The 72,089-nt window shown below is 41.1% G+C and overlaps 1 protein-coding gene across 2 annotated transcripts; it reads left to right on the top strand.

The window, feature by feature from the left end:
- Positions 1 to 18,253: 18,253 nt before the first annotated feature.
- On the top strand, positions 18,254 to 24,592 carry LOC117251710 (uncharacterized). 2 transcript variants are annotated; one of them, XM_033618217.2, is made up of 6 exons: positions 20,269 to 20,588; positions 21,825 to 21,949; positions 22,053 to 22,225; positions 22,322 to 22,423; positions 22,786 to 23,102; positions 23,412 to 24,592. In XM_033618217.2, the coding sequence occupies exons 1-6, from the start codon at positions 20,336 to 20,338 to the stop codon at positions 23,516 to 23,518; spliced, it is 1,077 nt and encodes a 358-aa protein (XP_033474108.2). In that variant the 5' UTR covers positions 20,269 to 20,335; the 3' UTR covers positions 23,519 to 24,592. The 2 variants fall into 2 exon arrangements, 1 of the variants encoding a protein (XP_033474108.2); XR_013493180.1 differs by lacking the exons at positions 20,269 to 20,588; positions 21,825 to 21,949; positions 22,053 to 22,225; positions 22,322 to 22,423; positions 22,786 to 23,102 and adding an exon at positions 18,254 to 18,460.
- Positions 24,593 to 72,089: the final 47,497 nt, after the last annotated feature.

Here is a 72,089-nt window from a genome sequence, read left to right on the forward strand (position 1 = left end):
TCTCTCTCTCTCTCTCTCTCTCTCTCTCTCTCTCTCCCCTCGCGAACCAACATACCAACGTAAGGGGGAGTCGGAGTGGGGAGCTCGCCCTTGAATAGCCTACTTGAACAACGATCTCACCTTGTCTTTGCTCATCTCTAATCTTAGCCTCATCTTCAGAAGAGCCGCCAGGACTGGCCGCTGCTGCTCCAGCTGCTCCTGCTGCTCCAGCTGCTGCTGCTGCGGCTGCGCCAGCGCCACTGTTTGTTTCTGAAACTGGTTAATGTTGACAACTAACCTTAGCTGGCCCATAATTGTCTTTATACTAACAGCCGCAAGCAGCCTGGTTGGCAACTAGCTAAGCTAAAGACCTCACGTAAGCATACAAACATCAGCAGCAGCTGTCTGGAGTGGACTACCTTAACTTTAATTGGACTTTGCATAACAAGTAAACTCGGTTCACCTTTGGGAAAGAAAGCAGTCAACAGCTGCCTCCCCTCATTCTGCCTTCTTTCTTTTTCTTTCCTCTCTTTCTTCTTTTGATACCCCGATTTATGCTTTTTGGGCAGCATGATGTCTAGCCCCCAGGTCATTCAATCTGGGCTCACTGACCTTACACTTGTCGCCGGTCGCTGGCGGGCGGACTGAACCATTTTGCGTCTCCAAGAGGGGGCCCCCAGAATGTCCAATATGTGGGAGGACTGTGACAAAAAGTTCATTCTCTCAGTTGATGTTATCAGTATATTTGAAATAAATTATGACACCAATTAATTGGAGGGCCCAATTCATTCTAAATAAAACATCACAAAAAAAAATAAATAAATAAATTAAAAAAAAAATAAATAAAAAATCAGGATTTTCATGGGCCCCTCTCCCTACTCGGGCCCTGGGTAGTCAGGTCCACTTTTCCCCCACTACCAGCCCATGAGCATTTGTAATCCTCACATGCATAAACCGGTAGGTGTCGTTCAGATCCAGATAATCTTCTCCATTAGGTGATATGTAAAACTCAATAGGACCAGTGTCTGTTATTGCTGAAATTGAGGTAATTTCAAGAAATGTACATTTTTCAAAGGATGTCTGTCTGTATGGAATGGTAAATAGATCCAGCTCGGTCTTAACACATACTTCCAATTGGTTGTGGATGAGAGCCATAGTAATTATCCAAAAGTCTAGAATATACCTTTTGACAAGACCAATTTTGTCGACAACTTTAACTTATTTTGGAATCGCCCCTCTTGTTATCAGCAGGACAGACTGCACCCGAGTAAATTAGGTAGCCGCATGCTCGCAGCCAACATACAGTACACTGTACACACCATGGCACACACACACACACACGTGACTATTTACATGCCACACCCCCTCCCCAGCACTTTCTTCTTCTTCTTCTTATTCTTTTTTTTTTTTATTTAACCTTTATTTAGCCAGGTTAGTCCCGTTGAGATTAAGAATCTCTTTTTCAAGGGAGACCTGGCCAAGACAGTCAGCAGCAAAAACACAAAGTTGCAGACAGAGACATACAGGGAGAACAAGTACATTCACAAGCACTAAAATTTGCATAAAGAAAAACTACCAATAAATCAAAACGAGTGTTTCTGGGAGTAATTTGTACAAACAGTCAAGCTAAAAACATCGACATCCCATAGAAACTGCTTCCAAGTCCTTCAATTTAGATTTAAAAACATGTAACGACACGAGCTCCTTCAGTTTTAAATCATTCTGCTACAAATTCCAGGCTGAGGGTGCAGAATACCCAAAAGCCCTTTTCCCAATTTCAGTGCGAGCATTTGGGACAGAGAGCATAAAGAGGTCCTGAGAACGCAGTGAATACTGCCCGGTGTTTTTTTGTGTGATGAAAACACACAGGTAATATGGAAGCAGACCAAGAATTGCCTTATATATAAAGGTGTACCAATGTAGGAGCCTACGGGTCGCCAGGGGGGGCCATCCTACCCGAGAGTACAACTCACAGTGATGAGTCAGTGCTTTACAATTTGTAATGAACCTTAGGGACGCATGGTAGGCTGAGTCAACCATATGGAGACATTGAGCAGAGGCATGCATGTACAGGAGATCACCATAGTCTAATACAGGTAAAAAAGTTGCAGCAACTAGACGCTTTTTTACATTAAAAGAAAAACACAACTTATTCCGAAAATAAAAACCCAGTTTTAGCCTCAGTTTTTTCACCAGGTTCAGCACATGATGTTTAAAATTAAGGGAGTCATCGATCAAGATACCCAGATACTTGTACGAGTTTACAACTTCTATCTCCTTTCCACCAACAGTGACCACCACAGGTACATTTTGTAACCTAGCCTTTGAGGTGGTAAACAACATAAGCTTCGTCTTATCTGCATTTAAAACGAGTTTCAGCTCATGCAGTTTATCCTGAACAACCACAAAAACATTTTGCAAGTGCTCAACTGCCAGTGCAAGAGATGCTGCACAGCAGTATAAAACAGTGTCATCAGCATAAAAATGGAAAGTAGCATTTGACACATTTTGACCCAGATTATTCACATAAATAGTGAACAAAAGTGGACCTAATACAGAGCCTTGTGGCACACCTTTGTGGATCGACACAAAATCTGAGCATAGACCATCGTACCTAATGCACTGAGACCGATTACTAAGATAGTTTGAAAACCAAGAAACTGCTTCTTTTGAGAGACCTGAGTTCAGAAGTCTAAGTTTTAAAACATCGTGGTCGACTGTGTTGAAAGCTTTGGACAAATCAAGAAAAAGTGCTGCACAATGTTGCTTCTTATCAAGACCTACAGAAATGTCATTTACCACCTTCAGTGCAGCCATGATAGTACTATGCTTTTTTCTAAAACCTGATTGATATGTTGATAAAATATCATTGGTGTATAAAAACTCCTTTAGCTGAGCACTCACAAGAGATTCAAGAATTTTAACCAGTACTGACAAATTAGATATTGGCCTATAGTTATTTAAAATACTTGGGTCTCCCCCTTTCAATAAGGGGAGGACAAAGGCAGATTTCCATATTCTTGGAATTTCCTTAGTCAGCAAAGTTAGGTTAAAAAGATATGTAAGAGGCTCGGCCACAAAATCGGCTGCCAATTTCAAGAAATAAGGATCAATCAAATCAGGTCCTGAAGGTTTTCTCGGGTCTAGTTCTTTTAGAGCCCTACAAACTTCCTGTGCAGAGAAAGGCACAAAGTTAAAGACTGACCAACACAGACAGACACATCAGTACTGGGTTTCACAGACGCACTGCAAGCAGAGTCAAACAGGGAGCCAGTAGCCACAAAATGCTCATTAAAACAGTTCAAAATTTCCATTTTGTCATGAATAGCAACAAAATCCTTCATAACAAGGTTGGGCACTGTTAGGGAATGATTGCTGACAGAAAAGGACTTTATCGCTTTCCAAAATTTCCTTGGATCATTTAAATTTTTTGTGGTGACAGACAAATAATATTCTGATTTTGCTTTCTTAATAAGAGAGGAACATTTGTTTCTCAGTTGTCTGAAAATAGTCCATTCAGTAGCAGAACCTGTTGCCCTTGCCTTTGCCCAAGCCACATTACGTGCATGAATAAATTCAGTTAGTTCAGGGGGAAACCAGGGGTTATCACGCCCCTTAACTCTGTATCTTTTAAAAGGTGCATGTCTATTTAAAATTTGTGTAAAACCATCATAAAAAAATGTCCATGCTGCTTCAACATCAGGGATCTGCTCTATTCTACTCCAATTAAAATTGAACAAATCATGAAAAAACCCCTGTTCATTTAAGTGTTTAAGATCCCTCTTCAAAATAACACGTGGCTTGGATTTAGGGATTTTAGTGTTTCTAGTAGCAGCAACAACACAATGGTCACTTAAATCATTGCAAAAAACACCAACAGCTGAAAATTTATGAGGAACATTAGTCAGGATCAAATAAATTAGAGTGGATCTCTCGGGCTGTTTAGGATTTGGCCGAGTTGGTGAATTAATCAACTGGGTAAGATTGACAGAGTCACAAAATGATTTAAATTCATCTGATACTGGCTTAAGCCAATCCCAGTTAAGATCACCAGCTAACACAATTTCATTATAATTTAGTTTGGATAAAAGGTGCATCAAAGACTGCAACGCATCACTCAGTGCAGATGGGGGTCTATAACACCCAACAACAGTTAAACAGAGACCCTTAGACAATTCTAAACTTACTGCCAGAAATTCCAGCTGTTTGCTGAGTGATTCAGTCAGAATTACCCTAACACAAAATTTTGATTTTACAAAAATGGCCACACCGCCACCTTTCTTTGGTCTGTCAGCACGATAAACATTATATCCATCTATGTTAATGTCTCTGTCAGTGACTGATTTTGTCAGCCATGTTTCTGATATTACAACAATGTCCGCATCTGTTGATTTAACCCATATTCTGACCATATCCACTTTAGACAACAAGCTGCGCACATTGAGATGAATGATTTTTAGCCCTGACAGAGATTTAAAATCAGATGGTGTCTGAACACACTGCAGCTCAGGGCCCGGGTTAGGTTGCACATTACCAGATATAAGCAACAGCAAAACAATCAACCACCTCCGTTTTACACAGTTACATGTGGAAACCTTCGTCATCTCATATTTCTGGTCCGACTGAGATTTCTCATTCAATGTAAAACAGTCATTTAAAGTCAGAAGGCTTTGAAGGTGGAGCAAATCTTTGGGCAAAGTTTGTGAAATGTTTATGTCCTGTGCCAAACACTTCGGGGTTTGCACGGATTTAAACACAGTCAAAGCGCAAGTGCCTCCATACGCAATGTCCTGCAGGCAAAACACATTGTTAGATGTACTCACCCAGGAGAGATCACTTGCTCGCAAGTCCCAGACAGATAACGCGAAAAGTAGAGTCACGAGAAACGCCATTCTCATTGTCCAGCAAGAGATAGAGTGTGCGTGTGTGCGTACCTGCGTGAGTGTGTGTGTGTGTGAGACAGAGACAGCGCAAGCGAGCGCACTGCAGGCCGTCAGCCAAAGCCGCACAGTCAAGGAGGAGGGGGGGGAGGGGAGGGGGAGGCCGGGTGGCGAGGCAGGTGAGAGCCTGGGAGGCCTGGAGGATTTTTTGCAACCCCGGAGCGCTGGAGAGCAGGCCGCCGGTAGAGAGGGGTGGGAACCGGAGTAGGAGATGCAGTGGCAAAGCCCAGGAGGAGAGGCCAGGCAGGTAGAGCCGGTGAGGCACAAGAGGGCCCAGTGGCCAATGCGTAGACCACAATCAGATTCAGAGGATCGGATCAGTTTAAAATCCAATTCGATGAGCCAGAAAGGGGAGACTTTTAGAGAAGAGTGTGCATATATGCACTATGAAGGTTCTTTGCTTAATTTAAATGAATGTTAAAAGAATAAGAGCATTATTAGTAAAAACAGAGGACACATAACACCGACGTGAACAGACATGCCGCCATCTTGGATTCATCTTCCCTCTCATTGATTAATGAGCTCAGTTCTTCTTCTACGATGACCTCTGTGAGCTCTGTGAGTACTGCCTCCCGTAACCACTCCCCCTACAGGCGCCAACTGCAACTGCCACTAATGTCTACAAATAGCTCCAAGTGCAATAGCACTGTTTCTGGGTCGTATCTAAGTCATCCTACAGAACCCGGCCCTTCTCATATTGCCTCCACAGATTACGTCTTCCCTTCCACAAACATTCCTGTTTTAATTACCGATAGACCGTATCCAGTGAAGCCACACAATACTCCCAGATGCTATCAGAGCTTATTCCCTATTAACTGCACTGCTACTCTTGACATGCACAGATGCATCTGTTTTGCATTATTGAATGCCCGATCAATAGCCAATAAATCAAAATTCATTTTGAATGATTTCTTTGTTGCCAAAGGTTTGGACTGCCTGCTTATAACAGAGACCTGGCAGAAAGAGCAGGAATCTGTTTCAGTGATTGAACTCTGTCCTCCAAACTGCTCTTTCTCCTGTGCCCTGCGGGCCTCTGGCCGTAGTGGGGGGCTAGCCATTGTCCACAGAGACTGTTTTACTACCTGCAAGTTGAGCACTGGATCTTTTTCAACGTTTGAAGTTTTGATGACCAAAACTGGTCACTCCACCCCATTTTATTGTTGTGTAATTTATCGCCCCCCAGGTATAAAAGGTGCTTTTCTGTCTGATTTTAGTGAGTTTTATCATCTATCATTCATTATGAAAGAATCCTCCTGGCTGGCAACATTAACATACATGTAAATGATAACACCAACAGCTTTGCTGCAAACTTTATAAATATCACAGTCATTTAACCTGTACCAACATATAACTGGTCCCACGCACATTATGGGTAACACTCTGGATTTAGTTTCCACTCTTGGTTTGAATGTCATGGATGTTAGTACTGAGGATTTGCCTGTAACTGACCCCAAAAGTGTTCTATTCAATCTATCACTTGATGCTGACGTTACACCAGGGAAGCAAGCAAAAAGTTCACGTATCCTTAACAGTCTCTCGACGGAAACATTTACTGCTGCTTTTGACTGCCGTGCGGGCCAAGCTCAGTCACCTCATGCGGACGTAGATTATCTTGTTCATGCTTTCAACTCCACTGCTCCACAATTTTAGATGAAATAGCCCCCACAGTTACCCGTACCATCAGACCTTTTAACTCCTCTCCTTGGGTAAATAACTAGATCCGCAGCCACAAACGCAAATGTTGAAAAATAGAACGGCTTTGGAAATCCACCAAACAGGTCCACTGTCTCTCTCTCAAAGATCTGTTAATAGAACTCAATGCGCTGATTAAGAATGCAAGGGCTGCTTATTTTGCTAACCTGATCACTTCCAGCAGGCGAAACCCCAGAGTCTTATTCCAGACTATTAATAACATTATCAGTCCTCCACTCCCAGTCCCTGTTTCTTCCAATCAGGATTGTAATAATTGTCTGTCTTTTTTTGTGAATAAGGTTGTTGATGTTACGGCTAGTATCACCCCCTCCGCTGCCTCCCCTCCAACATGTCCACCCAGGCTGGCTTCTCTCAGCAGTTTCTCCCCTATTACTCTGCAGGATCTGACTGAGCTAGTGAGCACCATGAAATCCTCCTCCAGTCCACTAGACATCTTACCAATGTCCTTGCTGAAAGAGGTTTTTAGCTCTGTGGGCTCTAGCTTGGTCTCCATTATTAACACCTTCCTGAAAACAGGCTACTGTGCAGCCCCTTCTCAAAAAGCCAAGCTTAGACTCCTCCATACCCAAAAATTACAGACCCATCTCCAAACTGCCGTTTATATCTAAAATCTTTGAGAAAGTAGTAGCAAACCAACTTATCTCCTTCTTGACCACCCAAGGCCTGTTAGATAAATTCCAGTCTGGTTTCCGGCAGCGGCACTCCACAGAAACAGCCCTCCTCAGAGTGTCTAATGACATCATGATGGCTGCCGATGCAGGCAAATGCTCCGTACTGGTGTTATTAGACCTGAGTGCAGCATTCGATACTGTAGACCACCATATCATGCTCGACAGGCTCAGTAAGTGGGTGGGTGTCTCGGGGACCGGTTCGCCTCCTACCTCAGTGAGAGAAGCTTCTCAGCAGCTGTTAGCCCTTTTGCGTCTGATTCCGCCCCACTGTCATGTGGCCTGCCTCAGGGTTTTGTTCTGGCCCCTATACTGTTCTCCCTGTATATGCTTCCCCTTGGCTGTATCATCAGTAATTTCAAAGGCATTTCCTATCAATGTTATGCAGATGACATCCAACTATACCTGTCATTTAAACCAGATAACATAGACGAAATCAACATACTCCATGAATGTCTGTCTTCTATCAAGAACTGGATAATAATAATACGTTTATTTGTATAGCACTTTTCAAAACATACTTACAAAGTGCTTTACAGTATAAAATCAAAGACAGTGAACGCAGTCAATATATAAATGTGAAAACAATACATACAATCATGATAAAACAGTACACATGTATAAAGACAATATGCAAGATAAGACCCACTGTAAATAAGACAGTGTAAGACAATCAATTTCAAACTTACCTTTTTTATCTAAAATTTTTAGAAAAGTCTGTTACATCTCAACTAATATCCCACATGAATCACAATAATATTTTTGAGCAATTTCAATCAGGTTTCCGTACCCAGGACAGCACAGAAACAGCTCTACTTAAGGTCACTAACGATCTACTGCTTGCCGCTGATTCTGGGGCCTGATCGATTTTTATTCTGCTTGATCTGAGTTCTGCATTTGACACAGTCGACCGCAATATTCTTTTAAATCGCCTTAAAAACTGCGTTGGTGTGACGGACACTGCTCTTGCCTGGTTCCACTCCTACCTCTCTGACAGATCGTTTTCTGTTGTCATGGGAGAATTCTCTTCATCCCCCCGCCCCCCCCCCCATGTGGTGTTCCTCAGGGATCCATCCTTGGTCCACTACTTTTTTCTATCTGTATGTTGCCTTTGGGTCAGATAATCTGTAGGCACAACATTAATTTCCATTGTTACGCTGATGATACGCAACTCTACCTTCCGCTAAATGGCAGCAACAATGTTAACCTCTCTCTATTATGGCTTGTCTCTCAGATATTAAATGCTGGATGTCACAAAATTTCCTCCGGCTCAATGAGTCTAAATCAGAGGTCCTCCTATTTGGCCCCTCAAACCTGACTTGTGACTTGGCATAGAATCTTGGAGAACTATCATCTAATATCAAACAATCTGCTTGCAATTTAGGTGTGATATTTGACTCTGACCTTTGTTTTGACCTACGAATTACAAAGGTAATTCAATCTTGTTTTCTCCAACTTAGGAATATTGCAAAAGTAAAACATTTCTTATCTCGAGCTTACCTTGAAAAAGTTATCCACGCCTTCATCTCGTCACATCTGGACTATTGCAATTCCCTGTATTCAGGGATTAACCAAAAGGCCATCTCTCGTCTCCAGCTTGTGCAAAATTCAGCTGCCAGACTTTTAACAGATCACAAGAGACAAGAGCACATCACTCCCATCCTTGCAGTGCTACACTGGCTCCCTGTTAAGTTTAGAATAGATTTTAAAATTTTACTAATTAATTTTAAAGCCATACATGGTCTTGCACCTTTGTACATCACTGATTTACTTGTACCCTATGAGCCAAGCCGCTGCCTACGTTCCACAGGCAGGACTCTCCTAACTGTTCCTACAGCCCACCTGGTTACTAAAGGTAATTGTGCCTTTTTCCGTCAGAGCTCCACAGCTGTGGAACTCCCTACCTGAGGAACTTAGGTTAGCCAAGTCAGTGTCATCTTTTAAATGATAACTTAGGTATTTTTCAACCTGGGCCCTATTTCCCCATGTGTATGTGTACGTATGATTCGTAGGTACAACTCGCAAAATTGGTTCAGTATTGAGGGAGGCGGATGCAGCCGGCAGCCGTGAGGTAGCTAGGGGAGCAAATGCGTCCCGTATAAAAGTGCTTTTTTCGCTATCTCTGTAGATGGCATACTAAGCGTTTCCCTTACCCTTCACTTCCTCTGGGCTGTGTGTGACATCATCTCGCGAGAGCTTTGCTTGTTCCGGAAGAAAACAGAGGAGCCATGCTGAGCGCCGCTCAGAGTGGCGCTGGTTGTCCCGGAGTACAGTTGAGAGTTTTACTGCATTGATTGAAAACAATGGTTCATGTTTGTGCTTATCCAAATTGCAAGAACAGGATGTCGCACAACACCCCATACAGCTTTCAAAGGCTGCCTTTGTTGGACGGCGAGATGCTGAAGTTGTGGCTAGTTGTGCTACAAATGGATGCTAACACTCCTGTCCAGACACTGCACCTTGCAGACCATTGGGTCTGCAGTGCTCACTTCTCCCAAGATGACTACTGCCAGCCGAAGAAGAGAAGACATCCAATCCCGAAACACCTCTTCCTCAAGAAAATGGCTGTCCCATGAGTAGAGAGAGCTACAGACACAGTGGAGGTAATGTTATATAAACAATGTTCGAAACACTTAGTATGCTATTTACAGAGATAGCACTGGCGATCTGAACCGGTCAGTGGCAAAAAAAGCACTTTTAATGCGCAAACTTATACGGGACACATTTGCCCCCGTTACCGTTTTAGCTGCATCCGCCTCCCACAATACTGAACCAATTTTAGAACGAGTTGTACCTATGAATCATACGCACACCATAGACTGTAGTAGACACGTAGTCACCGTGACGTCACCCATCCGTTTCTGAAGAGTGGATTTGAAGCTCAAAATACTCCGCTCTGGATGTCGCCATCTTGGCAGTGCCTGACTCCGCCCAACTCCCGGACAATCAAAAATGGGCAAAGAGGCGAGCCGAAGGAAGCCTGTTTGCCTAAACACGCCCACCTCGCTCGGCACTGCTAAGTTAGCTAAGGCTAACAAGCTAGGCTAACAAGCTACGAGGCTAAGAAGCTATGCTACTTTGGCTAGCCCTGTGGTGTTTTCTGCTCCCGCTTGGTGCCAGCTCCCTCACGAAACTTGAGGTGAGTTGAGTTTAGCTGAAACTAACGTTATACAACAAACATTGAAACAATGATTCAGCTGTTATCTTAAAAAAAAAAAACGCTTCAACTTTTTTTTACATATATAACGCTAATTATTTATTACACTCATTTTACTTTCATATGCACAGTGTGGATCATTGGTGACAGCTATGTCCGGCATAGTGTCCAGAGACCTGCAGAGACCTTGGAAAGCACCCTCAGCATGCCGGGCGTACGTGTCTGCTGGTTTGGCTGGGGTGGACTGCAGTGGGGAGGCCTTCTCTCCTTCTTTTCCCACTCCCTGCGAGGAAGAGCAGCACCAGATGTCCTCATCATCCACTGTGGCGGCAATGACATGGGGAAGGTCAGCAGTATCAAGCTGGTCAGCACGATGAAGGAGGACCTGCACCAGCTTCACCTCCAGCATCCTGGCATTAAGATAATATTTTCTTCATTGGCCCAAAGGTGAAGGTGGGAGGCTGGTGGCAATCCAGCAAAGATTGATAAGGCCAGCAAATGTGTTTACAGTGTTATGGCTACATTTGTTCATAGTTTAAATGGTGCCATGATTGAGCACCCTCACATCAGACACATTCATCTCACACCTAGAAGAAATTATGTGTTTTTAAGTAAATTAGTTAATTGTCTTAAAGACCACCTCCAAACGCAGTGAACTGCTTACTGTTGGCAGTGTCACTGCTTTTGAATTTGGCCTTTAGGACACATTTTGTTAGGCCTGAACATAGCCCAGGCTGTCATGGCCAATGTTGAGTTTTTTATATTCATCTATAACTTGTTTAAAATTTCAATAAATTCTATTTATATTTGCACTCCTTTTGTCTTTGTTACTGACTGAATGTTGTATTTCACAATCAAATCTGACTGTCAATTGAAAGGACAAACAAAGCATACACTACAGATAAAACATAAAGCATTAATGTTTAACATTGTCACTGACAAAAAATTAAGCAGTCCATTTCTGTGTGGGCCTGATTATTTTAACCTTTTACTTGAAGATAACTAAGCACCTTACACCCAGCAGCAGAGCCTGAGAAGATTTTGGAGAGTAACCTTTGTTTGCTGCTCTGTTAGAAGTCTAGTTTTAACACAGAAGAATGTGACTGGATAAAAGGGCTCAAAGTGAAAAACAAACAATTAGCTGGACACAATAGTTTTGAAACCCCCAAGGAGGTATCACTTGTTCGCTATGTTGTCAACTCTGAGAGGGTCTTCCTCAGGCAAAGGTATCGTGACGTTTTTATAGTGAGGCAAACAGAAAGATAATCAGCCAATTATGTGTTGTTGTTTTTTTTTAGCCTCACTATATAAGCCTCAATACCGAGCAATACCCACAGAACCTTCTGATATGTCACAACATCACAAATAAATAATACCTCCTACGGGACTTAAAACTATTCAGTGTGCAGATAATTCCTTGTTTTTCACAAAAGGACAAGAGTTTCTCAGTGAAATTTTGTTCATTTGTCTTAAAGAAATGTTCAAACAAAACCAGCACATAACATCAGCCTTTCATTTTTTTTTTTACATTCTGCTAAGATAAATGAAAACTTGGGCAAATGTTAAGACATAAATAAAAACATTAAGATGCCATTAATAACTATTATATTTTGTTAATGGTTTAAATCACCACTATATTTCCAATCATCACAGGAAACTGATGAATGACAGCTTTCAAAAAATTTGCTTTTACTCTAAAGAAAATTTTGTCTGATCCATTTTATATAGCAAAAGTTATAACCATTACACAAACAGTTTAACAAAATTAAGTTTAAGCTTGCATTCATGAAATCATCACTATTAAAAGGTTACAAAAAGTACACATGAAATAAATTAAAAGATTTATAACAGTAATTAAAAATCCTATGGACTAGGACCAGTGTCACAATTTGCAAAATCTTAATTTCTTGTGAAACAACCTCTTTACTGTGGAGTAATTATCACATTGGTCGAGGCGTTGTAACTCTCCTCAAGTGTCCTACAAGAGAGAAAGATGACAGGTTAAAAACACAGGTAGAAAACATTGACTAGAGCCTGTCTTGGTTAAAAGCCCACTCACCACCAAAATGATCTTATTGCTGAGTAAGTGGCTGTCATTCATAAAATAGTTTTGTGTTTAAGTTCTGTAGATATTCGACTTTATATTTCAATGTGATTTTAAATTTAACTGTACTCTCAAAACAACTGGAGTATGAATGCACAATATGCAATTCATCCACATTAAAATAATTGTTGCTATCAAAAGGAAACTGAACTGTTATCAAAGCTCACTGCCACTGTGGAATCATGCTATGTTCAGCTGTCTCATTATGAGAATATTTTTTCCATTGGTTCTTCACAGACTGTGTGTGGGGAAAAAGGTAGTAATTCTCACTTTGATAAAGGGTCTTTGCATAAAAGGCACTAAAATGTTAAAGTTAGTAAATACATGTCATGTTCCTTGAAAATTGATAAAATCTTCATTTGGCCTTGTGCATCAGGGGAACACTAAACTGCACTGGTGTGTCAGTAATTTCACCTTATCAGTAATAGTACAGAGCAAGCTGTGCCCTAATCAAGTACTTAGTAATGTATGACAATTAGTAATTTATGTAATGCATTAAATGTATTATGGACAATAATTCATCATTTTAAACTAATAAGTTTCTTGACTCTTTGTGAGATACTGTATGAAAAATGGTGTCTTTATCCTGGAGTCAGTGCTGAAGTTCAGTTCTGTCTCCTCGTATTGAGTGTCCACTGGTCCAGTCTGTCTGGGTCACCTAGAGGAAAACTTTACACAGACAAATAGATATTAAAAGTAATATATGTGTTAGCTACCTACTTCACAGACACTTTTACATGCAAACAATACAACTTAAATTACTTCGGTGTTCAACAGATCATAATCAATTTATTTTAGCAAAACAAAAAGGTGGTGGCCATCACAGTCCCCATATTCTGTCTGTGCATTATCTATTGTTGTGTAACTACAGGCCTATATCATACACTAATCTTATTAATATTTTATATGTGACAGTCAAATGTCACAGTTTTTTTTTAATTACGTCACACACCTTATTGTAATTTCACACAGTTCGCCACTTTTTAATTTACATACACAAGTATAGCCTTAATGTTACATTAATGTTACACTGCTCATGTGACAACGTTAACATTGCATCACGTTAGCTAACTAACGTGGTGGACCTTTATTTTCAAACCTCACACAGCCTCAGCCTTTTGTTCAAAATATTCTCTCCCTAAATGCCTAAATCCTAACACTTCTCTGTCAGGCTCTGACTTCGATGAATCCCTGGACTGGCGTCTTGCTTGAAGGCTAACCATTAGCTGGCTGGTTAGCTAGTTAACGAACTAAGCTTGTGTTGTATCGTATTGTCTGGGGCTCTGTAACTTGATGTGGATGTTGCTGCTGTGATACAGGTCGCACTTGAAAATGAGACCTCCGGTATCAACATGATTTTACATGTATTAAATAAAGGCTTAATTATATAATAATAAACTGACAAGCTAGGTGGTGACCGCAGACACCGATACACGCTGCTGACAAACTAGGTGGTGACCGTAGTGACCACAGACACCGATACCCGCTAATTAGTGCTAACATATAAACATAAATAAAATAATACTAGAATTTCCGAATTTCACTTACCGAAAAACCTGGAGCACAGACTTCTTGGACGGTCTGTTGGTTTAATTAATCGAACAGCAAGCCATATTACTCCAATATCTGCCTGAAAAAATATCCAAAAGGCACAAACATGGTTGAGAGGACAGGTTCAATGCCTTGAACATGGGCACGAATTGGCTGAGATGGCGCCGAGCAGACGGCCGAATCTGAGCTCAGCTCCGCCGAGCGCCGCACAGCGAAGCCAGCGGCTAGTTAGCCACCCGTGATGGTGCGATCTGTCACTCAAAGTGACCACGCCCTTAATTATGCGCAATTTCAAACCTTAATAACATTTAAACGGAAGAGTTAGAAAAAAATTCAGCCCCCCCCCCCACAGTTGTCAAGAAAGGGGATATTAACTATAGAGACCAAAACCATTTTTTGTACCAGGCTGTAAACATGTTTATTTCTGCTCTAAAGTTGGGCATTTTAACATGGGGGTTTATGGGAAGTGACTCACTTCCGGAGCCAGCCTCAAGTGGACAGTCAGTGAACTGCAGTTTTTGGCACTTCCGCATTGGCCTCACTCATCTCCCCCGGAGGTTGGGGCTTGACGCACACATACACATGGGGAAATAGGGCCCAGGTTGAAAAATACCGAAGTTGTCCTTTAATATGACAGAACCTGTCTATTATAAGTTAAGGGACTCTGTAGGACATACAGTGGGCTCCTATTCATATGTACCAATTGCTAAGATGCTGAAAAATTACTGTTGTCATGCGGACATACAGGATGAAATTCTGTCTGATACTAATCCAGAGACGGACAGCAAATTTCTAACAGACTACTGTGATGGACAAATTTTCAAACAACACAGATTTTTCAAGTATCACCCAAATGCGCTGCGGCTGCATTTTTATGAAGATGAATTCGAAGTAGTAAATCCTTTGGGGTCAAAAAGAACCAAACACAAGCTGTGTGCATTTTATTACACAGTAGGCAATTTGGAAAAAAAGTATCATTCTCAGCAAAGACACACTCATTTAGCGTTATTGGTAGTGACATTCATATGTCAAACGGCATGGTTTGGATGTCATCTTAAAACCTATGCTTGATGATCTTAAAAAAACTTGCTACTGATGGTTTTACAGGAACTGCTGATGGAACTGAGCACACCATTCGTGCTGCTCTTGCAACTTTATCTGGTGATAACTTATCAGCTCACATGATCAATGTTAATTTTTACAGCAAATTCTGATTTAGTCTTAGTCTTTTGAATAACACACTATTTAGTTTTAGTCATATTTTAGTCATCTGAAATCTTTTAGTCTTAGTCTAGTTTTAGTCGACTAAATATCATAAGAGTTTTAGTCAGGTAAATCTACAGTGGACTTAGTCGACTAAATGTTTCTCCAGAATTTCCAGTCATTGGAAATATCCACCAGTCTGTTATGAAATGGTATAAAGGTTTGATTGTCCAATACAGGCATGGAAACAGTTGTTATATGGACCATGTATTTTGTTTTATTCTCAAAAAATAAATAAATAAAACACTGTTGGCTGTAATGCCATTGCACATGGTATCTACTGTAAATACAGAAAATTCACTTCTGTTAGTGTTCAAGTACCTCAAGAAAAGTTAAATAACTGCTAGGCTACAATACCTCAGTATGTGGCACAACAACAAAAATCTCTGCTCTCAGCACTGAAGAGGCAAATATCACATTAAACAAAAATCACAGAATGCTGTGTGCATCTTCCGTTGTCTCCTGCGACTCTGTACAAAATCACCAAGATTTGAACAGAGCATATACAGTCAGGTCCATAATTATTTGGACAATGATACAGTTGTCATCATTTTGGCTCTGTACACCACCACAATGGGTTTTAAATGAAACAATGAATACCTGCTTAAAGTGCAGACTCTCAGCTTTCATTTAAGGCTTTTTTCAAAAATGTAGTATGAACTGTGTAGGAATGACAACCATTTCTTCACACAGTCCCCCGACCTTAAGGGCTCATAGGTATTTGGACAAACTAACATAATCATCAATTAAACAGTCAGTTTTAATACTTGGTTGCAAATCCTTTACAGTCAATGACTGCCTGAAGTGTTGGACACATAGGCATCATCAGATGCTGGGTTTCTTCCCTGGTGATGCTCTGCCATCCCTTTACTGCAGCCGTCTGCACTTCCTGCTTTTGTTTTGGGTGTTTTGTCCTCAGTTTTGGCTTCAGCAAGAGAAACGCATGCTCAATTGGATTCAGGTCAGATGATATGACTTGGCCATTGCAGAACATTCCACTTCTTTGCCTTAAAAATGTCTTTGGTTGCTTTTGCAGTATGCTTCAGGTCATTGTCCAACTGCACTGTGAAGCATCGTCCAATGAGTTTTGAAGCATTTAGTTGAATCTGAGCAGATAATGGTGCCCCAAACACTTGAGCTTTCATCCTGATGCTCTTCTCAGCAGTCACATCATCAATAAATACAAGAGAACCAGTTCCACTGGCAGCCATACATGGCCATGACATAACAATACCTCCACCATGCTTCACTGATGAGGTGGTGTGCTTTGGATCATGAGCAGTTCCTTCCCTTCTTCCTTCTCTTGTCTTCCCATCATTCTGGTAGTTGATCTTTGTTTTATCTGTCCATAGTATGCTGTTCCACAACTGTACAGGCTTTTTTGATGTTTTTTGACAAACTCTAATCTGGCCTTCCATTTTTAAGGCTAACCAATGGTTTGCATCTTGTGATAAACCCTCCGTATTTATTCTAGTGAAGTCTTGTCTTGCTTACAAGAGCAGCAGGATGAAAGCTGAAGTGTTTGGGGCTACATTATCTGCTCAGATTCAACTAAATGCTTCAAAACTCATTGGATGATGCTTCACAGTGCAGATGGACATTGACCTGAAGCATATTGCAAAAGCAACCAAAGACATTTTTAAGGCAAAGAAGTGGAATGTTCTGCAATGGCCAAGTCATATCATCTGACCTGAATCCAATTGAGCATGCGTTTCTCTTGCTGAAGCCAAAACTGAGGGCAAAACACCCGAAACACAAGCAGGAAGTGCAGACGGCTGCAGTAAAGGGCTGGCAGAGCATCACCAGGGAAGAAACCCAGCATCTGATGATGCCTATGTGTCCAACACTTCAGGCAGTCATTGACTGTAAAGGATTTGCAACCAAGTATTAAAACTGACTGTTTAATTGATGATTATGTTAGTTTGTCCAAATACTTATGAGCCCTTAAAGTCGGGGGACTGTGTGAAGAAATGGTTGTCATTCCTACACGGTTCATACTACATTTTTGAAAAAAGCCTTAAATGAAAGCTGAGAGTCTGCACTTTAAGCAGGTATTCATTGTTTCATTTAAAACCCATTGTGGTGGTGTACAGAGCCAAAATGACGACAACTGCATCATTGTCCAAATAATTATGGACCTGACTGTAAGTGCAATTCTCATATGTAAAATAAAAGATGTATTGGCTGTAATGCCATTGCACACAATCCTAAAGAAATACTCCTTAATGTTCAAGTAAGTCAACAAAAACTCTGCTCTCTCAACACTGAAAATACAGGTATGTACATATTTATATGTAAAAGAAAATATGTTTTGGTTGTAATGTCATTGCACACAAAATGAAATATTCCTCTGTTAATAATGAAAACAAATATCAATGAGCTCAAGACAAATGAAATAATTGAGCTGCAATGCCATTATTGCATGGAACAAAAAATAAATCTCTCTGCTCTCATCATACTAAACAAAAACAAAAAATCAAATACCAGACCAGCAGAGATGGCAAGTAACGAAGTACAATACTCCGTTACTGTACTTAAGTAGATTTTTCAGGTACTTTGTACTTTTAGAAGTATTTATTTCTCTGACGACTTTTTACTTTTACTCAGTTACATTTTCAACATAAATATCGGTACTTTCTACTCCTTACATTTCCCAAAAAGGCTCGTTACTTTATATATATAGCCTAAGCCTATATATTTTTTTATTTTTTGGCGCCGCGACACCAATGCGTGTGAACTGTTTTGGGTTTTGAAAGACGCAGGAGGAGACACAGCTGTCTGTGTGTGTGTGCGTGCGTGCAAGCGTGCGCTTGTGGTGTGTGTGTCAGAGCAGGTCTGCCACTCCGCCCACACCTGTTACACCACGTTAGAGCAGCTACACGAAATGGACGACGGTAAGGATCCCACACAATCACAAGAGCAGTCCGTCGACGAGCAGCACCCATGGCCTTATTTAAAAGAGCTTTTTGAGTTTGTTGGTGCTAAAAACAACTCCTGGCGAATGCGTTGCATCTTGTGCAAACCAAAACACCAGGAAGTATTGGCGTTCAAGAACAGTCCGTCAAACCTCAGTAAACACATAAAGGTAAGTCATTAGCGCTAGCTACGTGTTAGCTAGTTAGCTTGCACTAACGTTAGAGCGCTCAAAGATAAGCGCTTGCATGAGCAGACGGCTAGGTTAGCTACCGTTATCAGACTATGCTGAAAGCTGGCTAGCATTAACGTTAGCTGCCACAGTCGGTTTGGGTTTGAGCAGAAACGGCCGAAATCGCGCTTTTTTTCTACTAGTCAGCTGTAACGTTATGACCAGGGCTGCACATAAGCTGGTGCTCAGTACTCATGAGCGCTGAAAATATTAAAATGAGCACCACATCCAAGTGTGTTAGTGCTCATTTGAGTACCTAACATTTTACAGTGCAGACATTATTGCTATGAGCGTCTAGATTAACATGAATTCATGTTCTTGTTCTTAGGGATACAAACATTGTCTGGGGAAATGATTTTAGGTAGGTGGTGCTACTGTTAAAATTCAAAAAAGGTAAACAGTACTGTTAACAGCAGTAATGTTATAGTGAAACTTGTGGGGGTTTTTTCTTTTTCATTTCATGAAGTCAGATGTTAATCTGTAGGTTTTATTCAATTGCCAATTTTGTATTGAATCTTATTTTATCAGGAAAAATATCTGAATCGTGACTCAGACATGAAAAAAATGAGCGCCACCAAGAAACAACCTCTGGTGCTCCTTGAGAACCAGATCAAAATTGTTGTGTGCACCCCTGGTTATGACATAAGGCTAACATTGTAGGCTGAAGGCAATGCCGCCCCGACTCACATTTGTATCACTTGGCTTATAATGGCTCTCCTACATTTGTCCCTCTAGAGAAAGCACGAGAGACACCTGGAGAGGTACACCAAGCTAGCTATTCAGAAAAGGAAGCATGACGAAGATCCGAATGACCAAGCAGCACCCAAGCAGCTGAAACTGTGGGATACGCCTCGCGTGACACAAAAAGGTGTGGATGAGCGTCTTGTTGATTTTGTGGTTAATGGCCTGCACCCTCTGAGAGGCCGTTTACACGTACACAGTGATTTTGATAAACGGAGACATCTTCCTTCGTTTGTGCCCTTCGTTTACACGCAAACTGAGATTTCTCCTCTGAAAACGAGTCTTTCTAAAAACTCCGGTCAGAGTGGAGATTTTGGAAAATTCCGGTTGCGCGTTTACATGTAAACTGAGATAAACGGAGATAAACGGAGTTATAGGCAGCCGACGTCACAGCATGCGCCGGAACTTGCGCCTGTGTCAAAAGTGCGACCTATGTTGCTATGGTGACAATGGATACATGGAAGGCTTGAGCTTCTCATTACACTGCCACCTACAGGTTTGGCATGCTCTTGTGTATATATACATGGGTAAGTATAAACGAAGATCTTTTTGAAAACAGAGATGGTGAAATGTCCGTTTATGAAAATAGCCGGCAACATGTAAACGTAGAAGAGCCGGGTTTTCAACGTCTAATTAAATATCTCCAACCCAATGCATCTGTCATGGTTCGCAATACCATGAAGAGCAGAATCGACAAAGCAACTACAGAGATGAAAGAGAATCTCAAGGTGGCGATGCACAATGTGGAGTTCATCGGGACCACCACTGATTGCTGGACAGCAAACAGAAAGGGCTTCATCGGTGTCACAGCCCACTGGATACAGCCTACAAGTCTGCAGCAGTGCTCTGCTGCACTAGCATGCAAGCAACTGAAAGGACCACACAACTTCTCTGCACTTGCAGATGCTCTGACTAAGATCCATACAGGTATGTAGGCTATTGGTAGGTTTAGTAGTATTTTACTTGAGTCCAATCCAGTTTAAATATTTAGGCTTGTTGTCACTGTCATCTGCATTCATTCATTCATTTTAATACTTTGCCTTTAACTTTGAATATCTGGATTCTTAACTGCTAATGTTTGCAATCATGTGTATGTGTCTGTGCCTTTTCCCTTGCTACTGTGAACTTAAATTTCCTGTGGGATCAATAACGTATCTGTATGCCTTTTTTTTTTACCCGTCTGTCTGTCTAGAGTTCAACATCAGAGACAAGATTGTACGTATGACGACAGATAGTGGGTCCAATTTTCTGAAAGCCTTCAGAGTGTACGGTGTCGACGATGAAAACAACAACGCAGAACCACTCGGGGCAGAGCCAGATGAATCAGGTGAGTGTTGCATATAGGGCTGGGCGATATGGCTTGAAAATAATACCTCGATATTTTTTGGCAATTCGGCGATATACGATATATACCTCGATATACACATTTTCTCTCAAATAACATACTGTAAATTCTCAAATAGTTTTAACATATGATGTTCTTATAGAATATGATGCATTGCTGTAGCTTAAACTACCCAACAGTATATAAAGTAGTTAAAATTAGCACAATCTTAAACAGCTAAAGCAGCAAAATGCAACATACATATTAATGAAACAGTAATATTGATCCAAAAACTTCAGATATAATAGTAAAACACTGACAGGGACATTTTTACTGCAAAATGAGTAATGTTACATTTACTTTTACACTTTAAGTATTTTTCTATAATAATTACATACTTTGACCTTAGTAAAGTTTAAATTGCAGAACATTTACTTGTAGTGGAGTATTTTCAATGTGGGGTTTTAGTACTTTTGCATAAGTCGTGGACTTGAATTACACACCCACTGCACCTGTGTGTTATCGGCGGAGCCTTCCCCTTTAAGAAAGGTGGGCTTGTGGGTAACCTGTGTGACGGAGGTCGGAGGTCCGGAGGGGTATGTTGTGAAAGTGAGCTAGCTAATTAGCCGCTACGAGTCAGGCTAAAGACAATGAAAACTGTTTAAAAACAACCGGAGGTCTTCCAGATACTTTTCAGAACTGGAAACCGTGGGTTCAGTAACAAACGTGTTCAGACGAACTATCGCGTTTTCTCATGTGATTTTTTTTTTTTTTTTCAGCCATGGCGGGAAAAAAAAAAATCACATTTACTCGTAGCTGCTAACTAGCTAAGTTAGCTTTTCACAGAGCAGCTCTGCTGTGAAGAGTACAGGGAGATGCTGGAGTAACATTACTTAAACAGAGACTTTTTATTTATTTTCTGTTGTAGCAAACACAACACACAGCCTTTCAGGAACTATTATTCTGCAGCCTGAGCTAATCTACATACTTGATGGCTGACTGAAGGAAAATAACTGCCCCTTAGCAGCGACCAGCGGAAACATTGAAAACTCGAATATGACGATATGGTCATCTGCTATATCGCGCATCAGTTCATACTCGAATATAACGAATATAATCGATATATCGCCCAGCCCTAGTTGCATATTGGTTTGTGAAGATGACATAACTATTGTCAAGTGTTTGGATATCTTGAAAAGCACCCTTGAATGCTAATTAATATATTATTTTATTAATAAGGAGAAGAGGATGGTGAAGAGATCATGATGGAGGCTGTTGAAGCCGGTCCCTTGTTGGAGCATGATGATGGCCTGGAATATCAACTGCCAAAGCACCATCGCTGTGCCTGTCATCTTATGAACCTGGTGGGTGTTTGACTGAGTTTATGGATTGAGTAAATACGATAATCCAAGGGATGACATGTAAGTTTGAACACTTATTCTCAACATGGTCCTTTGATATTCACAGGTGGCAACAGTTGATGTCAAAGCAGCGAATGAAGACCGGGTCTACATGAAGCTCTCCCGCTCATCATTTGCAAAGTGCCAGGCTCTCTGGAACAAGAGCAGCAGATCCACCCCAGCTACAGAGATCATTGAAGAACACTGCAAACTCCAGCTCCTGAGGCCTTGTGAAACAAGGTACAATTTGCATTTTGAGATGTGTTCAACCCTTTGAATCTGTTTCAGATGTAAAGCACTATACAAATATAATGTATTCTTTTTTATTGTTACAAGATGGAATTCTCTCTTCTATGCTGTTGAGAGGATTGTACGGATCGTTAAGGAACAAGGAGAAGCAGCCATTGCAGCGGTCTTCAGCGCACTGAAGATTCCGACGTAAGTTTACTTTGCATTACCACCTAACTGTAGGGTTGGCTGGTGTAAGTAAACATGTAGGAGATAATCAACAAGAGCAGCTAGCTTCTTTTTCACCATCTTTTCAGGTGATACATTCTTCCCTGCTGTTCTTCTACCAACACTCAAGAAGGTGATAACCTGTAGTGCTAACTTATAGTGCCACCTAGTGGCCTAACAGGGAGTAGAACTAGGTAATAATGCCATAATGCGCTTGCAAAGACCAAAACACTAACTGCCTGCCTTGGATAGTTTTAGGTGTTGTGGGCATTATTATTCCATCATGTAAACATGTTTGACTGCTTAGACACTGATGGTTTTGTGCATCTGTGTGTGTTTCTCAGGTTCAGTCCTGCCGAGATTGCTTTTCTCACAGAATATGCAAAGACCATGAGCCCAGTTGCAAAGGCAGTTGATGTTCTTCAGGGCGAGGTAAACGTGCAGATGGGGTGGCTTGTACCTACCATCACACTGCTCAAGTCCAAGCTCCAGAGCCTTCACACCACCTCCAAGTACTGTGGGCCATTGGTGGATGCTCTTCAAGCAGGGCTTGAACGTCGCTTTGGAGAGATGCTCGCTGATCCAGAGCTGATTGCTGCTGCCATTCTTGTCCCCAAATTCAGGACACGCTGGACTACTGATGAAGGCATCCTTAAATGTGGTATGTGCTGCATCACTTTCTTTTATTGTATTGTTATGTTTTTTAAATTATGTTTAATATGCTTAACACCCTAAAACTCACTCCCCTCACATCTATATGTACATTCAAACAAAGTGGATCGTAACTGACTGTTGCACCTGTTAAATACCACTTATAACCCCACAACCCTTCCCTACCTCCTCCTCCACACCTCCATCCATACTCCCTCGTTTCCTCGCCCTCCCTTGCTCTCAGTCCCTCCTTTCTCTGTCCATCCCCTTCTCTTGTATGCTAATTCTGTTTCTTCATTTGGTTTTGTATCCCCCATAGGCCTTGACTACATCAAAACCCACCTGAAGGAGCAGAGTAGTGCAGCCCAGTCAGGTGACTCTCTGTCGTCGGCGGAGGAGGAGGACTTCTTTTCGACAATCAAGTAGACAGATCAACGGGACGGTAACACCAAGCAACTAGAGTCCTACCTGGCCAGTCCAACTGATACCATGGACATCCTGAAAACATTTCCATCTGTGTGCCACCTGTCTCTTAAGCTCAACACACTACTACCTGCCTCAGCTGCCTGTGAGAGGCTTTTTAGCACAGCAGGAATGATTTTTAGACCCAAGAGGGCTAAGCTACTTTCTGAGAACTTGGAAAACCTGCTTCTCATGAAGCTCAACAGAAGGTTTTGTTAGATTTGTTTTGTTTATCATGCCTTCACATTAGACTCGCATAGAGGGATGGAGTGATGCAGTGTAGAGAGATGGAGAGGGGGGTCTAGTATGTGTTGTGTAGGTGTAAACATATAATGAGTTACTTATCTGAGGAGCACAAGAATTGTGTCTTTAATGTGAAGGGTTTTTCATTGAGCTTCACTGAATGCACAGTGTGCAACTTTTTCTTTTTTCCATTTTTAATTTATTTGGCAGGGACATTGCACTGTGTTTATTGTACCAGATAATAGCTAGAGAAGCTTAGTTATTTTCATCTGTAGTCCCTGGGTGTGCCACTCACAATAACACACCTGTACAGTGTTAAACAATTGTTGCCTGATGTGTTATTAAAATTTTTTGATTAAGAGTTGGGAACTTTGAGAACCTGCTTCTCTTGAAGCTCAACAAAAGGTTTTGTTATATTGTTGTGTTTACCATGCCTTCACATTAGACTCACATAGAGGGATGGAGTGATGCAATGTAGAGAGATGGAGAGGGGGTCTAGTATGTGTTGTGTAGGTGTAAACATAGTGAGTTACTGTTCAGAGGAGCACAGGAATTGTGTCTTAATTGTGAAGGGTTTTTTATTGAGCTTCACTGAATGCACAGTGCACAAATTTGTTTTGCCTTTTCATTTTTTATTAATTTAATTGGCAGGGACATAATGGCTAGAGAAGCTTAGTTATTTTCATCTGTAGTCCCTGGGTGTGTCACTCACAATAACACAACACCTGTACAGTGAGAAACAATTGTTGCCTGATGTGCTATTAAAAAAAGTGCTATTAAAAAGGTTGATTAAGAGTTGGGCATATGAGCATGATTTGTGACACCATAGTTTAGAAGCTAATCCTGGTCCAAAATTCAATGTTCAGAAGTGTGATGTGTTAACCTTAAGTGTACAATACAAATGCCTAAAGGACTACAGTGCCCTCCAAAAGTATTGGAACAGTGAGTCCAATTCGTTTACTTTTGTTGTAGACTGAAAACATTTGGGTTTGACATCAAAAGATGAATATGAGACAAGAGATCAACATTTCAGCTTTTATTTCCAGGTATTTACATCTGGATCTGATACACAATTTAGAAGATAGCATTATTTGTAATGGAACACAAAATTTTTAGGTGAGCAAAAGTATTGGAACATATAAACTTAAAATAGATTAAAGTGAATGATACTTAATATTTAGTTGCAAATCCTTTGCTTTCAATAACTGCATCAAGCCTGTGACCCACTGACATCACCAAACTTTTGCATTCTTCTTTTGTGATGCTTTTCCAGGCTTTCACCGCAGCCTCTTTCAGTTGTTGTTTGTTTTGAGGGGTTACTCCCTTCAGTCTCCTCTTCAGCAGGTAAAATGCATGCTCTATTGGGTTTAAGTCTGGAGACTGACTTGGCCAGTCCAAAACCTTCCACTTCTTGCCCCTGATGAACTCCTTTGTTGTTTTGGCAGTGTGTTTTGGGTCGTTATCTTGCTGCATGATGAAGGATCTCCCAATCAGTTTGGTTGCATCTTTCTTTAAATTAGCAGACAAAATGTTTCTGTAGACTTTTGAGTTCATTTTGCTGCTGCCATCATGTGTTACATCATCAATGAAGATGAAAGGGCCCGTCCCAGAAGAAGCCATGCAAGCCCAAGCCATGACATTACCTCCACCGTGTTTCACAGATGAGCTTGTATGTTTGGGATCATGAGCAGATCCTTTCTTTCTCCAAACTTTCGCCTTTCCATCACTTTGGAAAAAGTTAATCCTTGTCTCATCAGTCCATAAAACTTTTTCCCAGAATTTTTGAGGCTCATCTCTGTACCTTTTGGCAAATTCCAGCCGGGCCTTCCTATACTTCTTGCTAATGAATGGTTTGCATCTTCTGGTGTAGCCTCTGTACTTTTGTTCATGAAGTCTTCTGCGAACAGTAGATTGTGACACCTTCACTCCTGCCCTCTGGAGGTTGTTGCTGATGTCACTAACAGTTGTTTTAGGGTCTTTCTTTACAGCTCTCACAATGTTTCTGTCATCAACTGCTGATGTTTTCCTTGGTCTACCTGTTCAACATCTGTTGCTTAGTACACCAGTGGTTTTTTTCTTCTTCAGGACATTCCAAATGGTTGTACTGGCTACGGCCAATGTTTGTGCAATGGCTCTGATTGATTGTCCATCTTCTCTCAGATTCACAATTGCTTCTTTTTCACCCATAGACAGCTCTCTGGTTTTCATGTTGGTTCCACCTCTAAATGCAGTCTGCACAGGCAAAACCTATCGTACCCAATCTGAAACTGAGCTCAGACATTCAGTGCTATTTATTGTTTGAATAATCAATGTAATTGGGAGACACCTGGGCAACAAAACACACCTGTCAGTCACATGTTCCAATACTTTTGCTCTCATGAAAAATGGGTGGGTTCAAACAAAAGGTGCTATCTTCCAAGTTGTGTATCAGATCCAGATGTAAATACCTGGAAATAAAAGCTGAAATGTTGATCTCTTGTCCCATATTCATCTTTTGATGTCAAACCCAAATATTTTCAGTCTACAACAAAAATAAAGGAATTGGCCTCACTGTTCCAATACTTTTGGAGGGCACTGTATATAGTGAAGTACATTAGGATACTAGGCAGGTAGTGTTTGTTCAAACAATAACATTGCTAAAGTAGATTCCATATAAATTATCCTGTGTTTAATAGCTTTTCAGCCAGTGAATCGTGCAATAGAAATACTTTTTACTTTTAAAAGTACTTTTGAGTACATTTCAGAGCCTGTACTTTTTACTTTTACTTGAGTAGGTACTTTGATCAGTACTTTATACTTTTACTCAAGTTGTTTTTTTACATAGGTATTTTACTTCTATTCAAGTAAGGAATCTGGGTACTTTTGCCATCTCTGCAGACCAGTAACTTTCAAGTTGTGCATATACTACAACAGGAAATGCTGTAAATAGCAGTGAATATATCAGTTCTATTTGTTTCTGTTCATTTTAAGGAAAGCACTCCGCTCCAGTGTGACCCTTCCTCTGTTGCGCCGTCCTCGTGAGGTCACCTGTGAATACCCTCTCTGCAAAAGCTTGAGAAGCTGGCATAGCTAACAAGTCTAATGCTAAGGGTTTTGAACTGTGATAAAAACTGTCACTCTTTTCCAGCCAAAAGTCTGTTCCTGTGTCCTCAGTGATGGGATGTAAAAGTTCTTCCTTGTACTTGATGATCTGCTGCCTGATGCTGGTTGTGGAGGTTTTCTGTTTGGGCCTTGTGGTGCGGCATTTTGAGAGAAACCTAAACACTGGCTGCTTTGAGGATGGTGCTGGTTTGTCAATAACCTCTTCTTCTGCATCACCTTCAGACTGGTCCTCATGTTGTGTGTTTGGGAAAGTGCATTTGACCACATAGTCCTCTGCCTGTTTCAGCAGTTCCTGGATATTTCTATCAGCCACATCAACATTAACAAGGATTTCACAAACAGTTGGGTTGACAAAGCAGGCAGCTGCTGCAAGTGGTGAGAACTTTTCATCAGCTGGATCCATGAGGCAAGCAAAACGCTGGTTCAGATTTGCTCTCATCTTCTCTGCTACAGTGGCGAAGTCTGTGGCAGAGCAGATCAAAGAGGGCAGGGACCACGGGACATGGATGTAGTGTCACTCTGGAGGGTTTTAGTGTGTTCCGCAAAAGGCAGCAGTAGGTCATGCACTGATGAAAGCTTCTGCCACTCACTAGTAAGCAAATTGTCCCATCCCATGTCATTTGTGATTTGACAGACTGCATCTTTGTGAGGAGTCGTGTGACCATGTTGAATGTGCTTGACCAGCGTGTGGGGCAGTCATTTACAACAATAAGACCACACTGGTCTAATAGCTGCTGTGTTGCAACTGAGGACTTGCGAAAGAGCTTTACCACAGACCTTGCTTTATCAAGGACTCTCTTGATAGTTGTCTCCTTCTGCAACATGTGGACCACAAGTTGTATGGTATGCACTACACAAGGTGTCCAGTCCATGTCAACATGATGGTACCTAATAACAAGAGGAAAAGACAACCAAATAAGTCTACACCTAATAATGTGGCCAGTGAGTGAATGAGTGAGTGTTGACTGTCATGTAAAAGAATAAACTAAACATGGCTCACCGCTAGTCATCAATTTCAGAGTCACTTTCCATTATAGACCCAGGGGAGTCGTCCTCAGAGCTGGTGTTTTTAAAGGCTGCCACCATGTTACTCCCATTGTCTGTTATCACTGTAAGGATCTTCTCCTTTGGTATGGCTCACTCTTGCATACATTTGTCCACACATGCCTTAACTGACTGTGCAGTGTGTGGGTGGGCCACTTGTTCAAGGGCCAACAAGATGTGTACAGGTTTTCTTTGTTCAACACAAAAGTAGCATGCACTTATAGCAAGGAATGAGGTTGTCAGACCTTTTTTTGACCACAGGTCAAGGCCAATAGACACTCTCCGGGCAGCAGCCAATCTCTCTTTGAATTTTTGTCTTTCATGTTCATACTGTGTTTCAATCAAATTGCTTATTTTAGTTTTCTTTGGAACAGTCAGTCTCCTATCTACTATCTCCATCATTAGCACAAAGTCTTGTGCGTCCAATCCATCTGGCTATGGCCTGCTCCTTGGTCTGTTGTTCTTTCGAGTCAGTTTTGTACTTTGAAGAACTGAGGAAAGCTGTAGAGATGAACTGCTGCTGGGTTGAACTAGCAGCAGTAGCTTTATCTCCACTTGGCCCATGATCATCTTTGTCATCACGTCTTCTGTATCTGTGAGGGTGAATAAGAGAGGAATCAAGTTGTGATTTTTCTCTTTCTCGCCCAATCCTGCCAGATCTCTCTCTCTCTTACACACACACACACACAGACACAGACAGGCAGACAGACAGACAGACAGACACAGACACACGTTCCCTTTGTCCAGTCATATACAATATTCTCTATAATAGTACATTTCTTTAAACGTGCCTTTTTGTTTGGTACATATTTGATTCAATTTGAGGACACTGAATATTTAACGTTACACTCATATTAAGCGAGTCAATCATCTAATCAATACAGTTCAGAGGTGGTTTCCTTTAGCTTCTATTTCATTTCAAGTTTAGTGGAAACACGGTGGTTTATTTGATAAAAACCTTAGCGTGTATGCTTACCTTCGCATGTACTTCTGGATGAGTTGTTTGTAGATGTCGCTTAAAGTTGGTGGTGTTTTTCTCCGCGATTTTTGCTCCACACGGTTTACAGAGGGTCTTGTTGTCCTTGTTGTCATAGGTGGAGCGTGACCAGATGTCAGTTCTTCGTTTTCGACCTAAACCTAGCGCTGACATTTCTGTGTTCTTCATGAAACATGCTGTCGCACTCGGACCACGTGCACTGCAGGACTTTTCTGCTAACTAGCGAAGGCCAGTTTTGTTTTGAAACTTTTCATGTCATGTGCCGCTGCTGTGGCTCTGCTTCCAGAGAGATCAACCTACCCGCACAATGAAATTCGTTCTGATTGGATCTATCCTCCATTCGTCCCTCTCTAACATTTTCGTCTCGTTTTGATTCGTTTACTAAAGTGTTCATTATATTTCGTCATAGTCTTCGTCATCATAACTGACTTTTTATTTAGTTTTTATTTAGTTTTCGCCCGTGAAAATGGTTCATTGACGAATATTTTTCGTCATAGTCTTAGTCAACGAAATTAACACTGCACATGATTGGTGGATTTACCATGTCATTTAACTCGGGTAGAGTTTGTCACTATTGCATGGCTACTCATGGAGATATAAAACACTTGTTCACAGCGGACAGCTTTGTTTTAAGAACATCTGAGGTTCATCAGTGTCATCTTGCCCGCATCCAACAAGTTCCATATGATAAAGCAACTTATGGAGTATACAGTTCTTCACCTTTTAATGAATTGCATTATTTTGATGTAACTAACGCTTTACCACCAGACATAATGCACGATTTATTAGAGGGTGTAATTCCACTAGTTATGAAACTAGTTATTAGCAAAGCTCATACAGAGAAACACATACCAATACAGGAGATAAATGAAGAACTGCAAAAAATATGCATTGGTCAAAATGACAAAGAAAACAAACCAGTACAGTTATCAGCAAGACTTCAGAATGTTGGTATTACTGGATCTGCAAGTGGTACCTTTTCAGGCTGCTGCCTTTTCTAATGGCGCACCGTGTGCCACCTAATTGCAAATATTGGAATGTTTTTTAGATATTTTTTGGGCATTTTTGCCTTTAATGAACAGGACAGGTAAGCGTGAAAAGGGGAGAGAGAGAAGGGGGATGACATGCAGCAAAGGGCCACAGACTGGATTCGAACCCGGGCAGCTGCGGCAATAGCCTTGTACATGGGGCGCCTGCTCTACCCACTAAGCCACCAACGCCCCAAATATTGGTATGTTTTGTTATGTTGAGAGGTTACTGAGATTGTGATGGCTCCACAGGTGAGAAGAGAGAATCTTTTGTTGTTAAATTTACTTGTTCAAGAGTTTCTGACAGAAATGACAGATGTATTTGGGGATGTCATTACACCTAAGTGTCATTACTTAATCCATTATGCAAGACTGATAGAAATGTATCGTCCTCTGCGTCCGTTATGGTGCATGAGATTTGAAGGCAAGCACCAATATTTTAAAATGGTTGCTCATAACTGCCGAAATTTTGTGAACATAGCTGCAACTCTGAGCGACAGACACCAGTTCAGACAATGCTGGGAGTTTTCTTCACAGAGTATGCTGGGTGAATTTGAAAAAGTGCCTGGAAAAAGTGTTACCACTCCATTTTTATCTTTACCTCTGTAACGTAGATTTTACAGACAAAACTATCCAACAGGTGTCTGAAGTAACAGTCAACAATGTCAAGTATGCTGTCAAAGATGTATTTGTCATAGATGTACTACATTCAGAGAGAATTCCACTATTTTGGCAAATCAAGTACATTTTGAACATAGACACCATGTGGATCCTTTGTGGTAAAATGTTGGTGCCCCTGTCATATGACTGTAACTTCATGCATACAGTGTTAAGGTTGATGGAGAATGGACTTTACTTAAATCAGAAGATGAAATGGACTTCCAGGCAATAGACACTTATTCTGTGGATAATAGTTTATATGTCACAGTTCGACATTGTGTTTAAAAATGAAATGAAATTGAAATCTGAAAATGTTGATTCCTCTGTCATGTGACAGTCACTTTTAATGCATACTCTGGATGGAGATTTGTATTTAACTTAAATGGACAGTTTAATATTTTTTAAAAGTCAAATGAAATTGACATGTGAAAATGGAAAAAATAAATAAAAACAAATTCTGATAAGGGGCGGCACGGTGGTGTGGTTGTTAGCGCTGTCGCCTCACAGCAAGAGGGTTCCCGGTTTGATCCCGGTTGTGGGAGCCCTTCTCTGCGCAGTTTGTATGTTCTCCCCGTGTCAGTGTGGGTTCTCTCCGGGCACTCCGGCTTCCTCCCACAGTACAAAGACATGCAGATTGGGGATTAGGTTAATTGATAACTCTAAATTGTCCGTAGGTGTGAATGTGTACGTGAATGGTTGTCTGTCTCTATGTGTCAGCCCTGCGGTAGTCTGGCAACCTGTCCAGGGTGTACCCTGCCTCTCGCCCAGTGTCAGCTGGGATAGGCTCCAGCCCACCCGTGACCCTCAAGAGGATGAAGCGGTTAGAAGATGGATGGATGGAAATTCTGTTTCAATCTGCATTTATCTTCTGAATAAAGTAATTTTTATTTTTCTGTTTTATTTAAAGTAAATAATGGTAGTACTGTACTCTATAAAAGCCAGTTTTGTACCCTTTTTTAAAGATCCATTTTTGTACTATCTAATGGAGGTACAAAATTGCCACCAGAGGTACAGAACTGGTCTCTTTAAGGTACAAACCACAAGGGTACAAATAAGTACCCAGTGTCAAGGGTACCGCCCCAGTGACAAGCCATTGTACCCCTAAAGGTACAATTCTGTACTTTATTTTCTGAGAGTGCACTGACCCACTGGGACACATAAAGTGTCTCAGGAAAACCAGGCTGATCAAGGTCCAGGCAGATGCCAGAACAAAACCATTTCCAGTCTTTTACAGACACTCCATATGCCCACTCCATGCTTCATCATTCACATTGGCTACGCCGCACAAGTACCTACACAATGTAACTCTCCAATCACAATATTTAACAATGTAAACATACCCATTGGCCCATCGAATGATTGCTGTCATAAAATTATCCTCTCTGTGTCTCTTTTTGCGAGGGGCACCATCCACTGCTGCATCACACAGCCTGGCAATGGAATTCATACCTATTACATAGGTGGCATTGCTGGAGATATCCATACACTCGCTGCTTGCCATGCTTGCTTGCTTGCTGTGGAGGGTCTTTGACTACATCAGAAGAAAGCTGTTCAAATTGTCCAGCCAGAAATGAAATGCGATAAAATGTGTTGAGCAACAAGTGAACACCCCAATAAAGCACCAGAGACCAAATGGTTAAAACCACAAACTTATATCCATCTTGCTTATAACAAGAGGAGCCCAAAAATGTCACGTGCATGAACCGGCTGCCAATAGATGGCGTAATGGGTTGTGAAAATGGCAGAGTCATGGGGTGCAACATAAGCATGGAACGATCGGGCATTGGGCAGGGTCGTGTACAGGGGCAGGTCATACGCCTGCAGGTGCATGTTCATTCACGTGTACGCACATTTGCACCATCTTTATACCACTTCTCTCAACAAAATCTGTAATCATTTTGTGAGGTAACTGGAATAAGACAAAACATAGGGTCACACAGATGTAGGGCACTATGATTTCCACGACCACGGAATCGCGGATGGAATCGCGGAATTGACCAATAAACGCGGATTTGACATAATTTCACCAAAATACTGTTTTCGAGGGGAAGAGGAACGGGGAAATTTACCCCAGGGGACCGCTAATGCGTTGCACTCCCAGTAACATTACGCCACAGGCCCTCCCCTTCGAAAACAATTCAGCATGTCGAAGCGGCTTCTGCAATCTATGTCTGCTAAAAAACTAAGAAACTCCACTCTAACGCCACAATTTAGAGCCGAACAGTTCCCAAATGACTACTTCGTGTCAGGCAATATGTTATTTTGTAAATTCTGTCAACATACTGTTGACTGGATCCATAAAAATACGTGCACTGACCACTTGCTGTCCAAAACTCGTGAAAAGCAAGGAAAAGTACCAGCTGGATGCTAACAAGCAAGTAACCACGAGCCTACAGACATGCATCACTGGTTCTCTCAAGTCAGCGGATGCAAGACAAGAGTTTGTTGAGGATTTTGTGGCTGTCTGTGCTGAAGCCAACATCCCATTAGAAAAGATGGCAAAACTCCATCCATTTCTAATAAAGTACTGCAAACAGGGAGGAGTGCTACCTGAAAATGTCAGCAGCCTTCGCCAAATTCACCTTCCTCGAGTGTTTGAGCAACACATCTCCTGTGTGCTCCAGAAGATCCGTGGGAAAAAGTTTTTCGTCGTCGTGGATGAGACAACTGATGCCAGGGACTGCGGCGTCCTAAACACTGTCATTGGTAAGTTGGTGTTAACTGAGCAGCCTAGCTTTCACTCTTTATTTCACAATCTGCTAGTAAATTGTGTGCATACAAAATATGACATAACGACGTCCCCTAGTGTTTAATAGGTCATAAGAAAATTGCATACCTGTCAGTTTGTTGTTTTGAATCATTACGGTTTTAACTTTTACTGCAATATGTATAACATTGTAATGGGATAACTAAAATAAAGTTTATCCAAAATAAAAAACAATTAATAGCTGATGCATCAGACTCAAAGAAGTACTGATTACAGAGGGGAAACTTAGTGACATTACTGCTACTCTCATACATTCATATAATATACAATAAATGGAAGGATGATAAAAGGATTAGAATAACACGTCACCCCAGCCACTGTCTGCCTTTTGACTGTAGATTAGAAATATAAGTAAAATAATAATAATACATTTTCTTTCAACACAGGAATTGAAAACCAATATTTCCTGGTGGATGTCGTCTTCATGGATAGATGCAACTATTCAGTGGTTTCCCAAGCATGTACTAGCCTCCCTCCACAACAGCAGTTTGGACCTGAATGAGGCAATGTTATGTTGCATGTTGAAGAATTGCTTCTGACTTGAAGCACTGAGAAAAGTGTGCGCAATTTTGTGTTTAAATAAATGCAGGGTTATGTCTATTTGTGTATTTTATTCATTAGCATTGAAAAACACACTCATTTGGTGGATAAATAAGAGTAAATGGTCAAAAATAGAAGTCCAAAAAATTTAAAAACGGAAAAAACGGAATTTGGAGATTTATGGGGAATAATAATAATAATTTGGAGAAAAATAAAACAGATTTTATAGGGCTCTACACATGCAATGGCATGACCTTGGCTTGATTGATGCAATGACTAAATAAACTGCAGCAATATTGTTGCTGTTATGTAAATAACATGTATTTTGTGTTATGCAATTTGATCTCAGTGGAACACAAGGACCCCAAAACATTAGCAACATTTTTTTTTTTTTTTTTTTTTTATTAATAGAATCTTGCCTTAAAAATTGCCTATAGCTAACATATTAGCAATAAACACTTACCAGACACTAAACGAAAAGATGTTTTGAGTCCAATGTCTGTTCAACTATTAAATATAAGTCCATTCTTAGCAGTATTTAGGCTCTCAATTTACCTAACAACCTTTTGACAAAGTTTAAGTACATTAAGCCCTAAATGCATTAACATGTATATCTTTTTCATTTCGAACATTAGTTGCTGATTACTTGTTGTGTTTATTGGAATTGAGCTGAGATTAAAAACACAGAAACAAAATTATTACTTTTTTCAGGTTCACATTGGAAAAGATGTGGAGAAAAATCCTTTCTACAACAAAGGACTCACTCTTTGTAAAAGAGCTGGCTGTAGCCATATGGGGTACAGTAGAGTTGAGAGAAAGAACATGTCTAGGAAGGAATTCCCAACAAGAAGTACAGAAGCAAAGCCTCCCTTAACACCATGCAAGCTTGAAGGTGACACAGTCAGTGGCTTATTGCAGGTAGGGAGGATAGGGAGCTCACCAGCCTCACCGCCTCGGGGAAGAAAGCTGGATTGTAGTTTTTGCTTTTAGGCTTCTTAGCCTCCTGCCAGAGGTGAGGAGGGCAAACAATCCGTTAGCAGGGTGGGTGGGGTCCCTCATGATGCAGGATGCTCTGCTCCTGCACCTGCTGATGTAAATGTCCTCAATGGAGGGGAGGTAGCAGTTTGTAATCCTCTGCGCCGCCTTAACCACCCTCTGCAGAGCCCTCCTGTCTGTGGCGGAGCAGTTCCCGTATCAGATTGTGATACAGGATGTGAGGATGCTCTCCACCGCACATCTGTAGAAGGCAGTCAGGACAGATGCACTGAGGCCAGCATGTTTCAGCTTCCTTAGAAAGTAGAGGCGTGATGGTATTAAATGCAGAATTTTAGACAAATGCTATGGTATTAGGGATGTCCCGATCCAGCTTTTTCACTTCCGATCCGATACCGATATTACAGCCTTGAGTTTTGGCCAATACCGATACCAATCTGATCCAAGCGCATATTATACATATTCACTTATTGTGTTGTCAGTCATGTTAGAAAAGGTTTGATCAAGCGATATTACTCTAACAAGAACAGCTACTTAATCGGGTTAGTTAGAATGATCCACAACAGTTGGTATGAGAAACTGACCTGTTTATTGTTAACAGGGTTAAATAAACAAACTTTAAACTTGAACATTAACATTAAATAGAAAATATAGCTGGTTTGCTTTGGCTGCTTTGGCCCCTTAATAAATAGAAAATAAATCAACACAAGAAATCTTTAAAATATCTAACAATGAAATTAAAATAGCAGCAAGACTCCACACACTTGTGCTTTGGCCCCCTAATAAATAAAAAATAGATTAACACCACAAGACATTGTTGACATTTAACAAACAATGCAGCCTTTCCTTTTCAGTTATTTTTGTAGTGTCAGGGCCAGCCTGGTGCTGCTGTTTCCTGTGTGTCTGCATGCTGGCCTGGTGGATTGATAGTAAGTGCTGGAGCGGATCACTGGACTGGACTGCTTGAATCGCGGAGCGCTGGGTTGGCCGGAATACCAGGATCAGATTCCATGAAAAACTGGATCAGAGTAATAATAGTAAGCTCCGAAGGTATCGGCTCTTATCGTTACTTTTTAAAGTTTTGGTTTCATATATCAGCATTTTGAAGCCTCTCTCCTGCTCTCTGCATGTCAGGGCTGACCTCCTCCTCACAGCACACACACACACACACACACACACAAAAACACAACAGAGTGAAGTCAGACATCAGAAGAGAGCCCGCGGTGCAGATGAAGGGAATCTTGTTGACAACTACGCTTGTTACTGTAAGTAAGTGCAATAAAACCTCTGCCAGTAGAAAGCCAATACTTTATCAATACATGTGGTCAGCATATAGAAAGCCATATTTCAATCTGCTCTGTCCGCAGTCTCTCATTCACCGCTATTATGGTTTATGATCGCGGTTGACACAAGCACAGCGCGCTTGCGGTGCTAACAGCAAAGTGTTAAAGACAAACTAAAATGAAAGCTGTCTGAATGTAGGCTAACACTTTGGCCTCTAGTTCCCGGCGTGGCACGGCACAGGGTGGCGCAGGGTGGCGAACCCCGCGCAGAGCTAGTTTCGAGCAGCGCAACCCGAGGCACGTTCAGTTTGGTAGTTTGGCAGACCAGAGGTGTGCTGAGATGGGTGTGGTGGCGCAGCAGGGGGAGGTGTTGACAGATCCAGTTTGGTGCAGTGACAGTTTCGTGCCAAAATGCTTTGCCGAAGGTGCGCTAAAAGCTCGCCAGCTGAAACCAGGTCTACTGTCAACGCAGGCAGAGCGCAGCCCGTGTAGTGAAAGTTTGGCTGACCGGCAGACAGTGCGCACACGTCACCAAAACCTCACAGGCAGGTACATTATACAGACAATTCATAAAGCATCGAACTATAGAGGCAGAGGAAAAGATTAAAAAATATAAAAATAAATTAACAAATATTATGAGGGTACGTAAGAAAGAATACTATAATAAATTAAAGCTGCAAACAGCTGTGATCGGGCCCTCGCTCTCCCGCGCCACCGCGGGGGGCCAGCAGCACGCATCACTAAAGCAGTTATGTGCAAACTCAGAGTAAGTTAACCCTGACGTGGTGTGACGTTTCATCTTCGTACTCCAAGAAAACCCCTATGGGGAGGGGTTTTTGAAAATTTCAAGGGGGACTATAGAGGCATTTTGTCCCCCCCATGGGCGACGGCCCTATCAGATGTAAGAGCTTGCCATTCTTGACCTGTGTATCAATTTCGTGAGGATATGAGGTCACTGAAGCCATCAAAAAGCCAACTGATTTGGTGGCGAGGGCAGCGTCTTAGCCGCCACACCCCTTGACATAGAGAAAAGCTTTTAATAACTTTTGATCAGCATGGTCTCAGGGGCTGAGGCTGCCGAACAACCAGGGGCTGCGGGGAGATCCAGAGCAGGCATGGATTGGTAGTGTAAATGTGGGGCTTACTGGCCACTTTATTAGGTACACCTGTGCAATCTAATACAATCCAATACAACAGCTCTGCCACACATTGTACGTTTACAAAGCTTTTACATTTTCAGCTTTTGTCAGAAAGGTGATTATTCTACTTTATTATTGAGGTCGTAGTGGGTGGTGTTTGTTTACTGGACTGCAAGATGGTTACAGTAAAAATATCAGTGCCAGAGGCGGTCCTGGCTAGTTTTACGCCCTGGGCGAACCATCCCTCGGCACCCCCCACCTCTCCCCACCCCCCACGGTACGATACCAGTGAAAGTATCACGGTTCTGAGTAGTATCACGAAACCATGGCAAGAATGAGGCAGTTGTGCCTTTTGTCATTTATAAAAAGATAAATCACTTTTCTATAATACATCACTGATATTTCAGTGGAATAAATTACTTATTGACTTATTCATACTTCAAAAACAGCATCAATAAGTGATTAACCCTATGGGCCCTAGGCGTTTTTGGGGTATTTTTACTGCCTTTACTCTTAAGCTCATATCACCGTCATTATAAAGGCTACATACACATGCTATATCTTGTTTTTTTCAGGACAATGTGGGCTATCCAGATTTCATTTCATGTCCTTCTATGTGCCTGTATTTTATATAAATTTTTATATCAGTGAAAAAAACAAATCCATGTTACTAAATTCTTACATTTTTACATGTATCTCACCATAGCAAGTTGGAAAAAGACATATTCTGCCATTTATGAAGAGGGGAGACTCTCTGGAATCTGGCATTATAAGAACCATGATGCTGGGACATTCTGTCACTTCACAGCTGTCCAAAACATGTGGTTTGTGCCAGGCGATATTTGCCACTTTGTTTACAGTAAACCAAAATTTGGGCATGGGGAGGGCACGTGTCCCCCTCAATGTATATGGTGACTACGGCCCTGTCGTGCATGCATAATTAGGCTACTGTTGTCTGGGTGCGCAAAGGTGTGACACAAAGAGTGTCAACTGGACAATATGGAGATATTTGCATCTTGAAAACTGGACTACAAATGTGGATAGACAGGGAGAAACACACGCAAGCCTAAGACGTGGTAAGATACATATTCCTCACTATATGAAGTGACTGATAACAAGATCTGTATAATGGGTTGTAAAGAAATTCGTCAGGTTTTTATTTTGTAGACAATTAATCTGTATTTATTGATGGGATGACAGTACAATGATGTGTGTGGTATCTCTGCTCCTGCGCTTTCATGTGATATGCGTGGCATTTCTGTGCGAACCTGCATTCGCGAGTAATCCATCCAAGAGTAATGTGTGTGCAAAGCTGTATGAAAGCTCTGTTATACATCATGTTAGTGTAACTTTATCATTTTTTTCACTGTGAAAACATTGGACTACCGACAAGTGCCTTGGCCTTGTCGGAAAGCTACAATTCCGCTGTTTCACGTGATATGCGTGGCTTCTTGCTATGATGCACGGTCACGGAGAAAATCAATAGAGAAGAACAGGTGTGAATTTGGACGCACTATGCGTCGTTCAGGCCCATAGGGTAGGGGGGATCAAAATAAAATCAAAAAATAAAATAAAAATCAACCAGCCACCCTCCTCCCCTGACAAGTAACGAACAGTCCCTAAAGTGCGGTAAGGTCTGTGGGCCGTTACTGACACAAAGACAGAGATGTGAATGGCTCGTTTCTCCTCTGACATGCCACATACCTGCGTGCCGCCACTGCTCGGTTGTCCAGGTACTACTGGGCAGTCATGACACCAATGAAAGAGGAAATACTGGACCTGGAGACGGGCTTGTGTCGCCGGTAAGCCGTTATCTTGCGTTTGTCAGCTGCTCTCATGTTCCCTCCTTTTGTGAAGGTCTTTTTGTCCTCCTCTAGCTTTAAATGAACACTGAAGTTGCGTCTTGTCGCCATCTTATCTGTTTACAATCAGCTGAGAGTGCGCAACTGCGCATGTGCCTGTATGAATGTTGATGTGTGTGTGTGGATGTGCATCTCTGTCTCTGTGGATGTGTGTAATCTGGGTTTAGCGCTCTATATAAATGCCAAAAACGTCACATAAACACCACCAGTTTATAAAAGAGGCCGGCCTTTATTAAGGCCCGAGCGATGACGAAGTCGTCCGTGAGGACCCTATTGTAATAGCGCTGTTTATTATTAGGGCCCGAGCAGGAGACCTGCGAGGTCTCTATTGTTTTTCTCCCTATTATTTATATATATACAGTACAGGCCAAAAGTTTGGACACACCTTCTCATTCAATGCGTTTTCTTTATTTTCATGACTATTTACATTGTAGATTCTCACTGAAGGCATCAAAACTATGAATGAACACATGTGGAGTTATGTACTTAACAAAAAAAGGTGAAATAACTGAAAACATGTTTTATATTCTAGTTTCTTCAAAATAGCCACCCTTTGCTCTGATTACTGCTTTGCACACTCTTGGCATTCTCTCCATGAGCTTCAAGAGGTAGTCACCTGAAATGGTTTCCACTTCACAGGTGTGCCTTATCAGGGTTAATTAGTGGAATTTCTTGCTTTATCAATGGGGTTGGGACCATCAGTTGTGTTGTGCAGAAGTCAGGTTAATACACAGCCGACAGCCCTATTGGACAACTGTTAAAATTCATATTATGGCAAGAACCAATCAGCTAATTAAAGAAAAACGAGTGGCCATCATTACTTTAAGAAATGAAGGTCAGTCAGTCCGGAAAATTGCAAAAACTTTAAATGTGTCCCCAAGTGGAGTCGCAAAAACCATCAAGCGCTACAACGAAACTGGCACACATGAGGACCGACCCAGGAAAGGAAGACCAAGAGTCACCTCTGCTTCTGAGGATAAGTTCATTCGAGTCACCAGCCTCAGAAATCGCAAGTTAACAGCAGCTCAGATCAGAGACCAGATGAATGCCACACAGAGTTCTAGCAGCAGACCCATCTCTAGAACAACTGTTAAGAGGAGACTGCGCCAATCAGGCCTTCATGGTCAAATAGCTGCTAGGAAACCACTGCTAAGGAGAGGCAACAAGCAGAAGAGATTTGTTTGGGCCAAGAAACACAAGGAATGGACATTAGACCAGTGGAAATCTGTGCTTTGGTCTGCTGAGTCCAAATTTGAGATCTTTGGTTCCAACCGCCGTGTCTTTGTGAGACGCAGAAAAGGTGAACGGATGGATTCCACATGCCTGGTTCCCACTGCGAAGCATGGAGGAGGAGGTGTGATGGTGTGGGGGTGTTTTGCTGGTGACACTGTTGGGGATTTATTCAAAATTGAAGGCACACTGAACCAGCATGGCTACCACAGCATCCTGCAGCGACATGCCTTCCCATCCGGTTTGCGTTTAGTTGGACGATCATTTATTTTTCAACAGGACAATGACCCCAAACACACCTCCAGGCTGTGTAAGGGCTATTTGACCAAGAAGGAGAGTGATGGAGTGCTGCGGCAGATGACCTGGCCTCCACAGTCACCGGACCTGAACCCAATCCAGATGGTTTGGGGTGAGCTGGACCGCAGAGGGAAGGCAAAGGGGCCAACAAGTGCTAAACACCTCTGGGAACTCCTTCAAGACTGTTGGAAAACCATTTCAGGTGACTACCTCTTGAAGCTCATGGAGAGAATGCCAAGAGTGTGCAAAGCAGTAATCAGAGCAAAGGGTGGCTATTTTGAAAAAACTAGAATATAAAACATGTTTTCAGTTATTTCACCTTTTTTTGTTAAGTACATAACTCCACATGTGTTCATTCATAGTTCTGATGCCTTCAGTGAGAATCTACAATGTAAATAGTCATGAAAATAAAGAAAACACATTGAATGAGAAGGTGTGTCCAAACTTTTGGCCTGTACTGTATATATATATATATGTGTGTGTATATGTGTGTATAGGCTACTGTATTGTTTTTCGGCACTACCTTGTTCTCTATAGCTGAGGTAAGGTGAATCGCTCCTGTGTGGGACCAATAAAGTTCTTATCTTAGCCATCTGAGAAGATCAAATACATTGTTTTTGGTGCCTAACTGTTTCCCAAGTATATTAGTGTGTGTGTGTGAATGAATAAATGAGAAGCATTAACGTAAATTTCTTTGAAGAAAGGCGCTTTATGAAATGTCCATTCACTTGTATTAGTTTACAGCGCAGCCTTGCCCCATCCAATATGGCGGCGACGTTGACGTACGGTTGAGCGCTCGATGCGGCGTCTATGTATATATGTCTATGATGAGACCCACCAGACGCCATTGACTGCTGCTGCCGATTGGAGCGACGTGCCATTTTGGTACAGTGCCATTCGCTCCTACAGTGCATTATGCCTATAGAGGAATGACATGTTTGCACTATAAAAGTGATCATAAATCGATCACTTGTCAACATATATTCATGCGGGTTGGTTGTTACAAACGTCAGACATGAGGACAGACAGGCAGCCATAAAGAGAACGAAAGGAACGCTTATATCACTATTATATAATTAATATTGCTATTATCATAATCATGTTATTATTATCAATATTATTATCAATATTGATATTATCAGTCATTTTATTATTATATCACTATTATAATTAATACTGCTATTATTATCATGTAATCATCACTGTTATTATGATTAATATTGCTAGTATCGTTATCATTTTATTATTATCACTGTTGTAATTAATATTGCTATTATCTTTATTATTATTATTATTATTATCATTATTAATAGGTTCCAGAAGATTGTCTGCTGAAAACATTAAGTAGAATTTGTATTTGGGTAGTAAAACTGGCATTTTTAAAACATCCAAGCATCCTGTGTCATAGCTACATGTATGACGTTTTTAACAAATCAAACCGTTTGGAAATCGGTCGAAAATTCAGTGAATATTTCTACTTTAAGATACATCTACATCTACTCCATAGATGTACACTCCCGTCCATGCCAGCCCTGTACCAAGATGGCGGCGCTTTAGGCACGTCCCTCCACAGTCAGTGCGGCGTCTACGTATATATGTCTATGAGACCCACACCACTCTGTGTCCAGACTGCAAATGAATCGCGCATGGGCAAAGCCGCCACTGATCCCGCCCTGGCTTACAGAATGGGATGTAAATGTAGATGTTGTCAAGGTAAAACCCTCTAAATTTATAGAAATGTTATAGTTATGGCAAAAAATTTTCATGATTTACTGTGACTTGTTGTAGGCTTCTACATGGAGCATAAGGTTAGAAACTAAACCAAACTTAAGAAAACTCAAAAATAAACAAATAAAGTAAGAAAAAAAAAACCTTCAAACAAATCCAAGTAACTCTGCCCAAGTGTCTCTTTTGGGTCCCAAGCCCGGATAAAGGAGGAGGTTTGGACGTAGAGCTAACAATTCCACCACAGTCTTTTTATTAAATTTGATATTCTAACATTTAACAATGCAGGACAAAATTGATTTATGTAATGTAGGTCTAGACAAAGCATTGAAGTCATGAAGTTATTTTGAGAAGTGATGACTTACTTCAAAGGCAAAATAAAAAAAACAAACAAACCAAGAATCAACAGACGAAAGTTCATTTGTTGTTCTGAACATATTTAGGGTGTTTTTTCCTCACTTTTTGTTTCTTCCCTGACATTATTCCTCTCTCCTACAGTGTCTATTACAATTACATGCAAATTGACAATTATGCAAATTAGGTGATGATGTCATTTAGCGACTTCTAGTGACTTTTAGGACAGCCAATAGCTACTTTCCTTACTGAGGAGTTGGCAACACTGTTGCTAACGGAACAGTGAGCGAGCTATTGCTTTTTCATATTTTAGGTTGTAATAGTCTGTGGGACATAGATAGCCTCTATGCTGGAATTCTATGTATATGTAAAAACAATATTGGCCTAGTTACCGGGTTATAAAAAGGAGTGAAGCTAACTCATTGGGCTAGTTGCATGGGCTGTCGAGTTATAACTACGAGGCTAAGTTGCTAGCGTAAACTGTAAAAAAAACAAAAAAAAAAACATAATTTGGTTTATATGTAAATCATATGTGGCTTCTTAACTAGTTTATTTTGAAGTTGCTTCAGTATTTTATATTCATTTTACTTATATTGCAGGGCTGTGCAGGCTGGTGTAAACAAGAACATTTAAGGTACAGTGCATGATCATGATGGCAAATCATTAAAAATGGCACAGACATCTGTAATCTAATGCAGTGGTTCTCAAAGTGAGGTCAGGGGGTCCACAGCAAAAGTTGTAGCATCAAAATCAGCTGATCCACTTTAACCCTGTTTTATACTTTGGATAATCAATAATAAGCAGGTGTTCAAGGTCAGAGCACATCACATTGGATGGTTTGTGAGCTTGTAGATCTGTTATTTTTTGCAAAATTATGAAAAATCTTAAAATTTGGAACAGTTTTGAAAATCGTTAACAACACAAATCATCAGACTTTTTTAAAAAATAAAATAAAATCTGTTGACTAGTAAACAGAATCAATATTTATCACAATATTTATCAATTATTTCTTTATTACAATTAATCTTAAATTTTCCTTTCTTGCAGGGCTGTGTTTGGGCTTGTCACTTGAGGCAGAACAGGAGTGTAAGTGATATGGAAGGGAACTGGGCTTACAATGAGCGGAGCAATATGAGAAGACGAGCAATGAAAAAGGTACAAAAACTTGTGGAATCATTAGAAAATGAGCAGGAAAATGTAAAATATGATAGAAACGTGGAGGTAGGCTTAAATATTGAGGCATCAGGTGGATGTGAAGAGATGCACACCGATAGTGAAGAAGAGAGTGAGCCTAGTCTAACTATGGAGGCAGAACATAGGTTTGATGATTCTGATGAGATGGACATGGATCACACAGATGCATGCAGTGAGAGCACTTCTGATTTAAGGGCTTCTCTGGCAGACTGGGCCATTGAGTTTGGCATTACCCTGATGGCTTTATCAGCCCTGCTCTCCATCCTGAAACGTCACCATCCCTTTCTGCCCAAGGATGGAAGAACATTGCTCAGAACAAAAACAACATACAAAATTGAGACTTTAGCAGGTGGAATATTTCACTATTTTGGAGTACTGAATGCATTTCATAGGATTCTGGATAATGTGTGGTCTGTTCTCCCAGATAGACACACCTTTAGACTACAGCTGAATTTTGACGGTCTTCCACTTTTTAAGAGCACAAGTACTCAGTTTTGGCCAATACTTGGCATGTTGCAGGGGTACAGTAAGAACCCAGTGGTGATTGGCCTTTTTTGTGGCAATTCTAAACCTAAGTCTTTGTCGGAATATTTGCAGCATCTGGTTAATGAATTAAAAACACTGAGTAGTGGGTTTGTTTTTAAGGGAAAGACATTTGTTTTGAATGTCAGCTCCGTTGTGTGTGACACCCCAGCCCGAGCCTTCATCAAAGCTGTTAAATCACATACTGCATACCATGGATGCGACAAGTGCCATCAAATTGGTGTTCGAATAGGTAGCCGGATGACATTCCCTGAGGTCGGTGCAAGGCGGAGAACTGACAAATGTTTTAGACAAGCCACTGATGAGGACCACCACCATGCGCGCTCACCTTTCTCCAACCTTGATATGGACATGGTTGCCACCTTCCCTCATGATTACATGCACTTGGTGTGCTTAGGGGTAATGAGGCGTCTACTTGATTTGTGGTTGGGTCCTCCTGGTCCATTGTGTTGTCGTATGTCATCTAGTCAGGCTTCTTTGGTTTCAGAGAGACTACCTGATTTGAAGGACTATATTCCATCAGAGTTTGCCAGAAGGCCACGTACACTGGCTGAGAGAAACAGATGGAAGGCAACTGAACTACGCCAGTTTTTGTTGTATACTGGTCCTGTTGTACTGAAGGATGTGTTGAAGTCTCAAATCTATGACAATTTTATGCTTTTGTCTGTTGGTGTGTACATTTTAGTGAGCTCGGAATATTGTTTGAGAATGAATGACTTTGCAAACTCTCTACTGGTTTCATTTGTTGAACACGTTGGCTGTCTTTATGGGCAAGAATTTTTAGTTTACAATGTACATAGTCTTGTGCACCTTAGTCAGGATGTCAAAGTGCATGGCAATTTGGATCTCATTTCAGGTTTTCCATATGAAAATTTCTTGGGGCAACTTTAAAAAATGGTTAGGGGGCCATGCAATGCCCTGACTCAAGTGATCCGCAGGTTGTCTGAAATGGATCATGTCAACTCTAGTCCTGACCTTTGTTCTCAAACAGAAAAAGCATATAGGTTGGAACATGAAGATGGGCCAGTGCCACAGTCCACTAGTGGAGAAGTACACCAATTTAAAGTGTTGTCCATGGATGGTATGATTGTCAAACCTTCAAGGAGAGATTCATGCATCAAAATTAGGAATAAAGTGGTTTTGGTTGAAAACTTTGTTATTGATGGAGGAATAGAATACATTGCAGGCAAAGAATACAGATGCAATGAACCATTCTTTGTATATCCATTTGATTCCAGAGAGTTAGGAATATACAAAGTTTCTAACCTGTCCATGAATGTGAAGTACTTTCAGATGGAGGAAAGTGTACAAAAGTACATCAGATTGCCATATCATGATGACTTTGTTGTTGTGCCCCTGGTACATTCAAATGAATCAGTGAGTCAATAGGCCCCCACCCCCCCCACCCCTTAGAGAGCGTGAGTAAAGTGTTTTAGTCTCTTCTCATATTGCTCCCAAGTTCTCAAGTTCTTTATAGATAACAAATTACAGTAACATGAAAATGACTAAAAGTCTACATTTTATATAGGCAATGTATCACATTGTTATTTTTGAGAAAACTAATGAAGTGGAAGTGGTACCATCAAAGTGGGTCAGTGGAGAAGAATGTATGTGGCCACCACACAAAGTGGACGTTGTCAAGGCCACAAAAAGCCAAGAACAACCTGGAGCAGGCTGGAAACCATATAGGGTCCGAGTTATATTCACATCAAGTAAGTACAATTGTGTGGATTCTGGTACATGTCGAGACTAATCTTTGGTGAATGTCTTAATAGGCATACGTCATCACAAACAAATGTAAATACAACACAACAAGAAACTTATCAGTCACGTTATTGAAATGTATCCATTGTGTTTGAGCTTTTTCATGTGAGTAACGAAAAATTAACCATCAAGTACTTATTATTTTGTAGATGATTACAATGAGGCAAGGCTAAAGCTTCCAGAAGCTGTTGAACACACTGACCTTGGGACAGATGGGGAGGATTCTCCAATTAAACCCAAAAGGAGAAGAATGTAAGTTGTTATGTTTTATTTTTACATGCCTATATTTATGTGCATTTTCAATTTTAATAACCTCAAGTATTTAATTAGACCAAAGAACATCCTCTTCCCTGGTGAAGATGAAGATGAAGATGAAGATGAGGTGGCACATGTCTTTCCAAAAGCTAAGCCACGGAAGAAGTAAGACGTTTGAATTGTTCATTTGAGTTTAATCTTCTGCTATTGGTATGTAAAATGTTGATACAATATTTGGTTTGCTATGTCATTGCAGATCAGCTGAACTGCCTAGTGCACCAAAGATTCTTCAGGCATTTGGCCTCGATCCCCAAGGGAATGACTCTGGGGAGGAAGCTGTCTTACCAACAGGAAAACCACAGTAAACCTCTACTGTTAATTAAGCAATATCACACTCGAGCTTGTGATGTTGTACTGTGATATCATCACAGCTGTGATTGTCTACAACCGAATCACAGCCATGACGATATCACAGTACAACATCACGAGGTCGACTGTGATATTGCTTTTATACAACAGTTAAACAGTTAAATAAGCAAGGCTGATTTAAGAAATGTTGAAAAATGTGGACAAAATAGGTAATTTAAGCATTTTATTTGTCTTCCGCCAACAAAAATAGTTCCCTCAGGACTCCGCAGTCACCGTTGCTATGTAACGCAGACATGGTGCGCCAGGCACTTACTCTTTATACACATTTATCTGCACGTTTCCATTAATTGTGCAGCTGGTGAAATAAGTCTCTGGTGACTGCATGGTGGACTGTCGCTTCACAGGCACAGCCGACTCTGCCTTCTGATCTGACAGTATGTTGCTTTTCTCCAAGTCATTGAGCTCCACTGATGAAACACTGACAAACCTGGATGTGTGCTCAGATGGATTCAGCTTCTCCTCTCCCTCATCTTCCTCTGATGACCATTCATAGTTCAATTCAAAACTTATTTTAGGAAATAAATCCATATTTTTGGCTGTTTGACGGTGGATGAATTAATTAGCCTACAACGCAACTGCTGACCTAACTGACACTAACCGTCAGTTTTGATTTGATTGTTGATTGCAATCAGCTGTGAGGCGGAGTGATACATACACAGTGAAATAACCGTGATGTTGTACTCCAATATCGTCACGGTTTTACTGTCTCTCGACCAATCAGATTGCAGAGCAGGAACTAACTGTTGTATAATTTGAATTTGAAAAGCTATATTTCATCTGAAAAATTTCTGGACTGCTTTGCTCTGTTTCTTTGCATACAAGATGGACTGTCTAATGCACCAGAAATCTTTATTTATTCCTCATTCCTGAAGAACTTATTCCACTTAGAAAAACACCAACAAAGGAAGGACATCCTTGCAATCCAAAACCAAAACAAATCTAACACTAATCATGCTACTTGCAGAATGCACCATACTCCTGAGCTGGACCAGAGAGGCAGTGCGTCCCCTAGCCTGCACCAGAGAGGCAGTGCATCCCCTAGCCTGCACCAGAGAGGCCGTGCGTCCCCTAGCCTGCACCAGAGAAGCCGTGCGTCCCCTAGCCTGCACCAGAGAGGCAGTGCGTCCCCTAGCCTGCACCAGAGAGGCCGTGCGTCCCCTAGCCTGCACCAGAGAGGCCGTGCGTCCCCTAGCCTGCACCAGAGAAGCCGTGCGTCCCCTAGCCTGCACCAGAGAGGCAGTGCGTTCCCTAGCCTGCACCAGAGAAGCCGTGCGTCCCCTAGCCTGCACCAGAGAAGCCGTGCGTCCCCTAGCCTGCACCAGAGAAAGACTGTTTCCTCTGAACCACATCAACTGATAAGGAGACCACAAACCAGTCTTCATACATGTGACTATTTATTTGTATTCATAGGCTGTGATCTGTTGTTGACTGAATACATTTTTATAAGATCTTGTCCGTGAATGTTCTCATTTGTCCAGGTCATTGTAATCCCATCTGTCCTTCTCAGAGAGGACAGATGGTTTGAGAGAGGAGTTAAGGAAACGACTGTGTTCCACAATCGTTTGTCTCTAACGACAGTCACTGGGTGTGACCCGAAACAGGCATGTGTGACTAATGACTGTCACTCCTCTCTCAAACCATCTGTCCTTCTCAGAGAGGACAGATGGTTTGAGAGAGGAGTTAAGGAAACGACTGTGGTCCACAGTCGTTAGTCACATATGTCTGTTTCGGGTCACACCAGTGACTGTCGTTAGAGACAAACGACAGTCGTTTGTCGTTTCCTTAACTCCTCTCTCAGACCATCTGTCCTTCTCAGAGAGGACAGATGGTCTGAGAGAGGAGTTAAGGAAATGACTGTGGTCCACAGTCCTTAGTCACAAAACCAGGTATGAGTGACAGTCGTTAGAGACAAACGACTGTGGACCACAGTCGTTTGTCTCTAACGACAGTCACTGGGTGTGACCCGAAACAGACAAGTGACTAACGACTGTGGACCACAGTCGTTTCCTTAACTCCTCTCTCAGACCATCTGTCCTTCTCAGAGAGGACAGGTGGTTTGACGGAGGAGTTAAGGAAACGACTGTGGTCCACAGTCATTAGTCACAAAACCAGGTATGAGTGACAGTCGTTAGAGACAAACGACTGTGGACCACAGTCGTTTCCTTAACTCCTCTCTCAGACCATCTGTCCTCTCTGAGAAGGACAGATGGTCTGAGAGAAGAGTTAAGGAAACGACTAACGACTGTCGTTAGAGACAAACGACTGTGGACCACAGTCGTTTCCTTAACTCCTCTCTCAGACCATCTGTCCTTCTCAGAGAGGACAGATGGTCTGAGAGAGGAGTTAAGGAAACGACTGTGGTTCACAGTCGTTAGTCACTCATGCCTGTTTCGGCTCACACCCAGTGACTGTCGTTAGAGACAAACGACTGTGGTCGTTTGTCTCTAACGACTGTCACTCATACCTGGTTTTGTGACAAACGACTATGGACCACAGTCGTTTCCTTAACTCCTCTGTCAAACCATCTGTCCTCTCTGAAAAGGACAGATGGTCTGAGAGAGGAATTAAGGAAACGACTGTGGTCCACAGTCATTAGTCACTCATGCCTGTTTCGGCTCACACCCAGTGACTGTCGTTAGAGACAAACGACTGTAGTCCACAGTCGTTAGTCTCTAACGACTGTCACTCATACCTGGTTTTGTGACTAATGACTGTGGACCACAGACGTTTCCTTAACTCCTCTGTCAAACCACCTGTCCTCTCTGAGAAGGACAGATGGTCCTTAGAGACAAACGACTGTGGTCCACAGTCGTTTGTCTCTAACGACTGTCACTCATACCTGGTTTTGTGACTAATTACTGTGGACCACAGTCGTTTCCTTAACTCCTCTGTCAAACCACCTGTCCTCTCTGAGAAGGACAGATGGTCTGAGAGAGGAGTTAAGGAAACGACTGTGGTCCACAGTCGTTAGTCACTTATGTCTGTTTTGGGTCACACCCAGTGACTGTCGTTAGAGACAAACGACTGTAGTCCACAGTCGTTTGTCTCTAACGACTGTCACTCATACCTGGTTTTGTGACTAACGACTGTGGATCACAGTCGTTTCCTTAACTCCTCTCTCAGACCATCTGTCCTTCTCAGAGAGGACAGATGGTTTGACAGAGGAGTTAAGGAAACGACTGTGTCCTTTGTCAAACCACCTGTCCTCTCTGAGAAGGACAGATGGTCTGAGAGAGGAGTTAAGGAAACGACTGTGATCCACAGTCGTTAGTCACAAAACCAGGTATGAGTGACAGTCGTTAGAGAGAAACGACTGTGGTCCACAGTCGTTTCTCTCTAACAACTGTCACTCATACCTGTTTCGGCTCACACCCAGTGACTAACAACTCCAAACGACTGTCGTTAAACTGATTGAAGCACTCATGAATTTGAACACATCCACAGAGGCTAAATACCTGGGTTCCCACCATTTAGTTAGACTAGCTCTGACTAGTCTGACAGGCATGAACTGATGAAGCTTTTTGGATCAGAAGCAAAACGTCTTCATAAGACTTTTAAACAAGTCCAGTTGCTTTCGATTTAATCTTTTCCTGAGATTTTTATAAGATCAGATTTTTATAAGATTAGTTGTTTAATTACTTATCCACAAAACCTTTTTTCTTTCTAGCACTCCTGCGAAATATCCTCACAAATCAAGAGATGATGATGGACCAAATGAAAATCATCTTCACAACTGTCCAGGGATTAAAATCTGTAGCTGAAGAAGAGATTGGTGTTGAGCCAAATCTGCTGCCATTAGCTGATCGCCAGTCTGTTGAAAACCTGGAGGAGCGGCTCAGAAATAGTCCTGACCTCAAAAACCAACTGGTAAGAATGTCAGGTCAACTTCCAAAAAAAAAAAATGGAGGGGAAAAAAAAGTAGTTTATTTTACTTTGCAAATTATTACTATTGTGCTTTCATTGCATAAGTCACGCTGCTCAGACTACCAGACCAGTTCAGAATTTCTGCTGGTAATTTCAAACGTTTGAAAGGGCTAGGGCATGTTGTACTGCTGATCAACTAACAAGGAAATATCAATTCACAGAGAAACGCACTGGCTCTTAAAGGTGGGGGAGACATTAAAGAGTGTGTAAGGAGAGTCATGGGTGCAACCTTAACACACTCTCTGGCCAAGAATATCAACATGAGAGGACTAAATGGGAAGATTGGCTTCCAGCACCTGCAGATAAAAGATGTTGTGATCGGTAAGTTTGTCTTGAGACTTACTGACTCCCGCACAGACTCACTTTGACTATGCATTTTTAGGGGCCGGGCAGCCTAAGCTGCCAGGACCCTATTGTTCTGCTGCATGTTGTTGTTCTCCTCCTCTTCCTACTTCTTCTTCTTCTTCTTCCAAGGAAGTCCTACTTCCCATGCGCGAAAAATGACCAAATTTTGCACAAACGTCCAGTCCCAATCAGATCTTCTGTATAACTTTTCCATTACTCGCCCAGTTTGGATTTTACAGGCTTTCCAAGGTGAGATGTCAAAAACCTTAATGATGATTTTCGCCCTACCTCAACACACTGAAATGTCCGCTGCGACCGGTGGGAATCTTGTAGAAAGATCAAACCAAAACTGGATCGTTCGTCTGATCAAGACCTACAACTCTCGTGCTGTAACCACCGACCTAAATCCAACAGGAAGTGAGATATTGCGATTTCAGTGTAATATGTCATTTTTCGAAAATTCTGTCACAAAATTTTTTTTTACTCCTACACTGTTTATCTTATCGGCTTCAAACTTGCACGCTTTGCAGCTCTATCCGTGGTGAACAAAACTTGTGAATAACTTTGTCATTACTTGAACCGTTTGAATTTTATGAGCACTCAAAGGTGCAGAACACAAAGCCTCATGATGATCTCCAGAAGAACAGATAAGGGTCAACACCTCTTTAACTTGCAAATAAAGTCACATTTTTGACTCCACACACATAAAAGCTTTATATCACTGTGTTCGTAACAAATTTATCTCCCTCATGATACTTTCAGATTGACAATCGGACCCACGGTTTTGAATCAGGAAATACTTGTTTGAGAGATTTTAAGCCCATCTTCAAGTGCTTGGCCTCTCACCCAGCTGCATGCTGTCATTAATTTGCATATCAATGGCTTCACTCTGACAGACATGAACCTGTGTGTGTGTGTGTGTGTGTGTGTGTGTGTGTGTGTGTGTGTGTGTGTGTGTGTCGTCACTGACACCTGACAGGATAACATTAACAAAACTGACCAGCTCATGTGTCTCATTCTTACACTTTCCTAAATAAATTCCTCATAGCAAATACGTGTAAACACAAGATCTCCAGCTCAAACTCTTTTGCCTCATTTAGAATTTGGATCAAATCTGTAGGTACAACTGTGCTGCAGCATGACACGATGACATACATGTCCTGCTCAGTTTCTCCACTGAAACTAACTAGTATATATTTATGTTTACCTGTTGTTTCTTATATCCTCACAGCAGCCAGTCCACATCAATGAAGCTTTCACTAGGTCACATGATTTCAAATGAATATGGATGTGTCATTTGATCATCACACATGTAAAAGTTTCATTAGGTCACATGGCTTATGTCTACAACTTTCAAATATAAGCTCACACCACCTTCATAAAACCCTGTACTTTACATTTCATATTTGTTATACTTTTAAAATGTATATTGTGTATTTATATATTCATGTACGTACATCACAATGTGTTACACAACAAACCAGGAGTAGTCACCACAGACCTTTGTCTATTGCAGTACATAGGGAACCCTTTAAATCTCAACAGTGTAACAGAAAACATTTTGTTGTTAACTTTATATAACTTTTTTATCAGTACACTGTATTTAATTTCAACGTGGGGTTACAGAGGCCGACCGCGAGAGACCGAGGTCCCACCCAACGCTGCTCGCAGCTTTAATTTATGGCTGGATTTACACTGCAGGTCTTGATGCCATATTCTGAATTTTTTGCCTGTATCAGATTTTTTTGGAAATATTGTGTGTTTGTGTGTTTTAGCGGCTGTGCGACGAAATCGTCTGACCTCTGATGCCACGGACCAAGAAATTGAGAACAGGATAACCAAATGGTTATCCTGTTCTCAATTTCTTGGGAACAGGATAACCAAATGGTTTCAAAATGCACCAGATAGGAATGGTGGCCGAAGTGAACGTATGAGAAGAAAGGAGCAGTGATGAATTTAAGAAAGCTGAAAGGCTATGTTGATGCTGTTTGAACAAATGTTGCTGCTGTTTAAAGAAAAGACTGTTCCAATGTTCAGTGCAGTGTTTTAGTGTTTTTTCCCACAAATATCAGTGTTTGAACTGTTGAGGACAGTGTGCCAATGCAAAATGTGTTTTTACTCTTGCATATATTTAATATATTGTTATTTAATGTATATTGTTATTTAGTGTATATTGTTTTTTAGAATAAGTTATTCAATTCAGAATAAATGTTATTTGTATGATTGAATCACCGTTGTTGAGGAATTTTTCATCTGGGCCAAATACGGCACATGTCGTTATTACATGGCTTGATTAAAGGTATACATTAGGCTGACATCTGGTGCCAGTGTTGAAACTGTTCTGGGCCAGCACAGGGCCACCAGTGTGTCTGCAGCTGGCCTTGTGCTGGCCACCTCTGGCAAACCACATCTGGGCCACCACAGGGCCGTCATTCTTTGCGGTATGTGGGCCGAATGTAAGTGCATTGTGTGGGCCAGAACCGGGCCAGACCAATTTTGCTATGTGGGCAGAAGCACATCCATACACACACATCAACCCTCACCCAGGCACATGTGCAGCTGCGCACTCTCAGCTGATTGTAAACAGATAAGATGGCGACAAGACACAACTTCAGTGTTAATTTAAAGCTAGAAGTTTTGAAATATTCCGAACAAATGTCGGGGAATACGCCGCGAGGCATATGATGCCAGGTATGCAGAGGACGGCAACAAGACCTTCACAAAAGGAGGGAACATGAGAGCAGCTGACAAACGCAAGATAACGGCTTACCGGCGACACACAAGCCCGTCTCTAGGTCCAGTAATTTCCTCTTTCGTTGGTGTCATGACTGCCCAGTACCTGGACAACCGAGCCGTGGCAGCACACAGGTAATATGTGGCGTGTCAGAGGAGAAACGAGCCATTCACATTTCTCTCTTTGTGTCAGTAACGGCCCACAAACATCACTGCACTTTAGGGACTGTTCGTTACTTGTCAGGGGAGGAGGGTGGCTGGTTGATTTTTATTTTATTTTTTGATTTTATTTTGATCCCCCCTACCCTATGGGCCCGAACGACGCATAGTGTGTCCAAATTCACACCTGTTCTTCTCTATTGATTTTCTCCGCGACCGTGCGTCATAGCAAGAAGCCACATATCACGTGAAACAGCGGAATTGTAGCTTTCCGACAAGGCCAAGCACTTGTCGGTAGTCCAATGTTTTCACAGCGAAAAAAAAGATAAATTTACACTAAAATGATGTATAACAGAGCTTTCATACAGCTTTGCACACACATTACTCTTGGATGGATTACTTGCGAATGCAGGCTTGCACAGAAATGCCATGCTTATCACATGAAAGCAGAGCTTTCCAGTGATACCACACACATCATTGTACTGTCATCCCATCTCGCTATAAATACAGATTGTCTACAAAATAAAAACCTGACGGATTTCTTTACAATCCATTATACAGATCTTGTTATCAGTCACTTCATATAGTGAGGAATATCGTATCTTACCACGTCTTAGGCTTGTGTGTGTTTCTCTCTGTCTATCCACATTTGTAGTCCAGCTTTCAAGATGCAAATATCTCCATATTGTCCAGTTGACACTCCATCAAACTTTGTATGACAAGACCAGCCACTTCACCTTTGCGCACCCAGACAACTGTAGCCTAGTTATGCATGCATGACAGGGCCGTAGTCACCATATACATTGAGGGGGACATGTGCCCCCCCCCATGCCCAATTTTTTTAACTGCAAACAAAGTGGCAAATATTATCTTGGAGGACATCATTGCACTTGGTTGTCTATTTTTCTATTATCTTAGATGTAAATATTGCATGTTTCTTTCAGATAAAACACATTTTTGACTTGTGAATGAGTCAATGGAATTTCTTGCAACAATGAAAAAATACTGGCAATCATGTCCGCCTGGCACAAACCACATGTTTTGGACAGCTGTGAAGTGACAGAATGTCCCACCATCATGGTTCTTATATTGCTGTTGTGGGGGGCGCAGAGGGATGGTTCGCCCAGGGCATAAAACTAGCCAGGACCGCCTCTGGCACTGATATTTTTACTGTAACCATCTTGCAGTCCAGTAAACCAACACCACCCACTACGACCTCAATAATAAAGTAGAATAATCACCTTTCTGACAAAAGCTGAAAATGTAAAAGCTTTGTAAACGTACAATGTGTGGCAGAGCTGTTGTATTGGATTGTATTAGATTGCACAGGTGTACCTAATAAAGTAGCCAGTAAGCCCCACATTTACACCACCAATCCGTGCTTGCTCTGGATCTCCCCGCAGCCCCTGGTTACTCGGCAGCCTCAGCCCCTGAGACCATGCTGATCAAAAGTTATTAAAAGCTTTTCTCTATGTCAAGGGGTGTAGCGGCTAAGATGCTGCCCTCGCCACCAAATCAGTTGGCTTTTTGATGGCTTCAGCGACATCATATCCTCATGAAATTGATACACAGGTCAAGAATGGCAAGCTCTTACATCTGATAGGGCCGTCGCCCATGGGGGGGACAAAATGCCTCTATAGTCTCCCTTGAAATTTTCAAAAACCCCTCCCCATAGGGGTTTTCTTGGAGTACGAAGATGAAACGTCACACCACATCAGGGTTAACTTACTCTGAGTTTGCACATAACTGCTTCAGTGATGCGTGCTGCATAAACCATGATTAACAACAGCACTCTGTAAACTTTTCTCAAACTTTCTGCTGCGTCCAGCTGACGATACCGCGAATGCAAGGCTGCAAGCAATAACTACGGCACTGTCTCAGGTACGAACTGTGTCACTCCGCCCAGTGGTTTACTGAAGAAAGTAGTTCCGAGTATTTGCTTCATGTGTCGTAATGTTACGTAATTATACATTATTATTTCATAGCGTGGGGAATGCGCAAGCTGTGTGTTTTCCACTAGAGCGTTTTGGAGTCATTTGATGGTGTAATTGATTAGTTTTGAGGGAGAGAGGGGGCTGTATCACCTCCATTTCAGCTGGCAGCTCTGTCCCACCGATCTAAAAACAGCAGGCACTGACATTTAAAGGTATCAGAATCAAGAGCTCGCCATTCTTGACCTGTGTATCAATTTTCAATCAGATACTCAGATTTCTTTGTCTCTTGTTTTTATGACAGTAGCGTCAGAAGCAGCCAAAGATCACCTGGTGGCAAGATAGTTATCTACCAGTGTTCATAAACAAAAGAATATTAGTCATGGCCGAAATAAAGATAAAGATAGATAATTATGTACAGTTAATGCGTTCAAGGTCTTCTGACTCTTTAAAAGTTGACATGGTGTCTCAAGCTCAAAGTATGAGGGACAAGAAGAGGTTGAAAGTCGATGAGTTTTGAAGAGGATTTGAAGATTTTCCAATTTACTTCCATTCACACTAATTAGACTGCCACCAGAGCACCACCTATTTGCTAATTTGCACTGAATTTTGCACAAACTCTCATCGGGCCATGGAACACAATCAGCAAAAGTATTGTGGTAATCGTACTGTAGTTGGTCAAGATATGAAAGACTGTCTCTTTTGAAAACAATATGTAGGAATTTGTTGTTTTATATTTTGGCCGTTTTTTGGACAAACAAAATTCTTTTAATAACTTTTTGTCAGGAGGGTCCACAGATGCTACATGCAAAGTTTGGTGCAAATCGGTCAAATCGCCTAGGAGGAGTTCGAAAAAATACGTTTTTCATTTGTCGCAATTTAGCGAATGGAAAGTTACTGTGAAAGTGGGCGTGGCTTACACCACACAATTCAGCTGAATTCAGAGAACACGTAAGTAGAAGGTTTAACACTGTGCGACATATTATGTGGGAGTTATAAGCCAAAAATGCTTTTGCATTGAAAATAGCACCACCTGCTGGTCATTTTTGGTGTGTGAGTTACAGGGGCCAGTCTATACCACCCCTATCAATTTTATTTCCATGAGTGTTATGGTGTTGGCACAGTGCCAAATATTAAATTAGACGGCCACCAGAGCGCCACTTAGTGGCGGATTGGTAAGTCCTTCATCAGATATCGTCAGGAGGGCATTGACAATAATTATACCAAGTTTCGTTTTAATCCGCCCAACCGATGTTGAGATATAAAATACTTCAATTTAAAGAGCGCCACCTTGTGGTCATCACCCGAAACTTTGCACAGAGCCTCAGGGGCTCATGGGGAAGTTGTTAAATGAGTTTCATGTCATTCGGACCCACCAATGTGGAGATATGCAACACTTCCTGTTTAGAACTAAATCTGCAGGAAGTTGTTATTTAATAACTTGAGTATTCTTTGGAATATCAAAATTCTTTTAATAACTTTTTGTCAGGAAGGTCCACAGATGCTGTGTGCAAAGTTTTGTGCAAATCGGGGAAATTGCCTGGGAGGAGTTCGAAAAAGTAGGTTTGCGACATTTTGCGAATTTGCAAAAAAAAAAGGGCCAAGAGCTAAAACACACTTTCCTTAATAATAGCGCCACCTAGTGGTGGAAATTCAGGTTGACAATAGATTATAAAATTTTTCGCCAGGTGTGACTTATATTCCAAGTTTGGTGAGTTTTGGGGTATGTTCATATATATATACATATAAAAATATATATATATATATATATATATACAGTACAGGCCAAAAGTTTGGACACACCTTCTCATTCAATGCGTTTTCTTTATTTTCATGACTATTTACATTGTAGATTCTCACTGAAGGCATCAAAACTATGAATGAACACATGTGGAGTTATGTACTTAACAAAAAAAGGTGAAATAACTGAAAACATGTTTTATATTCTAGTTTCTTCAAAATAGCCACCCTTTGCTCTGATTACTGCTTTACACACTCTTGGCATTCTCTCCATGAGCTTCAAGTGGTAGTCACCTGAAATGGTTTTCCAACAGTCTTGAAGGAGTTCCCAGAGGTGTTCAGCACTTGTTGGCCCCTTTGCCTTCACTCTGCGGTCCAGCTCACCCCAAACCATCTGGATTGGGTTCAGGTCCGGTGACTGTGGAGGCCAGGTCATCTGCCGCAGCACTCCATCACTCTCCTTCTTGGTCAAATAGCCCTTACACAGCCTGGAGGTGTGTTTGGGGTCATTGTCCTGTTGAAAAATAAATGATCGTCCAACTAAACGCAAACCGGATGGGATGGCATGTCGCTGCAGGATGCTGTGGTAGCCATGCTGGTTCAGTGTGCCTTCAATTTTGAATAAATCCCCAACAGTGTCACCAGCAAAACACCCCCACACCATCACACCTCCTCCTCCATGCTTCACAGTGGGAACCAGGCATGTGGAATCCATCCGTTCACCTTTTCTGCGTCTCACAAAGACACGGCGGTTGGAACCAAAGATCTCAAATTTGGACTCATCAGACCAAAGCACAGATTTCCACTGGTCTAATGTCCATTCCTTGTGTTTCTTGGCCCAAACAAGTCTCTTCTGCTTGTTGCCTCTCCTTAGCAGTGGTTTCCTAGCAGCTATTTGACCATGAAGGCCTGATTCGCGCAGTCTCCTCTTAACAGTTGTTCTAGAGATGGGTCTACTGCTAGAACTCTATGTGGCATTCATCTGGTCTCTGATCTGAGCTGCTGTTAACTTGCGATTTCTGAGGCTGGTGACTCGGATGAACTTATCCTCAGAAGCAGAGGTGACTCTTGGTCTTCCTTTCCTGGGTCGGTCCTCATGTGTGCCAGTTTCGTTGTAGCGCTTGATGGTTTTTGCGACTCCACTTGGGGACACATTTAAAGTTTTTGCAATTTTCCGGACTGACTGACCTTCATTTCTTAAAGTAATGATGGCCACTCGTTTTTCTTTAGTTAGCTGATTGGTTCTTGCCATAATATGAATTTTAACAGTTGTCCAATAGGGCTGTCGGCTGTGTATTAACCTGACTTCTGCACAACACAACTGATGGTCCCAACCCCATTGATAAAGCAAGAAATTCCACTAATTAACCCTGATAAGGCACATCTGTGAAGTGGAAACCATTTCAGGTGACTACCTCTTGAAGCTCATGGAGAGAATGCCAAGAGTGTGCAAAGCAGTAATCAGAGCAAAGGGTGGCTATTCTGAAGAAACTAGAATATAAAACATGTTTTCAGTTATTTCACCTTTTTTTGTTAAGTACATAACTCCAGATGTGTTCATTCATAGTTTTGATGCCTTCAGTGAGAATCTACAATGTAAATAGTCATGAAAATAAAGAAAACGCATTGAATGAGAAGGTGTGTCCAAACTTTTGGCCTGTACTGTATATATGTCTATGGTTCAAAACGTCTAGCTTTAAATGAACACTGAAGTTGCATCTTGTCGCCATCTTATCTGTTTAAAATCAGCTGAGAGTGCGCAACTGCGCATGTGCGGTCTCTTGTTTTTATGACGGTAGCGTCAGGAGCAGCCAAAGATCACTTGGTGGCAAGATAGTTATCTACCAGTGTTCATAAACAAAAGAATATTGGTCATGACCGAAATAAAGATAAAGATAGATAATAATTATGTACAGTTAATGTGTTCAAGGTCTTCTGACTCTTTAAAAGTTGACATGGTGTCTCAAGCTCAAAGTATGAGGGACAAGAAGAGGTTGAAAGTCGATGAGTTTTGAAGAGGATTTGAAGATTTTCAAATTTACTTCCATTCACACTAATTAGACTGCCACCAGAGCGCCACCTATTGGCCAATTTGCACCAAATTTTGCACAAACTCTCATCGGGCCATGGAACACAATCAGCAAAAGTATTGTGGTAATCGTACTGTAGTTGGTCAAGATATGAAAGACTGTCTGTTTTGAAAACAATGTGCAGGAATTTGTTGTTTTATATTTTGGGCGTTTTTTGGACGATCAAAATTCTTTTAATAACTTTTTGTCAGAAGGGTCCACAGATGCTACATGCAACGTTTGGTGCAAATTAGTCAAATCGCCTAGGAGGAGTTCAAAAAAGTACGTTTTTCATTTGTCGCGATTTAGCGAAAGGAAAATTATTGCAAAAGTGGGCGTGGCTTACACCACACAATTTAGCTGAATTCAGAGAACACGTAAATAGAAGGTTTAACAATGTGCGACATGTTATGTGGGAGTTATAAGCCAAAAACGCTTTTGCATTGAAAATAGTGCCACCTGCTGGTCATTTTTGGTGTGTGAGTTACAGGGGCCAGTCTATACCACCCCTATCAATTTTATTTCCATGAGTGTTATGGTGGTGGCACAGTGCCAAATATTAAATTAGACGGCCACCAGAGTGCCACCTAGTGGCGGATCGGTTAGTCCTTCATCAGATATCCTCAGGAGGGCATTGACAATAATTAAGTATCGTGTTAATCCGCCCAACCGATGTTGAGATATAAAATACTTCAGTTTAAAGAGCGCCACCTTTTGGTCATCGCCTGACATTTTGCACAGAGCCTCAGGGGCTCATGGGCAAGTAGTAAACTCAGTTTCATATCATTCAGATACACCAATGTGGAAATATGCAGCACTTCCTGTTTACAACGAAATCTGCAGGAAGTTGTTATTTAATAACTTGAGTATTGTTTGGAATATCAACATTCTTTTAATAACTTTTTGTCGGGAGGGTCCACAGATGCTGTGTGCAAAGTTTCATGCCAATCGGTGAAATTGCCTGGGAGGAGTTTGAAAAAGTAGGTTTGCGACATTTTGCGAATTCAGTCAATCAATCAATTTTATTTATAAAGCCCAATATCACAAATCACAATTAGCCTCACAGGGCTTTACAGCATATGACATCCCTCTGTCCTTATGACCCTCGCAGCGGATAAGGAAAAACTCCCCCCAAAAAAAACCTTTAACGGGGAAAAAAACGGTAGAAACCTCAGGAAGAGCAACTGAGGAGGGATCCCTCTTCCAGGACGGACAGACGTGCAATAGATGTCGTACAGAACAGATCAGCATAATAAATTAACAGTAATCCGTATGACACAATGAGACAGAGAGAGAGACAGAGAGAGAGATGCAGGTAATAACAGTAGCTTACAACAACATTATTGAAAGTAATAATATTATAGTTATAGTTCTGGCTACTGTGGTACAATATGTTGAAAGTATGTATTAATATCTGGCAGTATACATGTGTGACAATAGTCATATGTGTATAATAACAGTAGAAGTATGACTAATGACTAATGATGGCAGCAGCAGCAGCAGGAGGCATCTGGCAGGACCACGGCAGCAGCTCAACCACACACGTCACGCTGTCCAGGCACCGCTGCGATATGAATATGCGAAAAAAAAAACAGTAGACGGAAATGGCGTGGCCTATATCACAAGATTCAGCACAATTCACTGAACGCGTGGATATAAGGTTTTTGAATGTGCGACAAAGTATATGGGAGTTATGACCCAAAATGCACTGTCCCTGATTATAGCACCACCTAGTGGTGGAAATTCAGGACGACAATAGATTATAAAATTTTTCGCCAGACCTAATGAGTGTGCCATATTTGGTGAGTTTTTGAATTTGGGAAAAGGGCCAAATTTGGGATTATATGCGCAGAATAATAATAACTAGAGAAGCAATTTCTGAAGAAATTGCAGGTGTGAATGCTGCGAGCTGAAGCCACGCTGCAATGCTGTCTTGAATACAATGAAGTTTGAATGATTTGAATGTTTGAAAGTTTGTTGAAAAGCTGACTCCACACTGAATAGCTGCGTTTAATAAAATAAAGTTTGAATGATTAGAATATTTGAATGTTTTACTGAGATTTATGAAATCCAATATGGCCGCCGCCTAGTGACGGCACAATATGCAAATTAGATGAGTTAATTTACTCCCATCAGATTCCTCTTCCTTCATTTTGAGGATGAGACGACAAAAACAGCACAAAACAAAAGAAATCTGCTGTGCAAATAAAATGCTGTTTTACTGAGATTTATGAAATCCAATATGGCCACCACCTAGTGACGCCACAATATGCAAATTGGATGAGTTAATTTACTCCCATCACAAACTTTGGGTCATGATGAATAGTTTTCTCATTTACAGTATGCCTTTATCTCTCACCACTTTCAAGCGAAAGCCTTTTGAAATGTTGAAATGAATATTTTCCTCAAATAACTCTGGCAACTAAAGGGTTAAAATGGAGATTCTGCCCCTGTCATGTCTGCATGTAAGATGGAGACACACACACACATCATGTTTCTGTGAGTTTGTGTGGCACAGCGGTTGCCATGGTAATAAACTAGGTGCACCTGGCAGAAGAGCAGAGAGAGACAGACAGAACACAGAGAAGAGAGCTCTTTTAGAGGAGATTTAACTCCTCGAACAAATTCTTCCCATACCTAAACCGTTGGTCCAATAATGAAGATAAAGTGATTGTGAGAGAAAGCCACTTCTTGTGAACGCACGTGTCATGTTTTATGTTTCTCGAGTCAAAAATGTGGTCACCAAAGCGATTTACAAATGTGCTGCACCTCAGCTGTTTCCAGAAATTTGTCCTCTCAGTTTACATTGGAGTGAAAGAGGAAAAAATCGGCGCTCCCTTCGCTTTGGAGCCACTCAGCAAAAATGTGTATGTGTGACAGATTCCATGTCAACATTTCTGTGACCAGGACAAATTTTCCTACGTTTTGTGGTATAAATTGTGTATGTACAGTGAAAATTGTGGCCGTATGAGCGAGTTGAAGAGAAAATTCAGGTATGAGTAGAGGGCAATGTGTGCGTGTCTGTGTGTGCAGCCGTTGTCATGGTGATTCCTGACTTGCCTGCACTTGAGGGGCACACACAGAGCTCATGAGAGAGCAGATCAGCAAAGGCTGTTTTTAATGGGTTTGAACTCCTCGAACAAATTCTTTCCATACCCAAACCGTTGGTCCAATCATGAAAATAAAGTGATTGTGAGAGAGAGCCACTTCTCGTGAACGCACGTGTCATGTTTTATATTTCTACAGTCAAAAATGGGGTCACCAGAGCGAGTTACAAATGTGTTGCACCTCAGCTGTTTCCAGAAATTTCTCCTCTCAATTTACATTGGAGTGAATGAGAAAAAAATCGGCGCTCCCTTCGCTTTGGAGCCGCTCAGCAAAAATGTGTACGTGTAACAGATTCCATGTCAACATTTCTGTGACCAGGACAAATTTTCCTACGTTTTGTGGTATAAATTGTGTATGTACAGTGAAAATTGTGGCCATATGAGCGAGTTGAAGAGAAAATTTCTTGATGAGTTTACAGCTGCTCTTCACTCTAGTGATGACATCACCCACTCTAGCTCACGCAATACACACCCATTATAAAGTCTGAGAAAGGCTGAAAACTTCATGTATTTTAAACTGACTTTGTAGAAAAACTAAAAGAGATATTGAAAATTTGAATTAGTTCCTGAAAGTCAACGACAGCGTCAACGTTTGAGAGTTGGAATGGAGTTTCTACGTCAATGTATGAATTCATGATGTGTGGGTGAAGATGAGTGAGTTTGAAGGATTTTCTCATTGACTTCCATTATAACAAAGTTCCAGAAAACGCTGAATATTTTTGAAAGTTTGAATGGGATTGAAAAGTTGAATCATATGTGAAATGTCAGCAAAATGATGAATATTTTCCATTTTGAATGGAGTTTCTAGCTGAAAGTATGAATGGGTAGTCACAGTTTGAAAAAAGGTGAAATTTTTAGATTTTTGAGGATTCCGTAATGCATTCCCAATGGGAAAAGGATTTGGGAAAAATCGGAAATATCTCGGAAAGTATGAATGTTAGGAAAAAAGTGAATACATCCGTGAATGTCTTAATTCAGCTGAACGTTTTCATGGTTGAATGGTTTGAATCGGTTGAAGTTTGTGGAACTAGTAGCGGTCCAACCGTTTCGCTCCATCCGCTTTAATAGAAGTCGGAATTTTAACGTTGAATTCCCGGGAAAATATTAACGTTATGGAAAAATCTGAAAGTTTCCGATAATGTCCTAATGAAGCCGAATCAGAAGAAGTTTGAATGGTTTGAATCGGTTGAAGTACAGTACAGGCCAAAAGTTTGGACACACCTTCTCATTCAATGCGTTTTCTTTATTTTCATGACTATTTACATTGCAGATTCTCACTGAAGGCATCAAAACTATGAATGAACACATGTGGAGTTATGTACTTAACAAAAAAAGGTGAAATAACTGAAAACATGTTTTATATTCTAGTTTCTTCAAAATAGCCACCCTTTGCTCTGATTACTGCTTTGCACACTCTTGGCATTCTCTTGATGAGCTTCAAGAGGTAGTCACCTGAAATGGTTTCCACTTCACAGGTGTGCCTTATCAGGGTTAATTAGTGGAATTTCTTGCTTTATCAATGGGGTTGGGACCATCAGTTGTGTTGTGCAGAAGTCGGGTTAATACACAGCCAACAGCCCTATTAGACAACTGTTAAAATTCATATTATGGCAAGAACCAATCAGCTAACTAAAGAAAAACAAGTGGCCATCATTACTTTAAGAAATGAAGGTCAGTCAGTCCGGAAAATTGCAAAAACTTTAAATGTGTCCCCAAGTGGAGTCGCAAAAACCATCAAGCGCTACAACGAAACTGGCACACATGAGGACCGACCCAGGAAAGGAAGACCAAGAGTCACCTCTGCTTCTGAGAATAAGTTCATCCGAGTCACCAGCCTCAGAAATCGCAAGTTAACAGCAGCTCAGATCAGAGACCAGATGAATGCCACATAGAGTTCTAGCAGCAGACCCATCTCTAGAACAACTGTTAAGAGGAGACTGCGCGAATCAGGCCTTCATGGTCAAATAGCTGCTAGGAAACCACTGCTAAGGAGAGGCAACAAGCAGAAGAGATTTGTTTGGGCCAAGAAACACAAGGAATGGATGTTAGACCAGTGGAAATCTGTGCTTTGGTCTGATGAGTCCAAATTTGAGATCTTTGGTTCCAACCGCCGTGTCTTTGTGAGACGCAGAAAAGGTGAACAGATGGATTCCACATGCCTGGTTCCCACTGTGAAGCATGGAGGAGGATGTGTGATGGTGTGGGGGTGTTTTGCTGGTGACACTGTTGGGGATTTATTCAAAATTGAAGGCACACTGAACCAGCATGGCTACCACAGCATCCTGCAGCGACATGCCATCCCATCCGGTTTGCGTTTAGTTGGACGATCATTTATTTTTCAACAGGACAATGACCCCACACACATCTCCAGGCTGTGTAAGGGCTATTTGACCAAGAAGGAGAGTGATGGAGTGCTGAGGCAGATGACCTGGCCTCCACAGTCACCGGACCTGAACCCAGTCGAGATGGTTTGGGGTGAGCTGCACCGCAGAGTGAAGGCAAAGGGGCCAACAAGTGCTAAACACCTCTGGGAACTCCTTCAAGACTGTTGGAAAACCATTTCAGGTGACTACCTCTTGAAGCTCATGGAGAGAATGCCAAGAGTGTGCAAAGCAGTAATCAGAGCAAAGGGTGGCTATTTTGAAGAAACTAGAATATAAAACATGTTTTCAGTTATTTCACCTTTTTTTTGTTAAGTACATAACTCCACGTGTTCATTCATAGTTTTGATGCCTTCAGTGAGAATCTACAATGTAAATAGTCATGAAAATAAAGAAAACGCATTGAATGAGAAGGTGTGTCCAAACTTTTGGCCTGTACTGTATGTTGAAGATAATTGATGTTGAAAAACGCGGCGGAAGAATAATAATAATAAGAAAAATAAAGAATTTTGGCAGTAGAAGAACATAGGTTGTGAATGCTTGCAGCATTCACACCCAACTAGAGAAGCAATTTCTGAAGAAATTGCGGGTGTCAATGCTGCGAGCTGAAGCCACGCTGCAATGCTGTCTTGAATACAATGAAGTTTGAATGATTTGAATGTTTGAAAGTTTGTTGAAAAGCTGACTCCACACTGAATAGCTACCTTTAATAAAATAAAGTTTGAATGATTAGAATATTTGAATGTTTTACTGAGATTTATGAAATCCAATATGGTCGCCGCCTAGTGATGCCACAATATGCAAATTAGATGAGTTAATTTTGAGTTAATGAGTTAAACTTTGGGTCATGATGAATAGTTTTCTTATTTACAGTATGCCTTTATCTCTCACCACTTTCAAGCGAAAGCCTTTTGAAATGTTGAAATGAATATTTTCCTCAAATAACTCTGGCAACTAAAGGGTTAAAATGGAGATTCTGTCCCTGTCATGTCTGCATGTAAGATGTAGACACACACACACCATGTTTCTGTGAGTTTGTGTGACACAGCGGTTGCCATGGTAATAAACTAGGTGCACCTGGCAGAAGAGCAGAGAGAGACAGACAGAACACAGAGAAGAGAGCTCTTTTAGAGGAGATTTAACTCCTCGAACAAGTTCTTCCCATACCCAAACCGTTGGTCCAATAATGAAAATAAAGTGATGGTGAGAGAGATAAACTTCTTGTGAACGCACCTGTCATGTTTTATATTTCTCGAGTCAAAAATGGGGTCTGTTGGACTAAGAGTCTCATCCTACTCTCCACTGTGCTATGTGTGAGCTCAGTCCTGCGTGTTCTTTAATGAAGCAATAGGAGAAGATATTCGGTCTCAGTTAATGTAGTTTATAAAGCAGTAAAGGAATAAAATTACAGAGCTCTGGGTCTCAACTTCACGTCCCTGACGAACAACAAAGGTGTGTCAGTTCACAAAGTCTGACCTCCTGTCCTTCCCCTGACCCAGTATATTTGAGCGTAACAGAGTGTCATTGTGCACGCAAGGTGTTGTCCTCTTCTCATTAGCAGTTCCACTTCCTCCTTCACCACACCACGCCCCTGCCCCGTGTTAATCTGACTCCTTCCCGCTGGCGGTGGGGGCGTGGTTCCTGTTTTGAAAGACAAGAGAACAACACAACTCCCTACACATGCTGTACCTTACTATCTGTTCATCACTTTCTATTCTTTTTACCATATATGAAACTAATTATCTAAGCATTGCGGTATGTGCTCCTCAGACTTCATGTCTCTTCCTCTCCTGTACTTCTCCACTTCTGCAAAGCAAACACATTCAGATCAGCTGAAATCATCTCAGTATTCTCATTGTTCACACATCTAAAACTTATATAGTGAAACACAACTTATAGTAAAACACATAAAATCATTCTATTCCCAACAGGTCACAGGAGCGAGTTTAAAATGTGTTGCACCTCAGCTGTTTTCCAGAAATTTGTCCTCTCAGTTTACATGGGAGTGAATGAGGAAAAAATCGGCGCTCCCTTCGCTTTGGAGCCACTCAGCAAAAAATGTGTATGTGTGAGAGATTCCATGTCAACATTTCTGTGACCAGGACAAATTTTCCTACATTTTGTGGTATAAATTGTGTATGTACAGTGAAAATTGTGGCCGTATGAGCGAGCTGAAGAGAAAATTTCTTGATGAGTTTACAGCTGCTCTTCACTCTAGTGATGACATCACCCACTCTAGCTCACGCAATACACACCCATTATAAAGTCTGAGAAAGGCTGAAAACTTCATGTATTTTAAACTGACTTTGTAGAAAAACCAAAAGAGATATTGAAAATTTGAATTAGTTCCTGAAAGTCAACGACAGCGTCAACATTTGAGAGTTGGAATGGAGTTTCTACGTCAATGTATGAATCCGTGATGTGTGGGTGAAGATGAGTGAGTTTGAAGGATTTTCTCATTGACTTCCATTATAACAAAGTTTCAGAAAACGCTGAATATTTCTGAAAGTTTGAATGGGATTGAAAAGTTGAATCATATGTAAAATGTCAGCAAAATGATGAATATTTTCCATTTTGAATGGAGTTTCTAGCTGAAAGTATGAATGGGTAGTCACAGTTTGAAAAAAGGTGAAATTTTTAGATTTTTGAGGATTCCGTAATGCATTCCCAATGCTTGCAGCATTCACACCCAATAAGAAAAATAAAGAATTTTGGTAGTAGAAGAACATAGGTTGTGAATGCTTGCAGCATTCACACCCAATAATAAGAAGAAGAAAAATAAAGAATTTTGGTAGTAGAAGAACATAGGTTGTGAATGCTTGCAGCATTCACACCCAATTAATGGTTTCAAAATACATCTGAACATATATGTTAAATTCTGACTATGTATGCTATGATATTCAAATAATTTTAAAAAGATGCTGCAGCTAGATACTGTAGGTCAAACATATCAATTATCACCTAACCCAGAACTGAGAAAATTTCAAAAGCTGACACATTTCAACTTTTGCTCACTTATTGGTATTTGTTGTCTTATAAATAAATAAATAAATAAATAAAATCACAATATACACTATTAATCATTGTTTTTCATGAAATTAATTTTAACCTAGTTATGTAATTTGGGCAAGAAACCTTGACATGCGCTATACTAAAACTGTCCATTTGAAAACCATAATTTTGGCCCACAACTAAAACTGTGTTTGGATGAACGGAGTGCATTACTAAAGGCCCAAATGCACCGAAAGCTTCTGACGTGCACGTTTTGAAGTACAGTCATTGTTTTAAATGGCCAAACGAGCACTAAAAGCGTTTTGACGCGCGTCTAATTGCCTTGACGCCTCAACTCCTACCTCGTCTCGATTTTGGAGCGTCAAATGAGGACCCAGCAACTGGAGCTGTTCTTTCTGCAGCTGCAGCACCTGTTTGGAGAGAGCTAAAATGAATAAAAAGATAAGGATTTTTAATTGTATGCTATTTCACGATTAATGAGCTCATTTGCGTCAGTCTCCACTCCAGAGAAAAGAGCTAAAACACCCAAATAAACAAATTTAATTCTTCAGCCGGCATAATAAGACAACAATAATAAAAATAAAAGGGTTAGCCTATCATTTTATCTTTATCTTTATTCCTTTCACTTCATCACGGTATGATGCTCTGAGCGCAGACGCGCTGCAGCCTCATCCATGTCTTTAACAGAAGTCGTTTCTGACTCGTCAGAACTTGCCATTTCATTCACAAATAAACATGCAAATAAATAAACAGAACAATACACAAAACAAATAAATCAATGATTTAGCCCAGCAACGGTCGTACGCTCGAGACCCTGCCGCTGCGGTTTGATTGGCAGCTGACTATACTGAGCAGCCAATCAAACTATAGTTTGACTGACAGCTCCGTCGTTTGATTGACAGCTAGCTCTGTCGGTGATAGTCGAGAGATCAGAGAACGTAAGTAATATATAGCCTACATTTATACATTTCACTCGAATTAAACAACATTTTTATGATTACTTAAGTGCTATATAACCTCGGGGAAGTATTGTATGATTATAATAAAGAAATGAGTAGTCTCCTAACTAGGTCAGAGCCATTTTTTTACATGGTAATAAGATTGTAATAGCTGGTACCAGCAGCGGAACATTAACGTTATCCATAATGAAAAGAAACCGTTAGCCGACATTAGCTTACAGTAACTAGCAACTAACAATAGTTTTTATCATCAGTCAATCTATTGATTACTTTCTTGATTAATTAAATTAGTTTTTTGCTTCATAAAATACCGTATCCTAAAATGGTGAAAAATGTGGATAGTCAAGTCAGAGGTGACACCCTCAAATATCTTGGTTTGTTCACAAACCAAAAAATATTCAATGCACTGTCTTTGTGGAGTTCAGAAGCTAAAAATTATTCACAGGTCAGAGGCTAAAATCAAAGCATATGGACAGTTTTTCTTAAAAAAAAAAGACTCAACGATTTATCAACCATCTAAATAGTCAGTGATATATTTAGTAGTCAGTTAATAACAGATTTATTATAATTACAGCTTTAATGAGAGGTGTATAGTGTCACCCCTCAGTGATTTAGCCCAGCAACGGTCATTAGCTCGAGACCCTGCCGCTGCGCTTTGATTGGCAGCTGACTATACTGAGCAGCCAATCAAACTATAGTTTGACTGACAGCTCAGTAGTTTGATTGACAGCTAGCTCCGTCGGTGATAGTCGAGAGATCAGAGAACGTAAGTAATATATAGCCTACATTTATACATTTCACTCAAATTAAACAACATTTTTATTATTACTTAAGTGCTATATAACCACGGGGGAAGTATTGTATGAATATAATAAAGAAATGAGTGGTCTCCTAACTAGGTCAGAGCCATTTTTTTTTTACACGGTAACGTTAATAAGATTGTAATAGCTGGTCAGCAGCGGAGCATTATCCACAATGAAAATAAACCGTTAGCCGGCATTACAGAACATTGGCTATAGATTAATCCAGCAACCGGTTTATGTGCATGCGGTGCCACCACTAACATGGTACCAGATCGGTTTCGTCACTCTCGGTGTAATAAATAAGTTAATAAAGCGTAAGTGACTAAAGAAAATTCAGCTCATAAACACAGTTTTAATTAATACTCGCTTGTAGCTATTGAAATAATAAGTAGAAATTGAATAAGTAGCTGCCTGTTTGATTAATGACAATTATTAAATGCCAGGCATGTTGAACAAATAGGCTATTACCTACTGACTAGCTGTCGCTAACGATAGCTAGCAGTTAACGCTAACTGCCCTGTGACCCGATTGTTTTGTTACCATGCTGTACTTAGCTACTTACACTTTGTCATCTAATCTATTTTCATGACACACGTTAAAATACACATTAGCATAGGCTCAGTAGGCTAGTGCACTTTCTAAACCGTTGAGGATGTAATGTTAAGATTAGCTTTGAATGTACATTGACTGTATGGCTACCATCACTTAACTGAGTCCGAGTAAGCTCTGTAAACACCACGTTTTCCCTCTACAGTCATCTTAATTGAACATTAACAGGTGATAGACAATCTACAGTTACTTCAGTGTCTTACCTGCGTAGTTTTTTTTATCCTGCATAGCTTCAGTTGCCTACATGCACCAGGCATGCATGCAGCCGCATCACACAGAATGCTCCTCCATCTATGGGCAAAGCCGAGACGATTTCGCTGACCTTCCTGTCTGCAACACAAACTGATCCCCTGTGCAGTACGTCGTTTGTTTAAGAGCATGCCACTCACCAATGTGAAAGGCGCATGGCACCTTCTAGTGTACGGAGTGTGCAATATCATGACCTCATAAAGAGTTTATTGAGGGTGCAGTGTGTAACATTGGGATTTATGGGTGGAAATGGAGTATTCATAAGTATTTTTTTTTTTTTATTGTAAAATCTACCTAAAATAATAATGTCTGCATTACCTTAGAATAAGCCATTAATATCTACAGAGTTAGTGTGTCCTCTTCCACAGAGGTCATATTTGCATCACCATGGTTTCTTTTTTTAACAACACATATTCACGTTTGCAATCTACATTTTGACCGCTAGATGTTACTAAAAGTTACACACTGTTCCGTTGGCTGCTTAACTGGTTAACATGTTGTGTGTTTATCATTTGACTAAATTAAGGCTACATTGCTTTATAAAACCATTTATGTGTGTCTATGTGTTTGTGTGCTGTTGTTTCAGAATGGCTCCACCACAGAAAAAATTCAAATCTTCATAGACACCGGCCCAGATGCCACTGCTGAAAGCAAAAGTAATTTCAGTAAGAAACACGCAGAGGGTCCAACACTGGACTATAGGGGTGGATGAGGCCAGGCCAGACAACATCTATGTTAACACTGTTGCAGCTGTGTCCGACGGACACGCTGCTTATAAATTTACTCTTTACAAAGAGCTTGCAGCCCAAGTGCAAGTGGGGAAATCATATATATTTAAACAGTACTCTACTGCAAAATTTGGAGACCAGAGCTTGCTCTGCACACCCACAACAAAGATTTATATGTGTGCCGACATGGCGGTGCCTGAGGAGCTGGAGGAGGAGGCAAGGACCCTGATCAGGCCACCATCACCACAGATATCACTCTCAGACATGACCGTACCCTCTGACCACATGACAGTGCAGGGTTCAATTACACATGTAAGTTTCTGGAGATGTACATACC

The sequence above is a fragment of the Epinephelus lanceolatus genome, chromosome 13 (genome assembly GCF_041903045.1).
Source record: "Epinephelus lanceolatus isolate andai-2023 chromosome 13, ASM4190304v1, whole genome shotgun sequence".
NCBI lineage: Eukaryota > Metazoa > Chordata > Actinopteri > Perciformes > Serranidae > Epinephelus > Epinephelus lanceolatus.

Coding starts and splice junctions, on each gene's coding strand:
- LOC117251710 (XM_033618217.2), top strand. CDS start 20,336: ATGTTTGCAATCATGTGTATGTGTCTGTGCCTTTTCCCTTGCTACTGT. Junction 21,950..22,052: donor CCTGTCATCTTATGAACCTG/GTGGGTGTTTGA, acceptor TGATATTCACAG/GTGGCAACAGTTGATGTCAA. Junction 23,103..23,411: donor TGAAGGCATCCTTAAATGTG/GTATGTGCTGCA, acceptor TATCCCCCATAG/GCCTTGACTACATCAAAACC.